The following is a 60,948-nucleotide window of genomic DNA, read 5'->3' on the forward strand; positions in this document are numbered from 1 at the left end:
ATCTCTACTGCATAGCAAATGTCAAGCCTAGTACACAACATGGCATACATCAAGCTGCCCACTGCTGAAGAATAGGGAATGCGTCTCATATCCTCAACTTCTTGAGGTGTCTTAGGACATTGTTCCTTAGACAGAGAGATTCCATGTTTGAAAGGTAGTAAACCTTTCTTGGAATTCTGCATCGAATATCTAACAAGCACTTTGTCGATATAAGTTGCCTGAGACAGAGCTAGCGTTTTGTTCTTTTGATTCCTTATGATTTGAATCCCAGAACAAACTGAGCATCTCACAAATCTTTCATTTGGAATTCAGTTGCTAGCCACTTCTTAATGTCAGTTAGAAAACCTACATCATTCCCAATGACCAGGATATCATCCACATACAACACCAAGAAAGCTACAGTGTTGTTGATGATCTTCTTGTATACACAAGGCTCATCAATATTCTGGTCAAAACCATAAGACTTGATTGCGGTATCAAATCTTATATTCCAACATCGATATGCTTGTTTTAATCCACAAATGTATCGTTTAAGCTTGCAAATCTTTTACTCTTGACCTTGCTTAATGAACCCTTCTGGTTGAGACATATAAATACTCTTTTCAAGATTGTCATTCATAAAAGCAGTCTTGACATCCATTTACCAAATTTCATAGTCATAAAATGTGGCAATGGACAAGAGTATTCTTATAGACTTTAGTATGGCAACCGGGGAGAAGGTTTCCTCATAGTCCACCCCTTCCTTTTATATCTTTCCTTTGGCATCTCGTTTTCTCTTGTAGATCCACTTACAACCTATAGGTTTGACCCCATCAGGTTGATCTACAAGTTCCCAAACAGGATTGAAGTACATAGACTCCATTTCAAGGTTCATAGCTTTGATCCATTTGTTCTTATCAACATCTTCCATTGTCTTTTTGTATATCAATGGATCCTCAACGCCATCATCAGGTATGACGACCTGGATTTCTGTTAAGCCCACGTAACGATCAAGTTGTGACACAACCCTACCACTATGTCGAGGCACTCTCAACTCTTGAGATGGATGTGACTGACGTGATGTACTAGTGCCATCAACAACTCTTATTGAAGTGCTAGCTTTATCAACAACTCTTGTTGATGTATTTGTAGCTTTATCGGAAATCTCATTTAACACAACCTTGCTTTGTGGTTTACGATCTCTAATGTAGTCTTCTTCCAAGAATGTAGTGTTTGTCGATACAAACACTTGTTTTCTTGTGGATCGAAGAAGAGTCCACCTCTCGTTTCCTTGGGGTAACCTACGAATAGGCACACTTTTAAACGAGATTTCAGTTTCTTCGGGTTTGTCACTAACACATATGCTGGACATCCCCAAATTCTAAAGTGACGTAAACTAGATTTACGTCCCCTCCATAGTTCAATAGGTGTTTCGAAACACTTTTTGATGGAACTATATTCAAAATGTATACTGTAGTCTTTATTGCATAACCCCAAAACGAGGTAGGTAATTGAGCATAGCTCATCATAGATCGAACCATGTCTAACAGGGTTCTATTTCTCCTTTCTGATACACCATTCAGTTGAGGTGTACCAGGTGCTGAGAGTTGGGATGTAATTCCATGTTATATCATATAGTGCTGGAATTTTAAGTCCATATACTCTCCACCCCGATCAGATCGAAGTGTCTTTATTGTCTTACCTAATTGGTTCTCAACTTCAGTCTTGTACTCCTTAAACTTTTCAAGGGCTTCAGACTTGTGTTGCATTAAGTAGAGATATTCATACCTTGAATAATCATCCATGAAAGAGATGAAATACTCATACCCTCCCGTAGTTTTAACATTCATCGGACCACAAAGGTCTGAATGTACCAGCTCCAAGGGTTCTTTGGCTCTGTAACCTTTTCCAATAAAAGGTCTTTTAGTCATCTTGCCTTCAAGACAAGATTCATATGCAAGTAAGGGGTCATCTTCTAACTCGCTTAGAAGTCCACTCTTAACGAATCTCTCAATCCTATTCAGATTTATGTTACCTAATCTTAAGTGCCAAAGATAGGTATTTTCTTTTGGAAAAGTTCTTTGCCTTTTGTGTTGAGTTTTAGCATTTTAAACAACTCAGTATTTAAAATTGTTGTAGTTATGGTTGGTCTTAACACATATAAGTTGTTTTCAAGTTTTACAGAATAAATGTTAACATCATTTCGTGAAATGAACACTTCATTTAATGAAAAGGAAATAACATAACATTGGTCCACTAGACAAGAAATTGAAATTAAGTTCCTTTTTATTTTTGGAACTACATACACATTATCTAATAATATATATGTATTCTTGTCTAAAAACAACTTTAGGTCTCCCACTGTGACTGCTGAGACGACATCTCCATTCTGACTTTGAGAGTCATCTCCCCAGCATCAAGCTGCCTTCAGGAACTTTTTCCCTGAAAATAAGAACAAACATGGTTGTGGCCCCTGAATCCAGTATCTAGGCAGAATCATCATTCACCACTAAACATGTTTCAAGAACAAGTATATCATATTTACCTTATTTGGCTTTCTTCTTTTCGGCCAAGTACTTAGGCAATTTCTTTTCCAGTGCCCATCCACGTTGTAGTGGAAACATTTTCCTTTGTCTGCAACTTTGGCCTTGCCCTTCTTGGTAGTAGCAGTAGCATAAGGTCAGCTTTCACCCTCTTACCATTGTTCTTCTTCTTCTTGAAAGTCTTACTTCCAGAAGAAGAAAGTGCAGATTTGGTTCCTGAGGTCGAACCTCGATGGAACCATTTTGAGGTGATAATGTTTGCCTCCCCTTCATGTCCCTTATTTTTCGTAAGAGACTGAAAAATTTGTAGCTCATTTAAGAGTGTGGTAAGGTTGTACTCTATCTTGTTCATCACAGTATTGCTGCGAAACTGTAGGAAACACTTCGGAAGAGATTCCAAGATAAAGCTAACCTGACTCCCCTCGTCTATGACAGCGTCGTTCACTTCAGCCACATTAAAGTGGACCATCAGATTGAGAACATGTTCTCACACTGATGTTCCCTCTTTCATGCAGAATTTGTAAATGAACTTGAGGGCATCGTGTCGGGCTTGAATGGACGGCTGTCCAAACATGTCCCGCAACAAGTCCATGATCTCCCTTACGGTGACCATACTCTCATGCTTCTTGACCAGCACATCAGATTGCTTGCCAAGATGTAGACCTTGGCCTTGTCATTGGCCTTGATCCATCTGTCATAGTCATCCCGATTGGCTCGGGTTGCATTAGGCGTGGGAGCCTGAGAACACTCCTCAGTTAAGACGAACCTAAGATCATCTACCACGAGTATCGTGTTAAGGTTTGTTTTCCATTGTGTGTAATTTTCATCGTTCAGTTTTTCGGTGGCAAATAGGGCAATAGATTTAGACATGCTGAAATATAAACAAATCTATATAAGACCACTTGCACTACCCATTAAAACCCAATCAGTTTTAGCAAAAAGTAAAATGTACCCTATCAATCATGATTATTTTTGCGACGATGCTTCAGTGATTTAGAACAACAGCTATTGTGGGGCAGTCAGCTACTCCTTCATTGAATTGAGACATTCTCAACTAAATATTACACCAGAATAACTCTTATTCCTATAACAGTTAGTCACTATTTGTTTGGTCAAGAAGTTATTAACTAACTTAACAACTTCCCGTAAGTGTGACCTACCATTTTCATACCCCAGAGGTCCGCCCTAATAAGCCTGCCGTAGGGAAGGACAAATATTGGTGCAAAACCTAAGAGATCTTGTCCATTTCTGGAGTTTGCCCTAATTGTGATTCCATACAACAGAACCTCCGTAGGGGTGGTCGCTCCAGGACGCACACAAGCCGTGTATGAAACCTCACGTTGCGAACCAATGGAAGAGACCGTAGGATGTCTTGTCACACGTCCTTCTCTCACTTACTATAAATACTTTCTCCATTCACCTTGGTATTGAACCATGCAAACACCTTCCGTAGGGAGGCTGCGCCCAGGGCGACACGAGGCCGAGCATGGAACTCACGGTGTGAACTTATACGAAGAATGTGAGTGAAAGAATGTATATATATATACCACATATATCTCATATACTTGGTATATTTTATATATACACCTAATCCTCCCACTTATTATTTTACAACTAGGGTTATTATTTAGGTAAAATCCGGCTAAATGAAATTATCTAAGTTTATTAGTTTGCCTAATATAACTTTTATACTGGATTTGTTTAACATTTAATGTTTTAGTTCATTAAACACTTTAACGAACTAACCACATTATTGCATGCTATAAAATATTGACTAATTCAATCCCCAAGTCGTTTCTCAGGTAGAGGTGTTCCCTTACGGTCAACTTAAGTACCCCAACCTAGACAGAACCTTCCTTAAATAGAGTTCCCTTATAGGCAATATTTTATATTAACCTTTTATTTCGACGTTTTAAACCTATTTAAAACAAAAATAAAAAGTATATGACCTAGGATATAATCAAAAACCCTTTAAAATTAATTATTGAAAACCTAGGGTTTGCATGCAACTCTTGATTATAGACAATATCTATTCACCAAACTTATAACACTTATAAATTTAAAGAAATTGAAACTATAATCATACATCAATGACATACATAAATATAACATTTATATTTACTAAAGTAATGTCATGCTCAATACAACTTTATTTTCATCTAATTAATACAACACTTATATTAATTAATCATGAAAATAAATCATGCTATCATACATTATAACTATTATATGCATATGATGCATGAACATGCTTAACCTATGGTGGGATTTTAAACTATATGGTACAATTTATGCAACATATACAACTAATTAAGTATACATTCAAAATCCATAATAATTAAATAGCAAAATAGACCGGTTTTTGGCTTCCTATAAGAAATGAAACAAAACAATAAAAAATAATAATAATTTTTTTTTTATAAAACCCACTACCTAGGCACCGTCCCCAGCGCCGAGGCGCTGTCCACCAAGTTTCTCTAGTTTTTCTTCACTTCTCTGGTACTCTTTCACAGCAACTCCTTGCCACGAACAACACGAACTTAAAACCTTCCCATTTCCCACTCACCATTTCCCGACTTCCCACCATGAAAAGTGGGAAGTGGGAAAACCTCCCCCACTTCCCACCATTTGGGAGCTCCACTTTCCCCATTTTTCTCTTTTTTTATTTTATTATTTAATTTAATTAAAACCATTTTAATTAAATTAATAATTAATTCAATTCAATTTAATTAATTACAAAATAATTATTAATTTTGATTAAATTAAATCTAATTTAATTTAACCAAATTAACATATCACATTAATTTTAGTAAATCATATTTAATTAAATTAATCAACCATATCAGAATCAAATTCTAATATCCTTCTCTCTCATACTTTTGAACCCAATTCAAAATAAACTTTATATTATAATATATCAACATACATTACATTAATTGCATCTCATACAATTAATCTTAATTCCCTTTAACTAATTTGAACAATTCAAATTCTTTTCAAGACTAACTGTTCTTAACTATCATTTACGAGCTAGCAAGGAGATCTAATGGACCTAGAGATCGGAAGCTCCAACAATACGAGATTAATTGATTAAACTCATTAACGATATTAATCAACATTCGTTAACTGTCGGTCACTCTACTAAAGATCCACAGTTGCACTCTTCTCACTGTAGAATATTTTGCATCCATGGATTTTTTGACCATTAATGGTAAGTCAATCCTTCACGAGTGTTCGTAACCACAGCTGGGTCAAATTACTGTTTTTCCCATGCGTTACATCTTATGCCTTAAGTACCGCTGATCCTCTAATGAACAACCCGGTTATGGTCCAACCAATAACCGGAAGTCCCTCTCGGGCCAGTGAGAAGGTGGCCCCTTGTTCAAGTCCCGGAGTTAGCAGTTAAGAGAACACTCATCTACTTACCCTAAAGTCGGGAAGGAGTGAATTTCATCTTGTGTAATTATGTTCCCAGCTCCCCACTCGGTTTCGTCCCCAAAATGGTATGCATATTGAGTCGGCGACTCGGGCCACTCTCACCCATACAAATCAAAGGACGAGCTCTAACAGGTTGGAGTCCATAACTCACTCAGGATTGAGATTGAGTTACTTGGTCATCCTATTGAAATATTAATCTATTAGCTAACGGTGTTACAACTAAAGATTAATTATTTCGCAGTCCGGTCTTATACAAACTCATTGTATTAGATACCCCCACTCGAATGTTTCCACACGAACGACCTAGATTAAGTCATTTGTAACTATTACAAAGTGGGTCGTATCCATAGTGTTACCAAGATAAGGTACTCAACCTTATCCATATACTATAGACCCTTTAGGTTACTACTGGAACATTATCCACCTGTATATCGAATATATATTGTATACATATACACTGTATATCAAATATATACGTTGTATATTAAATATATACTGTATATATGTTATATACTATTCCAGTTACATGACATAACCTTGGATGTTAGTTTATTGTATTTGGATTAATGCAATTCTATCAATAAAAACTTTATTGAATGAATATTTGTTTTATGTTTACAAACCATGAGTTTAGGGCATAAAACCCAACATCCCGAGCGCACTCCAAGCCGATCACAGCTTTTAGAATAACCTCGGTAGCTTTCGAGCTTGAGCCTGGTCCATTTTTGAACTTTTTTCCATCGCTCGGGCACTTGCGCTTCACATCATTGGCAAACCCGCACACCATAGAAAAATAAAATATTGAGGTAATTCGAAGCTATTGGGGCCGACCTACCTAGCTCTTAGTTGAATCGTAAAGCTTTGACTGGCAAGTTGGCGTTGTTATGGTTAAGTAGCCCTGATGATTCTAGAAGCTTGTCAATTAGAAGAGATTCGACCTTCTTCCCTCCCTTGTAGCGATCTTTGAAGTATTTTAGGAAGTCAAAGGTCTGTTGGGTCACGTTAGGAATCGGCTTTATATCAACTGCAAAACAAATACAAAGTTAGAAGAGGATAAAAGACAAGACTCCAAGTATAGGATGCACATAGAAAGGATTCCTTATCTAGTTTTCCAAATCTACGTGGAACTTCATAAAAGGGCTGGTCTTGCTCGTCCAAGGCAAGCCACTCTCTTGAGGCGTAAAACCACTTGCCTTTCCACCTTTTTATGGACGTTGGACCCTTAATGATATCCCCAACGCTTTTTCTTGTGCATAAATAGAAGTGCCTCGGTTTCCTTGGAATCCTCTCGACTTCAAAACAGGTCAGGAGCTGCTCGGCGTTATGCATCTCGATATCCTCAATTTCTCGACATCTAAGCCACCATAGCATTTCTAAACTGAATACGACCCCCCACCCGTTAGGGGTGATCTGAGCAGGCGCTAGACTTATCCTACTAAGAAGTGCTTCAGTGAAAGGATGAAGAGGAAGTCGGAAGCCATACCCAAACATCTTGAGGTACAGTGTGATGTACCCCTCTTGAGAGTTGTCAGCCATCTCTCCCTCTACTAAAAGACGAAAACCTATGGAATTAGGAATCCTATAACGTCTACGAAGGGGTCCCAAGTAGTTCTCAGCAGTCTAGAGGGGTATTCGATCCGCTGGTCAAAGGTGAAAGCATCACTACTACTACCCTCATCTTCCGAAAACCTAAAGTTTTATATTTCTTATAGCTCCTCGTTTAACCTATACACTAAGTCCTAGGGGACGAGGTGCTTGGGTTCCAATCTGACGAATCAGATGAACTACTGCTGCTAGAGCTAGACATGATGATGAAAAATAATGAAAAGATACCAAGAAGGGAAAGAGACTGACCTAAACGAAATTCTGAGCTGCTCAAGTCGGGCTTAAGTTTTTCTCAAAAACAAAAAGCGTAAAAGGTGGAGATAGATCTTGAAAACTATTTATAGTAAAGCAAAATCCATCTCAGCCTTACATGTGTCACCGAGTCGACGGTTCAGATTGGAGGGCATGCCAAACATCGTAACACTCAATTGCTCTGACAGCTATCATGTCGATTCTTCACCTTCCCCAACGGACATATTTTTTCACCACTATCTCATAAGTCACCACTTAGGTAGATTTTCCAACCTACTGAAAACTTCTCTACCAGATCGAACTCGAACCTATCAGAGAGGGGGTCAATGTTTGGGAGCAAAAATCATAACGCCACATGGAGGACACAAATATGTCCACCTGGACAATCTTGCATCTAGGTCCATCTCAAACCTGCTCTAAGTGGCACACTCAATAAAAAATGAACGATGTCTGCCATTCTTGGGCATGACCTACCTTAGGTCCGATAATTAATGTGGAACATGTCCAACCTGATCTCCGACACTGGTAACCACCTATCGGAAGGGGTTTCAGATCCCGAACCTATAAATGAAGACACTGGTAACCATAATATAATGTTCGTCGGAAATGGGTTCGAAAAGAAGTACTACATATATGACTTTCAAAATGGTATATATTATATAAACCATATAACAACGACTTTTAAAAAGAGATATATATTATATAACCCCATATATATATTTTTTTTTCTTTTTTCTTTTACAGTATATAACCATATACATATATATATTAAAGAGGAAGCTTCCTACAAAAAACTCACAGTGCGTGAACAAAATTAGGAATGACTAGAAATTTTTAATGTAGAGGAATTATAGGAAATCTTGTGAAAGATCTTGTATTTAAAATTAAAAAGAATATACTAAAGAAATTTGAAATTTGAGAGATTTAAATCCTAAAATGGTGTCCACAAAATATGGAAATATATATATATATATATTTTAAAAGAAAATATGGAAAGATTTGAATACATATTAAATATAATTATTCAAAAACAAAATAAGTTACATAGGATAATTTGGAGACAAAACATTATAATTTAAATCCGAAAATTTAGACTTGTAAATATTTAACATAATAGTTATTTGTGAAATATTGAGTATAATTTTGACTCAATAATTACAAAAACTCTAGTAGGTATCTTACTGCTGACCGAAAATTATTACTAAAAAGTTGACGGCTATTAATTTTTTAATAATATTTGGACGTTTATCGATTAGTATTTATTTTATCACCATTAAACTCTTGACAAGTACGAGAGATAAATACACAGAAATAAATATTTTTTATGTTTTTCAAAAAGCTAAATAGCTATCAAATTTTTGTTGGTGATCAACATGAAGATGAGTGCTCATTGCCTTTTTTTTTTAATACAAGCCAAAAAAAACAAGAATTAAAAAGCTGAAATAAGATACTAGACAGTTCAGGAGGTCTATCATCCAAACTACCAGCTGGTCGCAAGTTAAAGCCATCTGCGCAAGTGTATGAGCCGCCAAATTCCCCTCCCAGTTAACAAAACTATAAGAAATTTGAGAAACCCGACTCTGTAAAGATCGTTTCAATTGGGAAACCAGCGCCCCAACTTCATATTCGTCTTCCATATCAGCATGCAAAAGTTGAAAGACATGAAGGGAATCAGTCTCCAGTTGCAATGGGTAAAGGCTAGTAGTGAGCGCCAACAAAATTCCTTCTCTTGCAGCCAAACACTCCGCCATATCCACCTCGATGATATTGGCCATGGGCCACACAGCAGAGAGGAGAACTTACCTTCAAAAATCTCGGATGATAACACCCAAGCCGGCCATAAAAGAAGCACACTGGAAGGCCGCATCAACATTAACCTTGAATAAAGACGCGGGAGGTGGAGTCCATCTCATACGCCGATGGGTGGAGGCAGTAGTCATAGCCACACAAGAAGGCACCTGAGCAGATTGAAAAACACGAAGGTATTGATCAGCCTACACGTCAATATCCACAAGTGAAGCAGGATCTGCAAAATGCAGCAAAATATTGTTATGACAATTCCATATAGCCTAGAGGAGTATGACAATTTCCTCCACACCCACCCACTGCACCTTATCCTTTCAATGACACAAGAAGTTGAGAGTATCTGAAACAACCATGCTGGGAATAAAACCAACAAACTTGGAACGGGACCACATGCTCTAAACCTTTGGGCAAAATAAGAAAACACGGACTGTCGTTTCCCCATGGCAACCACAAAAATGACACACATTCAGCAAATCCATTCCACAACCTGCCAGATTAACCACTGTTGGGAAGAACCACTACGAATTGTAAACAGACCACGCTTATCATAATGTCATATTAACTTATCCCGTGAAAGATGCAAAGCAACAGGGATGTTCAAAATCAAAGTAGCTTCCTCGTCAGAAAAATGGGCCCCAATTTTACTCGAGTCCCAAATTCCAAATGTTGAATGAAGGTCACAAACACGAGTACAAAAAGGGAGGGAGGGGTGGACTGGATTTGAAACGAGCGACCATCCGTAATCCACTTAACAGAGTAAACCTTTATCTTCTCACCTGATCCCACTTGCTACCGAAGCCTCGAGGTAAGCAGATCTCTACCTTAAAGTAGACTTTTCCATATAAATGACAAATTTGAATCCTTCTTAACCTCCAAAAAATCACAGTTCTTAAAATATTTCAACTTCAAAACACAAGCTAAAAGTGAGGATGGGTCCGTAACTAGTCGCTAGCCTTGCTTGGCAAGGAAGGCCTGGTTGAAAAACTTCATGTCCCGAAAACCCAAGCCCTCAAGACATTTGGGCAAGCATAGTGTCTTCCAATTCACCCAATACATCTTCTGATCTTCATTCGTACTGCCCCACCAGAAGTGGGCCATACGCTTGTGAATTTCATGAATAAGGCTTTTCGGTAGTCTGAAACAATTCATAGTATAACACAGAATAGCTTGAATCACAAACTTAATTAAAGTCTTCTTACCACCTGCCAAAAAGAATTTACCCCACCAACCTTGCAAGTGCTTCCAGATCTGATCCTGAATAAAATGTAAGTGTCGCCGCTTGTTACGAGGCATAAAGGTTGGGAACCTCAAATATTGTTGGTGGCATTCAGCATGTTTGACCTGTAAGGCAGAACTGATATGAACTTGGACGTTAGAAGGCGTACTTTTATAAAAGCAATCACAGATTTTTCATAATTCACTTTCTAGCCAGAAGCTCGCTCATCAATCTGCAATAACTCGCGAATTGTCTGACTCCCGCCCCGATAAGCCTTAAAAAATACCAGGCTATCATCAACAAAGAATAAGTGTGAAATTGGAGGCTCTTGCTGGATAACTTCAGCCCAGATTGAGACCGACAGGATTCCGCCCCATATAACAAGCTCGAATGACCCTGCACACAAATCAGAAACAAATAGGGAGAAAACGGATCACCTTGCGAGAGCCCCCGATTGGGCTTAACAGACCTCGCGTACACCATTAATTTTGAACTCGGTCATACGCTTTACTCGTGTCAAGCTTCAGTGCTGCCTAACCTTTCTTACCTGAAGTTTTCTGTCGGAGAGAATGAATACACTCATAATCCAAGATAGCATTGTTTGTCTACTACACAACGACCAGGGATAAAGGCACTTTGGTTTGGTGATATAATATCATTCCGGAGGGGTTTCAATCTATTAACCAAAGCCTCTAAGATCAACTTATAACTCACATTGCAAAGGGAGATAGGACAAAATTCTGAAATACGGCGGGGTTGTTTGGGTTTTGGGATGAGGGTGATAAGTGTCTCATTTAAAACCTGGGGTGAAATCTGGCTGTTCAGAATTTGCAAACAGCACTGTGTCACATCTGGACCCACAACCTCCCAGAAGCTCCAAAAAAACATACCTAGCATCTCATCAATACCCAGGGCCTTATATCGATGAATTTGTTTGAGGGCCAGCCGAATATCCTCCTCGGAAAAAGGACGAAAAATGTGGGCATTCATGCAGTCACTTACATTAGGTGTTACATTCTGGATAGCAACCTCAATCTCTTGCACAAAAGGGAGAAGAAGTGTAGATATTAGAGAAATAGTTCGCTACAATACCTTCGATCTCCTTCGGTTGTTGGACTTAGTGACCAAAGGTGTCCTCGAAACCCAAAATGGTATTTGACTCGTTGCTTGTACGATGCTCGATAATGGAACCACTTCGTATTTTTATCATCCCATTTGAGCCAAAACTCTATAAATTTCTTCGTCCAACAATAAAGATTTTAGAATAGATTGTGCAGATAGGACCGCTTCTCGTGAACCCCTCCAAAACACAAGGTCTTGGATTGCCCGTTGCACCCGCTCAGATGCCACTCGAATTCTTTTCCCATATCCTCTAACTTTCAACTTCCCCCAATAAGAGAGACTTGTTGAACAATTCTTCGATTTCTGGGTAGGAGACAGAGGGGGATGATATAGGGAATTAGAATGCCTACCAGAGATCACAATAGAAACATAGTCTACATGGCTCATCCATGCTTCTTCAAAATGAATGAGATGAGACCTATGACAGACATTAGGCGCGTCTCCAAATGAAATCTCCACATGACGATGATCAGACGTATAATAATCAAGGTTATGGACTGCACTGTGCCCGAAAAGTTGATTCCACACCGGATTACATAAGTATCGATCCAATCGCTCAAGAATTGTTTCCCATTCATCACGCCTATTTATCTACGTGAACCAGTCCCGACTGTATCCCATGTCCATCAAATCACATTCATTCATAGTCAAGCGAAAATTAAGAATATCCTGAGCTGACTTGGGCCGACCACCTGCTTTTTCATTATGGTCAAAAACCTCGTTAAAATCCCCAACAACTAACCAAGGACATCATCACTACCACGAAGGTGTTTCACAATAGTCCAGGAGGCAAAGGAGGCAACATCCAAAAGGCTGCCATAAAACCTAGTAACGCACCACTGTTTACCATCCTAATGAATTCAATCGTCAATGTGAGAAGACGATAATGATAAAAGTCAAAAATCCAAATCCTAATGCAAGAGAAGAGCTAAACCACCACTTTTGCCAATACAATCAACACTGGAACAGCCATGAAAACCAAGTTGTGTTCTTATGAAATTTATTTTGTCCTTGCTTGATTTTGTTTCAGAGAGGAACGCAAAATGGAGGGTTCATAGTTGTACAACCTTATACAATTTTCTGAATGACCGAAGGGACCCGACTCCTCGAATGTTTCAAAATAAACCGATCATAATTCCTGACGAGGCTGGGGTCTAACCTCTGTTGATAGAGATAACGAGTGGGTATGATTAACAATTGAAGCCGCCGCCGAATGAGTCACCATTCTCAAAGATCTGAAATCTAGCCTTCTTCTGTATAACTTCGTAAGATCGCAAAACACCGACTGGAGTCCCCATTTTTCCCAATTTGTCCTGGGTAACCACGTGGTGTACTATAGCATCAGGTTGACCACGTGCCACCCTATTCCATTTCCTTTTCTTGTGACTAAGGGTAGCGGTTAGAGATGGACTGTGTCGGGATTGAAGGTCCAATAACATAAAGGCTGGTGAAGCAGATCCATGGTTCAACACTAAATCATTGGGCTTGGACCTCACACGGCCCAAATCCTCAGGGAAAATCGAGCCAATGCCCATCACAATAGGAGTGACCACTCGTATCATCAGCAGCATGAAGATCGTACGCATCTTGATTGTGCGAAAATAGGCGCGATAAGGCGGAACGGTTCTACCTCCGCCAGAATGGGCGACGGTCTACTCGGGCCACTTACAGCGACTGGAGAGCTATCCGGCGACGCCAGTGATTTCCACGTAGGTCTCATCGGCTCAAAATCTGGTTCATCCTTCACTGTTCGTCTTTATACAGGTCGCCTTGCCGGAAGCTGGAAATCTACCCGGCCAACATTGTGTTCTCCAGCTCGAGAAGGCAGTTTCTTTCCAACTAAAACCCGTAACCAATCACCATACGAATATTGTCCCGACCTAGTCATTAGAGATGTAGGAAGATCACATTCTCGAAACGAATGCCCCACCATGCCACATTGGTAACAAAAATCCGGAAGTCTTTGAAATTGGATGGGGTATCACACCTCTTTACCCACGTTCAATTTGAGCTTCATACCTCGTTGAAATGGTTTCGTGATATCAATTCGTACTCGAACTCGATAATGCCCCAAGCCACGAACCATAACTCCCACTGTCAGCATCCTCAACCAGTCCCAAAGAGCCACCGAACTTCACAGCCATCTCCTTTGTCAGACAAGAGAAAGGGACATTATGAATCTGAACCCAGAAGGAAGTTTCCATAAAATGCAAATCTGAAAGCTGATCCTCAGCACGAGGGGACACGAGGACAATGAGCCCCTTATCAAAGGACCAGGGTCCAGTATTCAATATTCTACTTTCTCCGCTCTAGACTGAAATTGAATAAGGAATAAGCGGTCCCCTACATGATCAATTTGTGTCCCCTAAAGGATCAATTTGTGTCCCCTTGTGGTCTCTTCAAACAGATTTCATGACAGTCCTAAAAGCTTCAGAATTCACACTACGGCTGGACAACCATTTCCCCATCGCACAACGACAAACATTTTCTGCTGTTAGTAAAGGATACCCTTTAGCCACACAAACAGCCTCATTCTCATCCCCTGTTAGTGTTAAATTCTTCCATAAATCAACCAAGTCCTCCATGAGCACGATCACAAACTAAAACCTTCACCTGCACCAACACTCTCTTCAAAAAGAGAGAAAAACTTATACAAAGATAGGACTCTTTTTAGCGCATCTTTTCAAATGTTAAAGTGCTGATCAGCTATCACCTGTATATTTTACTTGATTTTTTTGAAAGAAAGAAAAAAAATAATATAGGAGCCTTAATAAGTTGAGCAAAGCTGAAGTTGGCGATATCATTGATTTACGTAGTTAACAATTGATGTTATGATGCATGTGTCAAGTAATAATTAGTAATTGACATCAATCATTTACATTATATATATAAATATATATGGATGAACAGTCAAACTTCAAACTTTAGGTCGAGAATATATGTCTTAACCCGTAGAGTTATAGTTAGATTGACAATAGATTTACATAATTAATGATTAGCTTAAATGCTTAAACAAGGAAAATCATAATTTAACCGAGTAACTCTGCTCTACTTTTATTACATTTATTACTACTTTTTTAATAGATGTTTATTATCTTATGTCCGTATTTAGTTTCCTTTTTTTTTTATTGGTAGGAACAAGATCTTCAATGTGTAAGAAATCTTGTGTTTGACAAATTCTAGGCTTACAAATAAAACTGATGAATTCTCAACTCCAATTATTTTGATGGTCATATCAGATAATAGCTAAGGTTTATCTTGACAAAATTTGAACTTAATTGTTGGTCTAAATTGTAAATTTTCTAAAATGTGATAAATTTTTGCAAATTAAAATGCCTCAGGGGCCAGTATAATAAAGAAAGAGCGAAAATTAGATAATGTTATTTATAATACATGATATTAATTCAAAAGTCAATGACTTTCATTTGTTCATCTAAAAATGAAAATGATAGTAGCTTCTAATTATGTTAATAAACAGTGTATGCTTATTAATTGGAATTATTCGAATTAATTACCTTAATTTGTATTTTCAAACCAAGTAATTATCCGACGTTAATTAATCACAGTTACGAAATTATAGTAATAAAAAAAATATTGAGATAGAAAGTTGGTTACAAAAATTTATAGTTCTAAATGATAATAAATTTAGTTACCTAAGTATTTTTAAAAAGATACAACAATCAAAATAAGATGATTTCTCAACCTCATTTGAAAATTTAAAACAAAATAATATTAATCAATTGAGTTAAATTATTAAAAAAAAAAAGAAGAAAAAAAATCAAGTGAAAGCGTAATCTAATTTTTTTCTTTTTGTTGGGAGTTCAACGATCGAGGGATATGACGCTGAAGTGTCAACATTTATAAATATCTTATTAAGTATAGCTCAGCGATTAATGTCTTATTACTTTTTTTGATAAAGTTGTTGGGATTTATGTCCAAGGCTCCGTAATTAGTAAATATTTTATTGTTTATTGAAAAAAATAAATATTTGATTATTTTTATGTTTTTTTAGTACAACATGTTGTTGGAGGTATATGTCAATTACCGCTGAGCTATGCTCGCTTTGGCGATTATTTTGATGTATTTAATAATTATTAAACTTTTTTTTAATGACAATCCAACGTTATGAATGTAATCTTGAATAGTAAGTAGTTGACATACAATAGGATCGTACGTGTTCAAGCTATAACCTAAAGAGTTTATAGTACAGGGATAAGCATGTTGGTAGGGGTTATCATATACAATGAGTTTGTATAAGAGACTGGACCAAGAAATATTTAATCTTTTTTTGTAAATCCGTTAAAAGGTAAGATAAGTATTTTACAGAATGATTATATGTGACTCGATCTTAATCGTGAGTGGTTCATGAACTCTTGCCTATGAGGGCATGTTTTTGGATTTACATGGGTGAAAGTGGTTCTTGTAGCCGATTCAATAAGCCTACTATTTTGGGGATGTGACTAAAAAGGAGCTGGGAACACAATCTCACAAACTCGACTCCTTCTCATTATAGGGTAAGTAGATGAGTAGTTCCTTTAAGTGCTGATTTCGAAACTTGAACAATGAGGCCTCACCCTCTCAATAGCCCGAGAATGACTTAATTTATGGTTGGATCATAAACGAATTGTTTATTAGAGGATCTAATGATACTTAAAAGGTTTAAGATGTAATTACAGGAGTAAAACGGACTTTTAACGAAGCTAGAATTTCAAACAACTTGTGAATGGTCAACTTGCATGTAGTTATTATATCCATGGACATAACTTGTTCTACATTACATGAGAGTACAACTCTAAGTTTAGAGTATAGTAATCTTGTCCTAACTCAAGGATCGCTTACCAAACAAATGTAGAGGAACAAGGAATGACTCACTATCTAAATTCCTTGGTTGGTCTATGGCCTTTCTTCTCAGTCTCCTCCGCCCCATCACCATACACATGTGCTTCGTCACTACCTACAAATCTGGAGGAAAAAATAAAGGGTGAGTACAACGGTACCCGGTAAGCAACTCATACCTAAAGAGTCACACACAAACAACATGCTTTTAAAAACATCATACAGCATGCTCATTAATATAACATGCTTTTACATAACTTAAACATAAATTAACTAAACACGCAGCTACATGTCAAACTCAATCCTCACATTATACAATTCACTAGTTCTCTTTCTTATTTCTCCAAGACTTACTCCTTCGAGTCGTACCGACTTCGGACCATCTACCTAAGGTCTCGACACTTCTCTACAACGCTTGGTATTCGACCCTTGACCTTTAAATCCAAGGCCTTGAACTATGCATCGACACTTGGCCTTTTGTATCCAAGGTCTCGACGACTACTCAACATAATGGTCCTCGACCGCCAACACATCAAGGCCCAATACTAGTCCAACAATTAGACCCATCATGTCGACCCCCGACCTTTTATACCCGGAGCCTCGACACTCGTCCTTACCAAGTCTGGGCATATCGACCCTCAGCCTTTTGCATCCGAAGCCTCGACACCCAGAAGTGACGTATCAGCCCCCGACCTTTTACACCTAGGGCCCTGACACTCATCTAATCTCTTCTTATAACATCCAACTCTACATTTAACTCCCAGCCTCCATCTATGATTCTAGAATATAACCTTTAACCAGGCCAACAACGTTAACTCTAACTTATCATTTGGCATGCCACAACATACGGACACAAGCAGAACATTTTCCACAACAATCTGCATACTTTAACACATCACATGGTCACAACAGATAATCTTCAGCATGGTTTTCATCATAAGCAAAGTAGAAAAACAAAGCAGCACCCTAACAATAAGCCAACATACTTTTATCATCAAGTAATAACCCACCACATCGAGTTTTCAAAAATCAAATCAACAAATACAAAATTAAATAGATTCATTCACCCAATATTACTAGTAACAAGAATGTAAATCAACCAAGACATACAAGCAACCAAGTAGTTCATATCAACACACAAAAAGACAATCCCCTCAAGTAAGAAACTACTAATTACTATCTAGATCATAATGCTCCTCAACTTTGCTGAAAGGTTTATAAAACAAACGAGATTACGTTTCAGGTTATAATCGAATTAGAAACACTTAAATTTAATCGAAACCAAGTTTAGGTGATTTGTTACCCACAAACTCACGCCAAATCACTTGGGTTATGGTTGAGTCACTTTCGAAGAGGTTTGAACACTGTAGAAACAAGTTCGAAGGGGCCCGAGCTTGCTGGTCCTACGCCGAAAAGGAATGGGTAACTCAAATCGACTTTCGTTCAACTGTGGCTAAGCATCGAACAGATGCCTTAAGGGGTGGGTATCACGAATCAAGCTTCGAGTGGGTGTCGATCAACACTAAATGTCATCGAAAGGCCAAAAAACGCCACGAATATTGCTGGGTATCACAATTCCGCGGGTCGAGGACGTAAAAATCAAAGGATCATTATTAAAACAACATCTATTACCTTTACAAAGTTTCGAATTCAACAAAGATTACATTGAAGTAATTTGAACGTATTTTTTCAAGCTCTATATAGACAATTCTTACAGCAAACTAAACACGTTGAGCTATTCATAGTCATCAATGTCGCTTCTATGTCATTATCCTTATCACGTTGAACCATTCCGATTTTTCTTATCATATCACTCTCAAGTACTGACAAGCAAAAATACTCAATCATACTCTTGAAATCGAGGACGTTTTTTCTTTCATTGTGTCAAAAAATCGCTTACATAGTCGTGCAACGTCGTGTTGTAGTTTCTCAGACAATGGCAAAAATGAAACACCCAAAATTTCTATGTTTTATTAGTGATTTTTGGCAAAAACCTAAGTCATATCTTGTCTCACAGAAATGTAAATTTTTTTTGTTTTTTTTTTTTTGTTGAGTAGAACATAGGAGGGTGGGGGATCGAACTCACGACCTCTTGGTTGGAGATATATGTCAATTATCGCTATTGAGCTATACTCGCTTTGCCCAGTATTTAACTACATTTAATTTATTTTGCTAGATTGGATGATAGGATTGCTTAAATATTTTTTAAATAATTCTTCTAATTATCCATCTTTATTTTGTGTTGATTACATAATTATTTGTAGGGGTGTTCACGGATTGTGTTGGATCTGGTTAGGGGTATTATTGGGACCAACCTAAATTTTCGGGTTGGCCATATTTAGGAACCGACGGGCCCGAAATGAATGACCAACCCAAAATTTTTAGGTTGGATTGTCGGGTTGTTTTTTTTTTACTGAGTCACTCAGATCGGCTTCACGACACCAAGGAACACGCCGGATCTGCAACTCGCTCACCGACGAAAGACAAATCTGCGACGGCCCAGGATAAACGGATCTACTAATAGTGGGATTTGCTAACGACGGGACTCACCAGTGACAACTCACAACGACATTCACGGGCTGCGGCAGTGGTGACTTCACGGGCGGCGACGAGGTTCACAGCTACGGCGACGCACAGACTGGGGATATTGACTCAAATGACCTTAAAAATCTTTTGAAATGCTCAAATAACCCTCTTTCTTTTATTGTGCCCTAATGACCCACTTGAATATTAAATTAATTTTTATAGGCAGCGAAATTACTATAGTACCATTCATTCAAAAAATTGGACCGTTCTAACTTTCCCAATTTCTCTCCGTTTTCAGTCGTCGTTCCTCTTCTCCTTCTCCGTTTGTCTTCTCCTTTTCCGTTTGCGTGAGTCGTCTTCTCCTTCTCCGTTCGCGTGAGTCGTCTTCTCCCGCTCCGTTTCCGTTCGAAATCGCTTGAGGTAAGTTCAATTTTTCCACTGTTCCGTGGGGTTAGGGCTACGTTTTTTCATGTTGAATGGGTTTTTTTTCCATTGATTCCTGAACACCAGCACTGTATCTTGTTGACCATGTACATGAATGAGTGATTTCGCTGTCCGATTTTACTTTATTTTGTTTGTTCCATTATTGGGAGGTTGTTCTGCTGTGATTTCCTTCATTGTTGTTCTGCCGAAATTGATTTTTGACCTGAAATTGAGTTTTGAGGTATGTGGGAGGGAACCGTTCTAAGTGTGTTGGGAGGTTGAAGAAGGAGGAGAGCTCTGCCATTTTTCTCGGGTCGATATCGGGCGAGGTTGAGCAGAGGTATTCGTTAGATGCTTGAGGCTGAACCTCGAGGTTCCTCGAGGTAAGCTCGAGGTTGGATTTCTTTCAAGTACCTCGGGTTGACCTCGCGCAAGGTTGAACCCGAGGTATTTAAAAGAAATCCAACCTCGAGCTTACCTCGAGGTTCAGACTAAGCTGAATACATCGGGCATAACCTCGCCCGAGGTCAACCCGAGAAAAATGACAGAAGCTTACAAACGTTGCATATTTTTGTGTAGTCTATATTCTGTGAAATTTCTCGAGCCCGATCTTACCCGAGGTTGTGCCCGAGGAAAATTACAGAATGTAAACTTTGTTAACAGTAATATATATTTTGTCCGAATTATTTAGTGAGTTGTTAAACAGTGTTCATTTATGACCATATATGGTTTAGTTCAGTGTAAACTTGATGGTTTGAATCTGAGTGTAAATGTTTGTGTGTATTTACTTATAGGAAATGGATTTGGTACCGAAGGTCCCTCTCGGGTTGTATGTCTCGTCCCAGCTCACCTATCTATCGCACCTAGCGAAGACATCCGAGGCTATTAAGAAGAAATTTACCCCCGGTCAACTTCGTTTATTTAGGAAGACTGCAGTTGGGCATTTGCTTGATGTGGATCTTGTCTTTAACGGGCCACTAATTCATTGTCTGCTGCTTAGGGAGGTAAATGAGAGTCGTGATCTACTTAGGCCGAACAACTGGTGCACGAATGAGGTACATAGGCTTTGAATGGTAGAGGCTGGGAATTACTAATTGTTTTGTGTTTATTACTTTTAATATGACGGTGATACTTGCAGGTGTTGATTCACTAGTCATGTTCGTGCGGAAGAAGCTAGAAGAATGTCCTGACTTATGTTCTCGCCAATTCACCACTGGAGACACTGTGTTGTCGGTACGTCCCACGTAATTTTCTGTTACTCCATTTTTTGTTCTCTATTTCTTATCTATGCCTAACAACATCCATATTAAATGTACCGAACTTTTTCCGTCGAACTGATGGTCTATATGAGTTGGTGAAATCAAAGAATGTCACTCCAGCACAGGTGGCGAAGGAGTATGACTGGGATGCGCGGGAGAGTACCGTCATGGCATACATTGACGGAAGTCATTCGGACTACCCGCTCAAGTGGCGTGAGGTGGAGGCTGTCTATTTACCCTTCAATGTCAACAACAACCATTGGGTTATGATATGCATAGACTTCGTTGAAGGTGAGATCGTTGTTTGGGACTCCCTGAGAGCAATTACCTCAGATGCATCATTGGAGGAGCAACTGGAAGTCATGCGCACAGTCATCCCATCGTTATTGCATAAATCTCAGGTCATCGCGGTACGTCCAAACCTACCAATGACACCGTGGCGAATTCGTAGGGTTACTCAGCACCGCAACAGTTTGGTAGTGGAGACTGCGGCATTTTTTGTGTTAAGTATTTTGAATATGATGTAACAGGGACTTCTTTAGAAACATTGAGGCAAAACAATATGCCATACTTTAGGAGGCAATTTGCCTTCTAGCTATGGTCTAATAAGGCAATTTGGTGATAATTTGTACAAAATCTTTTGCAACGTAGTATCTATTATCTCTATTTGGTGACGAAGTATACGAACTATTTTTCAATATATTATTCATTTTAATATCTACTTTCATAGCTCATTGAATTTTAGGGCCGGGGTCCAGTATAACTCGGCCAGGAATTATGGAATCAACAAAAATGTGCCAACCTTGGGTTCGACCTCGACCGAGATCGCGCCCGAGAAATGACCGAGAATTTTGACAGAACCTGCCAATGAGCTTACCTAGGGCTTCACCTCATCCGAGAAAGCACCGAGAATTTTGACAGAACATGACAGAAGCTGAAAAGAATTATTCTTGACTTAGTCTACTTCTGAACCTACAAAATACATCATTTTAACGCCGGCAAAACCATAATGTAGTAATATTTACATAGCACACATAGTTTCGACTATAATAACAACCATATCATTCTGTTCGGAGCGGTTGCCTACACGTCTTGCGGTTGTGTCCAACGTTTCCACATCGCCCGCATTTGTGTACCTATCGGACTTCCCCGGCCGATGGTATTCTAGTAGTTTGGCAACGTCCAACACGAGGAACAAATTTTGGTGGCTTAATCGTCTTTGGCACGTAGTCATCCGGTAAAATCCAATCTTCTTCATCTCCGAGCGGGTACACGGGTTCGGCGTAACCAAGTATGAGAGTTTCGATTTGGTACCTATCAGAACATAATGAATGCACGCTAATGTTTCGAAAAACCGCCCCAGCAATGGCATGAGAGCATGTAATCTCGAAATAGTCAAATTGTTTACACGTGCAGGTCTTGCTATTCAGGTTGACACTTACCTTGGATGTACCATCATGCACTTCGAATTCGAACCGATCAATTGGCCTAACATGATGATATCGAGCTCGTTCTGCCTCTTTTTTAAGAATAATTTCTGCATATTCAGTAAGAACTGTTCCTCAACTATAGGCAGCCGTCCGCCTCTCATAAAACCATTGTTGTAATAGAGCTCGACAATTTTCAAATATAGCTGTTATTGGCAAAGTACGAGCATGAACAAGTACCGCATTCATGGACTCAGCAAGATTCGAGGTCATTTGGTTATACCTCATTCCAGGTTGATATGCACGAGCCCACTTGTCGAATCCGATGTCTTCCAAGTATTTCTGGACTCCTGGGAATCCGGCTAGTTGGCCCCAATAGTATCGAAACTTTGATATCTTGAACGCCTTTGCTGCTTTAGCGAAAATTATTTGCATTCCCTCGTTTCTAAACTTCTCATTCAATTTCATCGCTAAATGATGCATACATGTGACGTGTGCTGCATCAGGAAACACCGTTGCCACGGAGTTCGTGATACTTTGATGCCGGTCAGATATAAAAACCAAACCATTTATGTCACCTATACAAATCTTAACCCGCTCGATAAACCAAGTCCATGAATCATCACGCGCCTTATCGACAACACCAAATGCAAGATGGTAAATTTGGTTGTTGCCATCTATTGAGGATGCAGTAAGTAATACTCCTTTGTACTTCCCCTTCAAATGTGCTCCATCAACCACAAGTATAGGTCGTATGCAACTTCCAAAACCCCTAATCGAGCATCCTAAGGCCATGAATGCGTACTTGAAGAATGTGTCATCCTCTAATTTCATGTGGAAAACCGTTCCTTCATTCACGGCCTTCAGAGCCTCTCCATACTTATGTAAAGTAGAGTACGACTCTCTAGGCGATCCCATCAATAGGCCCAGTGCGACTTCTTTCGCTCGCCGTGCCTTTTCATATCGGACATTGACACCATAATTCTTTTGCATATCATTCACAATATCTTTAGGCCTGTAACGACGGCTGACCTCCTCAAAGTTTGACTTTATCAACTGACCCACTACCCAACTACCAGCTTGTCGATGATCATGTGCCAGTGTCGATCGTTCGCAACTGTGATTCTCAGAAAACGTTGAGATGAGAAAGGTATTCGAACCTTTGATTCTTCTTACACGTAGGGCCCATTTGCACCCATTTTCCGTGCATGCAACAGATAATAACTTCGTGGTAGATTTTTTAACCTTGTACTCAAAATTCTTGGTGATAGCAAAAACAGCCAGTTTAAATCGTAACTCATCCTTAGACCGAAAAACACTGCCAACTGCAATGTCGTGAACAAAACCATCCTCATTACCAATTGTATCCATCTATTCTAAGGACGCATGTTGACCATTAGTAGTTGCACAAGGGGCATTCCTACTTACAGACTGTACTTCCACAACAGGTGTTCTTGGGGATGGATCACCGCCCCAAACTGGGTCCTCAGCTTCATCATCCTTGTACTTATACTCATTCTCAGTTCTTGTGTAGCCATCATCCTCATTCTCATACTCATGGTCCTCATCACCTCCAACATCATCCCACTGCCCGAAGTGTTCTTGTTCATCGTCGCCTAAATTGCAAGGGACAATATTGTCCGTCAATGGAGTCATAAATTGTACAGAACATGGCGGGTTGATAGTATCTATAGGTGAGTGCATGTGATTTAGTGGGATAGGAGAAGGAACGTTTTGTTCTACTTGGCATGGAAATGAAGCCAATGTTTCGGTTTGGGGATATAATGTACCATCACGTGAGTTACTACCACTACCTTGTCTTTCCTTTGGTACAACGGATACATACAAAGGCACTTGGAAGGGATGTAGAGGGCCCATAAGGTAAAAAGCAAGGCTAGTATCATCGGATATATAAAAGTTTGGCACTTGGTACTCAAATTTGTAGATACATTGTAGAACAATATTGAAAAGATCAGGATTTATTCTAGTCATCCTAAAGATCGCACTTACAAGGTCTCTGTATGTTATTCCTTCATCAACATTTAACCCACCCATAACTCCACCTTCGTATACAATGCCTGTCTGATTCCACTGACCCCCATATATCACAAAAAGGCGAACCATTTTGTTCTGCATTGCAAACGATAATTGAAAAACAATTAGAAATGGGAAGAATATATAAAATAAACTTCAACCTCGGGCGGGAAATATATTTTCCCGCCCGAGGTGAAGTTCAATACGCAGCCTTGATCGAGGTGATTTCAGTCCTTCACCCGAGGTTCAACAAAAACGTGATTCTCGTTCGAGAATCATAGCACCTCGCTTGAGAACGACCAGAAATTCAAAACGAACGGTGCGGGAGGAATGAACAAATGGGTTTAAAACAAAATAATAAACGTTATTGCTACTCCCACTGTAACAAAAATAAACCAAACGAGTACCCAATAAAAACACATATGTTAAAATGTAGACATCAAGCAAGATTATTGAGCAAAAGGAGAAAGCATAAAAAACAAATAACTACCTCTTCCAAAGTCTTGAAAATTCCAAAGAAAATATTCACAAAGCTTTTCAGATATTTAGGATTGTGTAGAAAGAATATTCACGATAACGACATATGTTTTCTGAGGTTAGTAATGGCATGTACTGATTGGTTAGGTACAACTTGATGTGCATTAAATTGGTTTTGTAGTGCATTTAAGCTACCTCGGGCGGGAATTATGTAAACGTTCATTTGTTACATTTAATGGCATTTTGGTCATTTCACCTGCGTCTGACACATCATTAATGCTAAAAGTAGTGGGTTAGTTGGGTACTGTGAGAGGGTAGGTCATAATCGCGCGGTTCGTCTTCTCCTTCTTTGTTTGAAATCGACACAGTTCCATCATCTTCTCCATTTATCTTCTCCTTCTCCGTTCGAAATCGCTCGAGGTAAGTTCGATTTCTATTAGATTTTGTTCTTTTCCATCACATTGAAAGTTAGGGCTTCAATTTTCAACTATGTTTAGGAGTTCAATGTTTGATTCTTCCGTCGATTACGTTTTCTGGTGTTCGGATGAACAAATACATGATTAATGATTAATATGGCATCAATTTAGGTTTCGTTTCTCATGTATTCTGTGTTTCAAAAAATAGGAAAACTGATTGATGTTTCTACCTTCTTTGTTCTTGATTTTTTTTGTGTGTTTTTATGTCGATATGGTCTCTGCGTGTGAAGGTGTGAGGTTTATTCGAAATATGTCTGTAGGCGGTTCATTTAAAATATTTGAGGTGGTGGGGTGGGAGGTTGAAGAAGAAGTGCTCTCTGTTATTTTTCTCGAGTTCGACCTCGGGCGAGGCTGGGCCCGAGATATTGAAAGATGTTCAACCTCGATGTTGAGCCTAAGGTTGAGCCTCCTTAATTACCAACCTCGAGGTGAACATCTTTCAATACCTCGGGCTCAACCTCACTCGAGGTCGAACCCGAGAAAAATAACAGAGAACACTTCTTCGTTGTTTGAACTTTGTTTGTTTGAATCTCAGTATGCATGTTTGTTTGCATTTACTTTTAGGAAATGGAAATGGTACCGAAAGTCCCTACCGCGATGTATGCCTCGTCCCAAGTGTCTTGTCTGTCGCACCTAGCAAAGACAGCCCAGGATATTAAAGAGAAACTTACCCCCCGTCAGCTTCGTCTTTTTAGGAAGACTGTATTTGACCATCTCATTGATGTGGATCTAGTATTTAATGGGCCGTTAATACATAGCTTGTAACTTAGGGAGGTATTGCTAGAAAATAGTAGTCCGGACACCATTAGTTTCAACTTGTTGGGGAGTAACGTGTCATTCGGTTGGAGAGAATTTGACCTCATAAGCGGCCTAAAATATTCGAGAGCATAGGTTAGGAAAGACACGTTTCCTGCCAAGCTTAGAACATTGTACTTCGATGATGACGTAAACCTGACCTTGGCCAATTTGGAGAAGAAGTACAAAATGTTACGGTTTGATGATGATTGGGACGCGGTGAAGGCCTCAATTGTGTACTTCGTGGAACTAGTACTTCATGGACGGGAGAGAAGTTTGAAGTTTGACAGTAGTTTGCTAGGAATAGTAGATGATTGGGAAGTTTGCTGTAACTATGACTGCGGATCCATATCGTTTGACAAGACAATAAGAAGTCTTCAACGAGCACTGACGAGTAAGACAGATGATGGGAGGTTGAGGAAAGCGTACAGTCTGTATGGTTTCCCGTGGGTGTTTCAGGTAAATAAATATCATATAATTGCCATATTTATTTGGACCCACTAATGATTGCTAACATTCTCTATAATTTATACAGGTGTGGGGGTATGAGACGATATCGTCCCTGGATGGACGAGTTGCTATAAAAGTTAATGATGACGTGGTACCCCACATGCTCCGGTGGAGGTGTGTTCGTTCGATAGGATGGCTGATGCTGGAAAGAGACATATTCCAGTCAACAACAGTAAGTGACTAACTTTATCATGCACTTGTTTTCGAACCACACCTCAGTGATATCATATTTCGTGCAGGCCAGAGCAAAGAGCTTGGAACAAACTGAATCAGAGACGATATTTTTTAATAGGACGTTCGAACCACCAGCATCCAATGATGTGGAAAATGATGAAGAAGGGCTCCAAAGTCTGCGACCCGCATGCGAGGGCCACGACGATATGATCGAATGTCCACCGGTCGATGATATTGAAGACGGAGAAGGCACAAATAAGAAGAAAGAGAAAAAGAAGAAGAAGATCAAGAAGAAGGTGTATAAGCGGTTAGGAAGGTTGGACATGTGTATCAATGCCGTGTAAAACAGGCTCAAGGGTGTGGAAGGTGAGTTAAAATCCATACGGAAGTATTTGCGACGACTTGCCAGGGTAAGTAGATAAGTTTATTAAATTTTGTATTCCCGTATGTTTTTTAAAATTTGGATGGTGTGATATGTCATTTGATGTATAGGGTCAACTAGTCGATCCTGCTGAAATGCGAAGAGCCAAAGTAGGCGGTCATGCTGGTGGAGCAGGCCACATGGACGTCGACATGGTAAAGGTTCACCAGGTCCAAAATGCATCTGATGTTTCGAAAGAACCAGAGGTTCACCAAGTACTGAAGGTCAACATAGGAGATGACGCAGGGGTTCGAAACGTGGAAGAGGTTGAGTCGGACTCGAACCAGTTTCAGACACTGACGCCAGAGGTATCGAATCATACATCATATACTTCATTTTGTCAATCTGTCGAGGTTCTAACTAGTTTACTTTCAGTCCCAATACGTCGATAGTGCATCAGCGACGGACGAGGTCGTACCAGACCAATCACAGCATGTAGACTCAGACGAAGTACGTCTCATATCACAACCATTGCCACGTCCCAAAATTCAGCGACCACATCGGGAAAGGAGAGTACCATGGAAGTTGCGTGCGTCGGTTGAAGTGAAGGTGGACGGAAAACGACATAAGGTCATACAATACAATCCAGTTGTGGATATTCCAAAAGAGGAGGATGACAAATTTCAGGTCTGGCTAGATGACGATGACAAACGTTCAACGCGAAAGACCGCATACTCCATCAGGAATAAGGCCTGGTTCTGCAACCTATTGAGGCCAGGTAACTGGTGCCCAACCGAGGTAAGTGGTCATTAACCACACTAAATGTAGTAAATATGTATACGTTCATGTTTATAAATTGGGTACTATTCATAGGTCGTCGATGAGCTGTTCATGTTAGTGCGGAAGAAGCTTGAGCAGCAGCCTGACCTGTGTTCTCGGAAGTTCACAACTGGCGATCTAGTTCTTGTGGTACGTGTGTTCATGCTTATCCACTAACTTCAAATTGGTCATAGTGCATAGGTTGATGACTCATTGAGTTAAGTTTGACGTTACAGAACTACTTCAGACGTAAGGATGGTCTATATGCATGCATGCAATCTGATAGTTCATTGCCTTCAAAAGTAGCGGCCGAGTACGATTGGGACGGGAGGGACAAGAGCATCATGGGTTATACTGACGGCACTCATACGGACTAACCTTTGAGGTGGATGGAAGTGGACGTCATATATCTCCCATTTAACATCAGGGGCAAGCACTGGGTAATGGTACGTATCGACCTCGAGGAAGGCGAAATCGTAGTATGGGACTCCTTGACTTCAATGACCACGGATCATGCTATGGAGGATCATTTGAAGGTAATGCGCACCATCATCCCAGTAATACTCTTCAAATGTGATGTTATGAAAGTCTGACCCAATCTACCGATCCAACCATGGTGGATTCGACGAGTTACGTCGGCACCACAGCAGATTGGCGGTGGCGACTGTGGGATTTTCTGCGTCAAGTATTTTGAGTACGATGTAACCGGGTCCGCATTGGATACTCTAACACAGTCTAGGATCGCATACTTTAGGAGGCAACTTGCTTTTCAACTTTGGGCGAATAGACCTATTTTTTGATATTCCATTAGAATTGTTTTCTTATTTTGTACGTAAGTTAGTTAAATTTGATAATACAAATGAATTTAAGTATATTGACTATGATTTAACAAGGACTCGTTTAGATACATTGAGACAAAACATCAATTACTAGTGGAGTTTAGGACTGCGTTTTCAATATTAGGATCATTCTAATCTTTATTTATGAAGAACATTGTATTTTACGGTCGAGGTAAGCTGGTTCACGCTCGAGGTTTTTTGCACAACTGAAAAAAATACCAACCTCGGTATCTACCTCGATCGAGTTCGAGCCTGAGAATATTGGCAGAACTGAAATAAAGAACAACCTCCATATTAAATGTACAAAACTTTAATCTCTATTTTTGTAGCTCATTGAATTTTACGGTCGGGGTCGACCATAACTTGGCCGAGAATTATGGAATCAAGAAAAATATGCAGCGACGGTCTCCAGTAAGAGTCCACAAATTTTGGTGGCTTAATCGTCCTCGGCACGTAGTCATCCGGTAAAATCCAATATTCTTCGTCTTCGACGGGGGTACACGGGTTCAGCGTAACCAAGTATGAGGGTTTCGATTGGGTACCATTTTGTTCTGCATTACAAAGCACAATTGAAAGACAATTACAGATGTAATATATATATATATATATATATAATATACATCAACCTCGGGCGAGAAACATATTTTCTCGCTCGAGGTGGAGTTCAATACACAGCCAAGCCCGAGGTAAGTTTAACAAACATTCCGTTTTGAAAACCTCTGACCCCGGTCGAGAAAGTTTAGTACCTCGCCCGAGGTTCATCAAAAACATGAATCTCGGCCGATAATCATATCACCTCGCTCGAGAATAACCCGACAATTAGAATGCATAGTGCAGGAGGAATGAACATATGGGTTTAAAACAAAATAACAATAGTTATTGTTACTCCGACTGTAACAAAAATAAACCAAACGAGGATCAAATAAAAACACATGTGTTCAAATGTAGAATCAAGCAAGATTAACGCGCAAAAGGAGAAAGCATAAAAAATAAAGAACTACTTCTCCCAAAATCTTGAAACTTCTAAAGAGAATATTCACAATACTTTTCAGATTTTTTAGGATTGTGCAGAGAGAATATTTACGATAAGGACATATGTTCTCTGGGATTAGTAATGGCATGTACTGATTACTAAGGTACAAGTCGGTGTGCATTAAATTGGTTTTGCCGTGCATTGAAGCTACCTCGGGCGGGAATTTTTCTACCTCGGCCGGGAATTATTCCAGCGGTCACCTGTTACATTTAATGGCATTTTGGTCATTTCACCTGCTTCTGACACATCATCAATGTTAAAACTGGGTCATTTGGGCATAATTAAAGGGGGTTGGGTCATTTGAGCATTTCAAAAGTTTTTGGAAGTCATTTGAGTCAATTTCCCCACAGACTGCTATGGTAGTGAAGGGAGAGGGTGGAGAAAATGGAAGATGGAGAAATGGGTAGTGAAAATGGAGAAAGAAAAAGATAATGATCTGAGATTGTGAAGGAGAGAGATGAAAAGTTAAAACTTCAAAACCCTAGATATTAAATAGATGGCTAGGATTAAAACAAAATGAAAGGTTGAGATTGAAGCACATGTTTTATTACTTTTATTATTTTTAACTTCAAAAAGGAAAGAAAAAATATATATATTAATATATATGCTATTCGAGTTGGGTCGGACCAATTCGAATTTTTACATGGTGAACGCTTGACCCGACCCGACCGACTCGATCGGGTTGGAATTTTTTCAACCCAACCCAACCCATGTCTTCATCTAACCTAACCAAATCCTTACGGTTTGGGTTTGGTTCGTCGAGTTGTTGGATTTGTTGAACACCTCTAATTATTTGTTACTGTTGAATTTAACTTTTTATTTTTAAAAAGAAACCCTCTAGTCTTGTCCTATAATCCTACACAATCTCATTTTTCCAAATTTAGTTGCAGTAATTTTTAATACTTTTAACACTAAATTATTGTTCGTTTTTTTTATATTGATCTTTTTATTATAATATTGTTCGTTTTTTTTATATTGGCCTTTTTATTATAATAATTTATATTTATAGTTCATTTTGATATTTTTGCTAAATCTAAAAGTTCAAAAAAAAAATTAAAGAAAATCTAAGTTAGATTTCATGGTTTTTTTTCCCTGTGGAGGGTCATATATCTATCCTAAATAAAATTGAGACTTATATTATAATTTTGACGATTTTGTTTACTATAACTCTCAGTTAGCAACTATCAAAATATTTGAAACGACTTTTAGCGATTTTTCGAAGTGCACTATTTATTTTAGTTTACTTTTGTTGCCCTAACGAAAAGAGAAGATTTGTCACCAAAAAAAATAGAATATTCGCCATAGTCATAGCAAACTGCTATTCAGATTGAAGGAGATAGATTTCAATGAAAGATGAATTGAACTCTAAATTTGATGGATCGGTGTAAGAAGTTAAAGACCAAAATATGTCTTTGAAATTCAGATGTTATATTTATTTAATTTAAGTCTTTAATTCTAGGATATGCCAATTATATCGGTCAATTTGCTAATTTTTATTTTTTATTTTAATTATATATATTTGATGTATGTTTAAATTATTTGAATGTGGCATAAACTATGTCATTTAGATTAAAACCTCATCATAATTTATGTCTATCATGCATTATTATTTTGAATATAATTGTTATATTAAAATAATATATTTGAGACGATTCCTTTTAGATAGTTTATTTATTTCAAATATTTAAATAGTTTTATTATATTTGGAATAATATATTTGAAAGCCCTAGTTTTTATCTCTATCTCTTTCTCTCGTGGCGAGACCACCTTCACCCTCTCCCTCAAGCTGCCCGACCCAAGCCCCTCTCCCTCCAACAACACTCAAATTGATAAGCCAACGACAGTGACTTCAGTAGTGATAACTGCTTCTGGACACGATCTATAGCTGTTTGAACGGCATGGTGATCCTCGACTTCCCAGACAAATGTGTTTTTTTTCTTTTATACGTATACTGTTGGGTTTGTAAGGTGATTGAAACAAAGTCCTACATTGGCTAGAGAAGTGAATAATTATGGGTATATAACAGGCGACAATTATATCAATTGGTATGAGACTTTTTGGGTGAAACCAAAACCAAAGTCGTGAAGGTTATACCCAAAGCGGACAATATCATACCATTGTGGAGATACTTGGGGTATCGTTCTCCTTAACATACACGACCTATATTGTCTCTTAAAGAGACGATAAGTCCTCGAGGAGACGACTTACAGTGAGGTGGTGTTATATTTAAAAACTTTTAGAATCCATTATTTTTAAAATAAGTTTGGAGTTTTCTCATGATAGTTATAACTTTAGTAATATTATAAAAAAATCCTCGTTCCAAGCCAATTCGAGTGACTCCTCAATCCTCATCTCTATGAAAATATTTGATACCCCTACAATGTTACCATAAATTGAGTTATAAATTAGACAAAAGCTATGGCTGAGTGGTCCTTGGGCAGAAGAAGAGGAGGAAAAAAAGTACTAATTTAAAATCTAGGATAGCAACGTATTTAAAATAGTATATCATATACATATCAACATATACTAATTAATAATCTCTTTTATAGGTTGAATATTTAAAACGTCAGTTTACATTTATTATAAATAATAGTGATGGTATACACAAACTTGATATAAGGATAGGGTATGGAGTCGAGAAATTATTGAGGAAGGCCTGTCACAATATGACTAACAATTTAATATCATTGGATTTATGGGAGAAATCATACTACCTCACATTTATATTTAGTGGGTACCTCCATTTAGTAACGTTGGGATAAAATAAATTTTTGGTCCCTAAGTTTAAAAAACTAACAATTTATTTTCCAAGTTTTACGAAATGATTCTAAAAGGTTTATAGAGTCAAGTTATCACTCATGAAGTTGGCATTTGCCGACGCGATCCACGAGTAGTGATGGTCACCAGATTGCAAGTTTTCGCTAACCAGGTGGCAAGGCTAAACCCTGGTTCTGATAGTCACTATCGATAGTCTTCATTTGGAGTTCAGTCTTTTCATTTTTTCCTTTTGTCTGTTTTGTTTTTGTTTTTTTAACTCAAACACGATATCATTTAAAATTAATACGTCAAACAATATCACTTGGTCCCTCCACAACAGTTTGTTTCTAAAGACTTTTTTGAACAAAATTTCTTAATAATTGAGAACTATACCACCACATAGGAACCAAATAGAATTACATCTTTAAACTCAAATTTCAGACTAAAAGTATATTCCACCCGTCATATTTTGGTAGAGTTAGAGTTAAGGTATTTCTGGAGAGAGAAAAAAAAAACGAAAGGAAAGTGGTTAAAGAGAAGAAAAGGAATCTGTGGGAAAGAAGAAAGGAAACAGCTGGATTTGGACCATTTGGGTAGCCGGGCGACCCGAGTTTCCAGTTGTTGGGCCCGGGTGGGGCCCATCCGGTCAGATGTACCCATCCATATCCATCAGAAATTTCGTTGACCGTTGACCATTCTCCTCCGTTCCGTCCGTTCCGTTTGGTTTCCCCTCTCCGTCCCGTATAACAGCTAAGCTATGACGATGAAAAGGGCATTTTGGGTAATTAAGAGAAAAAGCGAGGGCGTTTCGGGATTCCCATAAAATAGTCGAAGTGACAGCGATGAGGGACATAATAATACACCCTCTCCCTCTCCCGTCTGACACACCCACGTCCATCATGGCGCGTGCGCCAATTCCCCCTTCATTCTCAATCATACCCACATCCTGACACGCGCCCCCATCGCGCGTGGACTTCCCCCATAATTAAATTAAAAAATAATAATAAAAATGAAAAAGATGGTGTTGCCTGCCTGCCTCTTTGGTGCCCTCTCTCCTCTGTATATATTATTATTTCACGTCCGTATTACTAGAGGGTCTTTCCTGCCTCCCTCTCACTTTTTTTCTTCTCTTTTTTCTTCTCTTTTTTCTCCAATTTTCATTTTTTTTTTAGTTTTTATAAGGATAAAATTTATATCTACATCGATAGATAGGTATCTTCTTGCTGACGTCAACTCAAAATTTACAGCTAATTTTTTTTGGATTACGTACTTTCAAGTCCACTTTTGATTCCTATAATTTCAATATTTATTCTTCATATTTGAAAAACGTATGTTTCAATTCATGTATATTTTTAAAATATCATGTTCATCTTTATTTATAAGATTTTATACCCATAAAAACCATTTAATACAAGTTTATGATTGCATTCCGAGGATTTTAGCCAATGAAAAGTGTCATTATGTGGAGATATATATCCATATATAAATTAAAAAGAAAATTTTTGGCTCCTTAGCCATAGAAAGCAACTTTGTCCTCATCCCTATTAAATGTTGGATAATTAAGTTTGAAAAATTCAAAAACATGGATTTTTAAAGAAAATAATGAATTGTCAAAATTTTAATAGTGGTGAGAGTAAGATTTGGTCATCACCGTTAAAAAGCAAGTATTTTCATGAACCAATCAACTTAAAATATTCGGTTGAATATTGATTTATTTATCTTTAACATGATATCAGAGCGAGAGGTACTGCCTTCGAACCAATTTAAGCTTTTGGGTCCAGAGTATTTAAACATTATTTTTTTCTCCTCTCTAACTTTTGCTCTCTTTCCCTCCTCCTCCCTCTCTCCCATTTCACTTTCGCTTTTGTTTCCATCTCTGACCTAATTGTCTCTGTGATCCATTTCCATTCCCATTATTTCCATTCCTCCCTCTCTCTCTCTCCACACCTCTCATCGCCTCCGATCCATCCAAGCCAAAAAACCCAAAACTTGAATTTAGATTTATAACCCATTTGAGAGTTTGTTTTAGGTTGTTGAAGAATAGAAGAAGATCATGACTCCAGCTAACTTGGCAACTCAGTTTGGGGACACCACTTACACCAAGGTCTTCGTCGGCGGCTTGGCCTGGGAAACCCACAAGGACACCATGAAGAAATACTTCGAGCAGTTCGGCGACATCTTGGAAGCCGTCGTCATTACCGACAAGGCCACCGGCCGATCCAAGGGCTACGGATTCGTAAGTCCTATCTTGATAAACCCTTGTAACGTCTCTAGCTTATCTCTGCTAAAACTCTTACCAAATGGATCCTGAGTTTCAGGTCACTTTCCGCGAGCCCGAGGCTGCGATGAGGGCCTGCGTCGACGCTGCTCCGGTCATCGACGGCCGGAGGGCCAACTGCAACCTTGCTTCCCTCGGCGTCCAGAGATCCAAACCCTCCACGCCTAAGCACGGTATTAAAATAATCCCAGCTTTTTTAGATCTATCAAATAACAATCCTTCGATGCTTACCGATACAAGATGAAACTTCATGTGATAAATGATGGTATTTAATTTGTTATAAAGTTAGATGGATTAATTGATTTGCGTTTGGTTTTGTTGTGGTTTAAAATTGTGTGGGAAAATAAAGAGAAAAAGAAATGGGAATTGACAGGAGGAGGAGGAGGGAGGAATTTTAGGGTATTGAGCTCTTTCCAGAGTGGCTTTGGAGGGAATGTTGGATCAGCTTTTCATTCAGCTGCAACTTTTCCTCATTATGCTGTCCAGCAAGGGATCCCTTACAATCTCTATGGGTAACAATGTTTTTCTCTCTCTCTCTCTTCACTTTACTTTATTACAAACCCACAAAAAAAAATGAAAAAAAAAAGTTGTCTTTGCTTCTTAATCACTCTACAATTCAATTCCAATTTCCTCTTTAAGTTGCTACAAAACTTGTTTTCATCTCATGTGTCATTGATGAATCTTTGCTTCTTTTTGCCCTCCTCCTTTTCTTTTGTTCTACCCCATGCATGCATTTGCATTTGCATGTATCGCTTTATTCACGTCTCGTCTTTTTGTAGTAATTAAAATAAATACGTATTTTCAAATGAAGGATGATTATTATGCAATATGCATGATTTTTACTACTTACGACTACTAAAAATTAGTCGTACAATACTTTAGGTGTTTACTAGTCAGTATTGATCATCTTTAGTAGAAAATAAAAAAGAAAAAAATGTTCTTTTTCTACATTTATCCCTCCTACTGACAAAAGAACATTTCTACTCATCAAGAGTCAATAGAGTAGGTATAGTTATTATCCTATATAGCATAGAATTTGAAATTGTACTAAATAATAGTATAATCTAAATCAAATTCAAACTATGAAAAGTTAATGGAAAAAAATGAAGAGTTGGCTAATTTCTTGATAAATCGTTGTTTTTCAGGTACTCTTCCTACTCGCCCGACTACACTTATCCTACGGTTTGTACAAACTTCCTTCCTTTCTCTACATATCTCTTCTGTTCTTCAAATATCTTTCAAGTAAAAATAAAATAAAAATAATTAAATCCAATGATACTTTTTTAGAACAACGACATGGATATGTGTATTTAAACGAGAATAATAATTATCCAAACAAAGAAAAAAAAAGAAATGGTAAATTTGTAATATTCGTGAGAGTGGTCAAAGGGTTGAAAAGTAAAGTTTTTTTTTTAATTTTTTAGACCCCATTCTGGTATTTTTTTTTTTCTGTCTCTTGTCGTCTTCTCCGACAGTTTTTGTTCCTACATTTACTATGTAACAGTGAATCACTTTGTTTGTTACAGTTTCTTTCTTTACACGTTCTTCCATGCAACTGTAATCATCTAATTCCCCACTCCCACCCCACTACTTTAAAAAACAATTTTATTACTACTTTTTGTTTTTAAATATTATCTAAATTAATAAATAAATGTTCGGTTTAAATATTATTGTATATTTTGGATTTGATTCATCATGTTCTTATACTTTTAAATATATATTTAGGTTAGGTATTTTTTTAACTTTTAATAAATAAATGTTCGGTTTAAATATTATTGTATATTTTGGATTTGATTCACTATGGTTCTTATACTTTTAAATATATATTTAGGTTAGGTATTTTTTTAACTTTTATGCCTTTAGTAACTGTGTTTTCATAATATTAATGTACTTAGTGATTATTTTGGTCTTTTCATTTTCATTTTTTTCGTGATAACTTTAGTATGACACTCCAATATTTATTAAATTTCTTGAAATATAGTCATAAATCTGTATTTAAAAGATTTTCATTAGGTATAAATTTTGTGTTAAAGTCAACATGACCTCAGCTAAGTGATAATTGATACTTGTCTCTTTGATAGCGGAGGTCATGACTTCGAATTCTCTCATCCCACCTGTTGTACTAAGAAAAATTGTACTAAAATTTTACAAATAGACACTAAATCATTACTAGTTATTTTTTAAAAACAGAATGATGAAAATAGACGGTTTGAAAGTATAATAGCCTAAAATAAGCAAAAATTACAATAATTCAAAAGCATTTGATCAAAATAAACCAAAGTCAAAAGTAGGTATAGATCAAAATAGTATTTAATTAAACATAAATTTTTCATCCATTTTAAATAAGTTTAATATTGGGAAATTGAAATCTTGCTCAAACATTTTATTGATATTGTTGTGTTTTGTCAATTTATTTATGATATAACGAAAATGTCGATTCACTCTACAATGTTTAGTATAACACATGAGAATGTGAGATGGAACTAGTAGAATTAAGTCAATCTAACATTGATGGTATGGTAAAACAAAAATGGGAGTGTTCTTATTTATCACGTGATTGGTTTTTTTGTTCATGGTCTTTGTTTGGCTGCAGAGCTACTACAATGTGTACGGCGGGGCAACTGCACAGTACCCCATGTACGGAACAGGTCCCGGCGGCATAATGAACGGAGCTGCGGCAGCGGCGGCAGCGTTCTACCCGTATTTCCAATTTGGGGAAGGAAGCGGCGGCGGAGGCGGCAACGGATTCACCGCCGGTTCGGGGCAGCAGGGCGGCTACGGCGTGCAGTATCCTCACCACCTTTTTCAGTACTCAGCCGCCATTAATTCGTCTGCAACAAGCTTCCCTCAGCACTACGCTGCTCCTCCCATGTCTCTCCCTCCCACGCCCCCCACCTTGCCATCAGGTAATTTGTGCAAAAGTTTCAATTTTGTTCCTTTTCGTGTCACCGCTTTTCAATTATATACCCTTTTCAAATTACACGACATGATACTTAGTCGGTTCTCGAGAAGAATAAAAAATGCTTTTGGTCCTCGTTGAAGTAACGATTTGGTCATGATACTTTCAAATTGATGTTATGTTTGGGTTGTTTCTAAAACTTTTCAATTTTAGTCCTTTCGTTTCACCATTTTTCAATTATATACTCTTTTCAAATGATATGAAATGTTGCTTAGTCACTTTAGGAGGAGAATTATGCTATCTCTAGAGAAAAATTTTAAGACTAGAACGCTTTTAGTCCTTGTATTTTCGTTGAAGTAACGATTTGATCATGATACATTCGAATTGCCATTAGGTTTGTGTTGTTTTTAAAACTTTTCAATTTTGGTCCATTATGTTATGTTTCACAAATTTTTAAGTATACCTTTTTTCAAATTTACACGATAGGGTAATCCTACCCTGTTAATTTTGACAAATACTAAATCGTTCTATAATAAGAATCAACACTTAATTTTGACAAGATTTCTCACGATAATGATTAAATTTCCAAATTATAGAAACTAAATTATTACAGGTCCTAAATCATTACTCGTGCATCATACATGGACCAAAAGTATAATTTTTTAACCAAGCTCTAGTTACTACTCTAAATTTCTTAGAAATGGTAAATTGTAAGATATTTCAATTGTTTACTCTTTCACGTAACTCAACTCTTCTTTCAAATTTACGATGAACTAAGTATCATGTCATGTAAGTTGTGATTGTATTGAAAGACGTACTAATATCTTTGACAGTGTTTTTTGCTGTCCCACAGGCGTGACCATGGCTCTTCCTGCTCCGATCCCTCATCGCTAGACAGACAAATCGTCAGTCAAATTTGCTTCTCCAAAGTAAACCAAACCAGACCCAAACCCAACCACCTTCGCCCTAACCATGGTTAATTCTCTCTCTCTCTCTCTATCTCTCTCTCTAACACCAACCAACACTTAGCCAAATCCATAGCATTTGGGATATGCTATGCTTTTGGGCAATGCATTGCAATGCATTATTCTTCTTCTTCATTTATTATTATGGGCTTTAATTTCCCCAGCCCCCCTTAGGGGCTCTTATTACAACCAACAAAATCATGCATTTTTCTTCCCCAAAATGGTTCCTTTTATCAAGACAACCAAATCCCCCACTTCATATATTGTGAGATCAAGCAATCTCTGCACATACGTTGTCGTTTTAATTTGTCAACTTCTTCTTCTGAAGCTTTTCAAAACCACCACTACTTCTTCTTCTACTTGGGTTTGCCAAAAAAAAAAAAAATTGTACATTATTCAAAAATATAGCATCCCACCCACCACTCAAGTTTTGGATCTGTAATTAAATTTCAACTAGGGAAAATTCTTCAAAATTTTTCAAAATTTTCAAAGGGGTTGGGGGGCAATGGATGCCCCCCATTCTTCCCTCTCTCTTTTAAACATTTTTTTTGGTTTTTTTACAAATTAATTTAGTAATAGTGATTTGGTCTAATCAACCAACCCAGTTTGACATATTCCCCTGGGGCAAGGGGTAGAGCATTATCATTAATTAGTTTAATTAGTTTAATTAGTTCAATTCCTCTGTAATTACAAATTCACAGATCAGGATTAACCGTGGGTGTAACTTTGGGAGTTACAGCCCCGTTTTTGGTAAATCAGAGCAGAAATATTGCTCTTGGTTTAACTTTTTTCTTTTTTTTCTTTAATTAGAAATTAGGATAGTTTATGAGTTTTTCAGTTTCAGCATCCATGAGATTTTGAGAGTCCATTAATGGGATTATGGAGCTCAAAATTGAAGCATTTTGCATGTGAGCCATTGGGAGATATTTGGGTTCCCTTTTGGCTTCTTCTCTTCACTAATTAACCCTACCAAACCAACCATGGTTAGGACTTAGGTCAACTTCATCTCTCTCTTTCTTCACCATGCTGCCCTTTTACTTCTCAGTATTTTACCATTTTACCCTCTGCATCATCATCCAATATTATTCTCCCTCGTGTCTCTGTGTTCAAGGGGCTTCCTTGGTGGACCTTGGAAAACACTGTGTTTTAATTAATTATGTCTGTAAAAGAAGAGCCTTTCTTTTTCTTTTTAATTTCTTCATGTCTTTTATGGTTTGTGATGTAATTAGACGGTACTGCCCTTCTCTTTCCATCAGGACTCTTCTTCTAAGAATTGAGATTCAGTTCTCTCGGCCAGCTGCTGCTGCATGTGCATGCATTAAGCTGGTTTTGAGAATAACCTATGTACCTCATTATTAATTGCTTCTTCCTTTCTCTCTCTTATGTATTTGGATAAAATAGAATACCGGTGGTAACTGTTAAAGGATCCACCCGCTGAAAAGATAAGAGGTCTAACAAATATTTATAATAGACATGGACTACTTCTCTCATTGCCCATTGATTTTGAGATGAAATCCATGAATATTAATATAATATCAGAATCCAACAAACTCAAACCAGCATTCGATTCAAAACTGAGATCCGACAGCTACGATCCTGAAGGGCAGGTTAAAGATCTCAATTTTCGGTTGGTTTTAAGATTGACTCTTATGAATATTGATAAATAGTTGTCCATCTTTTAATGGTGGTAAGTAAAAAGATACTACTCAACTCTGACAGGTAAAACACCCCAGTTTAGTTCTATATATTTTTTAATTTGAGATTTTTTTGTTTTTTTTGTTTTTTTTTTTTTGGGTTCCTGTTGATGATGAACTGCATTTTGCTGTGGTCCTTACAGTCTGGAAATGGGGTGGCAATAATTATGCTATTTTGAACTAAAAAAAGAAAAAGAAATCTGAACCATTGAAATGTATTGGATGATTGTCTTGGTTTTTTGAGAAAGTAGAGACCTAGGAGTAGCAGTTGTGATCTGTGAGTTGTTTTTGTGACCCACTGTTTTCTCTCTCTTTTTTGACTTTTGGGTGTGAGGCCAACCTTAAAGATTAAGAAAAAAAAGTATCCTCCCTTCTAACTTCTCAGACTCAGACCAATCACTCTCCTTCCCTTGTCTGTTACCCCAAGTTTTTTCAACCACAATTCCCACCCCAATATTTCAAAAGTGAAAGTATAAAATTAGATTAAATATTGTTTTGTTTCCTAGGTTTTCGAGTAAAAAAAAAGAGTTACAATTTTGAGATGATAGGTTAAAGATCCCACATTGAAAACATAAAAGACATAATAAGAGTTTATAATATAAGTGAACTATCATCTCATTGCTAATTGACTTTAAGATGGAACTATGTGAATATTAATATAGTATCAGAGTCCAAAAATTTCAAATGAACATCCGGTTTAAAAATGAGATATGGCCAAATTTTAATATAAGTAGACTACTCTCCCATTGCTAATTTGTTTTGGGATGGGAAACCCATGAATATTGATATTTTTTACTTTGGTTCATTTTGATTCATGCATGTAGTTTCAAAACATTCATTTTAGTCTATATACTTCAAACTTTTGTCCACTTTAATTCTTGTACTTTTAGAAAGTGACCAAATTGACTTCTGTTGGTAAAATTTTAACACAATGGAGGAAACTCATTAATACAATACAATTTATTGTTTATATTTCAAGAAATTTAGTGAGTGAGTATCGGCGAGCATGATAAGCTCAGCCTTGATCAAGTAAGACGATGGTTGGCAAAACCTAATATACTATACGAGTAAGGCAATGACTGATGTTGAGACTTGCTACCCGCAAGTGGAAAAGTTGGTGTTAGTTTTGGTCGCGGCAGCGCGACATGTTCGCCCGTACTTCCATACCCACAAGGTGACTGTCCTAACAAACTTTCCCCTCAAACAAGTCTTCCAAAAGCCTAAAAACATCCAAAAGACTCATGAAGTGGGCCCTTGAATTAAGCGAGTACGACAAAAGCTTCGAATGAAGGGTCGCAATGAAAGGTCAAGCGGTCACAGATTTCATCGCCGAGCTGACCCTCCCAATAAACCCCAATGGATCGAGCTAGGATCGATGCACTATAATATGTGGACGGATCTTCTAATGAGAAAGGGTATGGGTGACGTTTTTCTCCAATCCTCAAGCGAAGCATGCCTTGAGTATGCTAAAAGGTTCAGCTTTCGAGCTTCGAACAACAAGGCTGAATACGAAGTCTGATTGCGGGTCTGTGCATGGTGGAAGCTATGAGGGCCATAGACCTGGTTACTGCAGTGAGTCTCAACTCATGGTGAATCAGATAAACGAGGAATACCAAGTTGATAACAGTCAAATGGAGAAGTATTTGTGCAAAGTGCGTGAGCTCCTAACTTGGTTCAAGATATACACCATAGAGCGGGTACCCAGATCCAAAAATTCTAACGCGGACGCGTTGGCCAAACTAGCATCCTTTTACCAAATAAAGCTCCCCAGATCGGTTTTGGTGGAAATTCTCAACCCACCTTCGATCTTCGAGTTAGAGGTGAGCAACGTAGAAGTCAAGGACCCAACCTAGAGAACCCTATAAAGGCCTTCCTACATGGTGAGCCACCTTCAGATCAAGCCCAGCTTAGAAAGATGAGACAAAAAGTGGTAAGGTACGTCCTCCACAGTGACAAGCTATACCAGTGGGGATTCTCTCTCCCCCTACTAAGATGCCTAGATGCCGACGAAGTAGATTACGCAATGAGAGAACTTCATGAAGGGATTTGCGGCAATCACTCAGGGGGTCGATCTCTAGCTACCAAATTGGTAAAGCAATGCTACTATTTGCCCACCATGGAAGGATGCGAAAGAGTTTGCTCGAAAGTTTGATCGATGTTAGAGGTTTGGAATGATCTCCCAACCGTCGGAGCTCCTCTCACCAATCACAAGCCCGTGGCCCTTCGCCCAATGGGGGATAAACCTCATCAAATTGCTGCTCATTGGGAAAGGCCAAACCAAGTTCGCTATGGTAGCCGTTGACTACTTCACTAAGTCGGTCGAGGTCGAGCCGTTGGCTACCATCACTGAAGCGAAAACCACGAGCTTTGTGCGGACCAACATAGTTTGTAGGTTCGGCATACCTCACACTGTCATGTCCAACAATGGAAAGTACTTTGACAACCCCAAGTTTAAAGAATTTTGCGGAAAGCTTGGGATAAAGAACTTTAGCTTGTCCCTTACCCACCCACAAGCCAATGGTCAGGTAGAAGCCGTAAACAAAATAATCAAGTGTGGGTTGAAAGTAAGGCTAGAAGATCCAAAAGGGTCGGTGAGCAGAGGAGCTCTCGGAGGTGTTGTGGTCATATCAGACAACCAAGCAAAATTCGACTAGTGAGATCCCATTTGCGATGGCATTCGGGTCGGAAGCAGTCGTATCTGTCGAGGTTGGGTTTCCAACAACTCAAACTGAGGACTTCAAAGAATAAGCGAATAGCGAGGGTCTCCTCTTGAACCTCGATCTCCTAGAGGAAGAGAGAGAAACTTCCCAACTAGAGTCGCGGAGTACCAGGGCCGGATAAAGTGATACTACGACTCAAGGGTCAAGCTTCGCAATTTCTGACCTAGGGACCTCGTCTTTCGAAAGGTAGTCCAACACATGGGAGCCCTTAAACCCACATTGGAGGGTCCATACCAGGTGAAGGACGTCCAATGACCTAGAACCTACGCCCTGGCCGACCTCGATGGAAAGCTACTCCTGCATCTGTGGAATGCGAAGCACCTACGAACCTACCACCACTAAGGATGTGAGGCGAGCTCCAATGAGCAGTAATCCTAAAAGTAAACTCGTGTAAAGATGTCCACCTGTGTAAATTTTCTCTCATGACAATACAATTTAAATATATCTCTCATGATCTAAACTTACCGAGCTATATTTAAATGGGGGCCACCCTTGCTAACAATGAGCAAGATGCCAAACGAGTGCCCAAAGGGTTAGGGCACGAGCTCAAAAGCCATTTGTTAATTTAAAGCGATCAAGTTATTAAGCCTAAATACTAGCTCGTGAATAGACAACTGATTAATGATAAGACAAAAACACAAAGGGATAAAAATGCGCCAAGGTTCATTAAAATCCTAAGGAGAAGGCCTCCACTCGTAGTACATAAAAAACCATGGTCATAAAAAATAAAAAAGGGAATGGAATAGCAACAAAGATAAGGAAGGGAGTGCAACAAAGCTCAATCATTCGAGAGGTCAACCTGGACGGCCTTAGCCAGAGGGTCATCGTCAGGAACGTCGACGGGGACAAGCTTGTCCAACTTCTTCAGCCCCTCTTGAATGACCTCCTCAGAGGCCATGCTCCCTATCAGGCGACACCATCTAAGCCTTTGAAGGGATCAGATCCTGCAATGGAAGAGCGCGAACGCGTGTACTTCGATCTTGTCTTAGAATTACAACAAAGAAAAGACATAAGCATGAGTAAGAAGGAAGTTAGTGATACATACGTTTGAAGACACCTCTTCAATATAGACGTCAATGCCACCACAAAGTCTTCCTCGCTATCCTCTAGAAGTTAAGAACTCGGTTTGTGGGAACTGTCTTATAATTGAAAGGGAAACTGAGAAATCAAGAGAGAGATTTGCTTGTTGGAGTTTCAGAAACTCAACCAATCGACGTTTGGACGATCACCAAAAAGATGGGAGAACCTCCATTTTTATAATGGAGGAAGAGTGGTGGAGAAGCAAAACTTCCCCACTCACCACCTTCCCACTACCCAAACTTCCCCACTTCCCACCAAATCCTCTCATTATTTCCTTCTTTTTTTTTTCTTTTATGTAATTTAATTAAAATATTTTTAATTAATTAAATTTAATTACAAAAAAGAAATATTAATTTAATTAAATTACATCAAATTTAATTTAATCAAATTAACATATCCCATTAATTTAATTAAATCATATTTAATTAAATTAAACAACTATGTTAGAATCAAATTCTAATATCCATCTCTTTCATCATTTTGAATCCAATTCAAAATGAACTTTATATTATAATGTAAACATACGTTATATTAATTGCATCTTATACGATTAACTTTAATTCCCTTTAACAAATTTGAACAATTCAAATTCTTTCCAAGACTAAATATTCTTAACTATAATTTACGAGCTAGTAAGGGGACCTAATGGACCTACAGATTATAAGCTCCAACGATACGAAATTAATTGATTAAACTCATTAACCATATTAATCAACATTCGTTAATTGTTGGTCACTCCACTAAAGACCTGCAGTTGCACTCTTATCACTTTAGAATATTTTGCGTCTATGGATTTTTACTATTAATGGTAAGTCAGTCCTTCACAAGTGTTCATAACCACAGCTGGATCAAATTACCGTTTTACCCCTTTGTTACATCTCGTACCTTAAGTATCGCTGATCCTCTAATGAATAACCTAGTTATGGTCCAACCAATAACCAGAAGTCCCTCTCGGGCCAATGAGAGGGTAGGGCCCCTTGTTCAAGTCCCGGAGTAGCACTTAAGAGAACACTCATCTACTTACCCTAAAGTCGGGAAGGAGTGAATTCCATCTTGTGTAGTTGTGTTCCCAGCTCCCCTCTCAGTCTCGTCCCCAAAATGGTAGGCATATTGAGTCGGCGACTTGGATCACTCTCACCTATACAAATGAAAGGACAAGCCATAACAGGCAGGAATCCATAACTCACCCAGGATTGAGATCGAGTTACCTGGTCATCCTATTGAAATATTAATCTATTAGCTAACGGTGTTACAGCTAAAGATTAATTATTTTACGGTCCGGTCTTTTACAAACTCATTGTATAGGATACCCCCACTCGCACGTCTCCACATGAACGACCTGGATCAAGTCATTTGTAATGAAAGCGAAGTGGGTCGTATCCATAGTGTTACCAAGATAAGGTACCCAACCTTATCCATGTACTAAGACCCTTTAGGTTACTACTGGAACATTATCCACCTGTATATCGAATATATACTATATATATACATTGTATATCAAATATATACACTGTATATCAAATATATATGTTGTATATTACATATATATTGTATATCTGTTATATATTGTTCCAATTACATCACCTAACCTCATATATTAGTTTATTGGATTTGGGTTAATGCAATTCTATCAATAACAACTTTATTGAATGAATATTTGCTTTATGTTTACAAACCACAAGTTTAGAGCATAAAACCCAACAGCCTTGACGTAAGCATGCTTCAGAGGTGCATGTAAGATCGAGCTCGCAGTTGTGCCTCTCTAAGAACATTAGGGAAAACTTGAAGTCGTCATCTACTAAGCTTTTGTTGAACTCAACATAGGTCGGTAGCTTCTGGAAGGTGGTGTGTTGCATTCTTAATGTTCACAGCCATAACAGACTCGACCTGACGGCGCCTATCCAGTTTTGGCTTAAGGTCTTCATTCTCGAGTTGGAGGCTTCTAACTCCAGACTCCGACCTTCCAGCTGGGCTTGAACAGCATGCAACTCGTCCCCCTTCGTGTTGACCTCCCCTTGAAGCTCCTCTGTTTTGGCCTCAAGGTCATCCACCTTCTTGGTCACGTCCAGCAACTTTGACCTCGCGTCCTACAGCTCGGCCTCTTGCAAGTCCTTAGAATGAGCAGCCGTCTCCTTCTTTGCCCACTACTCACGACAGGGTAGCTTAGTCGTAACCAAGGCCACAAATTTGCACATAAGGGCGTGAGCTTGAGAAGGAAGAAAAGAATGTAAAGAAAATATATGTATAGAGAAAGAAAAGAGAGAATGAGAAGCGCGCTAAAGTTACCTTGACAGCATGATTGACAGCTAGCTGGAGAGTTTGTTCGGAGCTCACGTGCTCCACTCAATGAGTTAGCTTGTTCACGTTCCTCGACATCGGGTGGGTCCTAAAGGGAAGTTCAAAATCCATCACTTCCACAATCCTCTTTGGAGCAGTTAGGATATTAGTGTTGATGGTGACGAAAGGTGCGAACCGTTCGACATTTTCAGGCACTTTTCCACCCTGACCAGCATTCTTTTGGGACTTCTTCTTCATCTTCACTGGTGAGGAGGCATGCACCGCCTAAATAGGGGACGCCTCAATCACCAAGTCAAATTGAGGAGTTTCAGGAACTGAAGACCTCTCGCGTACCTCATTGTCGCCGATCTCGATGGGCATAGACACTACAAGAATTTCGACTTTTGGCGACATAAGAAATCATCGCTAAAGGTTATAAATTTTTCGCCAAAAGACTTTGGCGACGAAAAAAGTCATCGCTATAGCCCCATCGCAAAAGATCTATGGCGACAAAATTATAAATTCGTCATCGTAGGTCCTCTATAGCAACAAAATTTGTTTCATCGCCAGAGCAACCTGTGGCGACGAAAACCATTTCGTCGCCATAAGTTCTTCAGACAGCTATTGTTCCCAATGTGAACAAGCTACACTTGAAGTAGAACCTTTACGAGATTTACGTTTTGAGCCCCAACCAGCGCTTTTAGTGTAGCTTGATCAAGACCCAAGAACAATTTCCAATACTTCTGGGTCTGACATTGGTTCGCTGCATAAATAGTAAAAAAACAACAAAATGTTCACACATTCAATTTGAAGCATAATTTGAAATTAATTATTATAAGAGTGGTAAACTTACATAAGTTGTCTTGGCGCCTTCGACCCAACCTTTAACATTATGGTATCTAGTCTCCTTAAACAAATTGATTTCACTAAACTTTTTGCCTCCCTCTTGCTCTTGCTGCACTTGATAACACATAATTATTGATAATCATAAGTAATGAGGTACATGAAAGAAAAAATATTATTGCATTGTACCTTCTCCTTGGTGATAGTAGCAAACACTTTGGACCGAACACGATGGTTGAAGGGAAGCTTCGCCCTGTTGTGTTTGTTGGTCTTAGATTTTTGCTAACAAAAGAATCGCATATATCAAAATATTGAATATAAAGTATAGAAAATAAGTATAAGTTATATTCGTAAAATACCTTCCATTCATTTGTCTCCTATCTATCGCATAACATGTTCTAATCATTTGGTCTTGCCAACAATTGTTCGAGCGAAGTGTTGTGAGCAATCTCAAATGTGGGATGTGAATCCCGGAGTGGAAGCGGACCGTTGTTCGTGATATTTGGGAAACAAAATCAATTTGCAAAGAAGGAAAATACAGAGGAAAAAATTTACCTTTGAAGAACTTTTCTTCAACGAATTTCCGTCGAACACCACCATTGAATCTTCCTTGCTATCCTCTTGGGTTTCAAGATCACGCTTGTGGGAGCGTTTCCTTGGAACGAGAGAGAGAGTTTGAGAGAGAGTTTGAGAGAGATCTTGATTGAGAGAGGATGGAAGTTCTACTGTCCTTTTTTTTTTCCTCTTCTTCTTCTGCACAACTCTTCTGCATAACAAAAACAAAAAAAACCAATGATGTGGGAAGTTACCCCACGTCATTAAACTCCCCACTCCCCTGCTAAAATGCAGGGGAGTTATTTATTAATATTAATTAATTAATATAATTAATATATATATTAAATAATTATTAATCAAATTAATAATTAAATAATATTAATTAATAATTAATTAATTAAATGTAATATTAAATAATTAACATTTAATTATTTAACATTTAATTAAATATATCATATTTAATTAAACCATATTCTCTCTTGTATAATTTATAGATTTAATGTACATCTTATGTGCATTAATTTATAATTTTCATATGAATCATATTTATATTATTTTTATTTGAATCTCATTCAAATAATTTCTCTCATAATATATAGTTTGAATTTAGAATTAACTATATATTATAATGTATCAATATACATATAATCCCTTAAGAAATTTGAACAGTTCAAATTCTTCCAAAAACTTGATCCTCGTTTTACCCGTTATGAGCTAGCAAGGGGACCTAATGGACCTACAGATCCGAAGCTCCAACGATACGAGATTAATCAGTCAAACTCATTGACCGAGTTAATCAACATTCGTTAAGTACGGGTCACTCCACTAAAGACCCGCAGTTGCACTTTTCTCACTGTAGAATGTTCTCGTGTCCATGGATATACGACCATAAATGACGAGTCAATCCTTCACGAGTGCTCGTAACTCAATTTGGGTCAAATTACCGTTTTACCCATGAGTTACATCTTACTCCTTAAATACCACTGCTCCTCTAATGAACAACTCGGTTATGGTCCGACCAATAACCGGAAGTCCCTCTCGAGCCAATGAGAGGGTGGGGCCCCTTGTTCAAGTCCCGGAGTCAGCATTTAAGGGAACACTCATCTACTCCCCTAAAGTCGGAGAGAAGTGAATTCCATCTTGTGAAGTTATGTTCCCAGCTCCCCACTCGGTCTCGTCCCCAAAATGGTAGGAATATTGAATCGGCAACTCGGGCCACTCTCACCCATACAGATCAAAGGACGAGCCCTCACGGGCAGGAGTCCATAACTCACTCAAGATTGAGAATGAGTTGTCTGGTCATCTTAAGAAATAGCAATCTATTAGTTAACGGTGTTACATCTAAAGATTGGCTATTTCGTGGTCCGGTCTTATACAAACTCATTGTATAGGATACCCCCACTCGCATGTCTCCACACGAACGACCTGGATCGAGTCGTCTGTAACCTTTACAGAGTGGGCCGTATCCATAGTGTTGCCAGGATAAGGTACCCAGCCTTATCCATATACTATAGACCCTTTAGGTTATTCACGGGACATTATCCACTTGTATATCAGGGTATATCAAATATATACCTCGTATATCAGGGGTATATCAAATATATACCCAGTACATATACTGTCCCGGTTACACTAAAATAACCTCGGATGTTTAGTTTATTGGATTTTGGATGATGCAATGCTATGAATTCAACAACAAATTTATTGAATAAAACTTTATTGAATATAGATTTGTTTTTACACAAAATACAAACTACGAGTTTAGGGCAACACACCCAACAGGATGACCTTTGTAATACTTGTACAATTTTGCCCTATACTCCTTGAATGTTGTTTGCATCACATGATTAATGACGTCCATTAAGACTTGGTCCGACTCGTCGAATTTGAAATGACTTCACACACATTCATAAGTCTCCTACTGGAGCTCCACCTTTTAGGATTAAATCGGCGACTAAGTAATGTGACCTTCCTGGAATTTCGATTCCTGTATAGGCACATGAAGTTCTTCACCCAAGTTGACCACACTGCGAGAGAATATGAGAAACTAGGGGGATCATTTCCCTCTAGGATGCATTAGAACATAACTTACACTCATATTCAATTTTTTTTTTTTGTGTTGTTGTGTCATTAATGATCATATCGTTTATTATTATTTTTTAAATAAGGATCAATTTGGAGTTTTTAACAGTAAGGTTTTAAAAATTAACCACTTTTTAAAAATAGAAAAAGAGAAAAAAAATTAGAGATAATGTCTTTGGAGGACTGTTTTAGAAACTTATTTACACAAATGTCTAAAATTTTCTAATTTTACAATTTTATATTTATGCCAATAGGATTTTATTTTAATTCCGATTTTACCCTTATTTATTGCATTTACATTTATTATAGTTATTTGCTTTTTTTGAAATACAAAAAATTTAATTCCATAAATCATTATCATAATCCTTTAATTATTGTGGACCCAATACTAATTTTCAATTCAAATCCCTTAATTCACTCATTCAACACCTTAATTTACTCATTAAAAAAAGATTGATTTTCCCTTAATTCACTCTCACATTGGTGCTCAATCTTCAAAGACAATCCAAAATCACAGAGACATCTTTTGAAGTTTAGATAAACATATATCCGCATATTCAAAATCACACTATATATCCACTTATATATTCACATATATACATTCAAAATCACTATAGTATATATATATATATATATCTGCATGCATATATACAAGTTGAGTTATAAGATATATCCACTTATATATCAGCGTATCATTCAAAATCACTATAGTATATATCCGCATATCCGCATATATACAAGTTGAGTTATAAGATATACCATAATCAAATTACTATATTATATATCCTCACATATACAATATTTCACACTAAATCAAAAGTTGAAAACATCTGTTGGAATGCAAACCTTTCAATCTGGAGATAAACTGCTCTGGCGACTAAGAAAAGTGGAGGCGGCCGGAGATGAAGGCAAGCAAACGTCGCCCAGAGACGAAGGCGGGCAAAGACGGCCAGAGAATAAGAACCGATGGAAATCTCTTTTTGAAGGCAGCCGAAGATGAAATGCTCTTGCGACAAAGAAAAGAGGAGCCGGCCAGAGAGGAAGGCAGACGGTTGGAGAAGAGGAACGGAGGGTCGAAGGAAGGAAAACCGATGGTCGGAGGAAGAAAAGAAAAACGAGGAAGAAGAAAGGGGTGAGTTTTGAAAATGGATGAATTTTTTGGATTTTGAGATTTTTTAATTTTGGAAAGTATGATTAGCATGTTTTAAGGGATTTGACCTCCTAATTTATCCATTCTAAATTTTAATAATTATTTAATATTGAGATAGATCCTAAGAATATACTAGTAATTTGTGTTATGGGTACCATATAATTAGGGATTGCTTTATAACAAAAATGTAAATTCTATACTTTTCCATCTTTTACGTAATTATGATTTGTAAATAGACTATCTATGTACTAATTCCAACAAATTATGTACATTTTCTTTGTTTTCTATATTCCCTTTGGAGGCGTTCAAGCCATAGGGTGGAGTTGTTATTAAATCTGAAGTTGTTAAATCTGGAGAGTTAATAAGTCTAAAGTTATTTAATTTGTGTTTGAGTTGCAAAATTTCTTAACTTGAAGTTTTGAAGTTTGTTTTCTGTTCAAGTTGCAGAGTTATTAAATCTAGAGTTGTGTAGTTTGGATTTATGTAGGCTATTTTTTTTTTTTTTTACCATTAGAGTCAAATCCTAGTAAAATTTTCATTAAAATTGGTTTATGTCAATTATAAAATTTAAATGTTGACTTATATTATTTTATAAATATTTCTTAAAATTAAATGGGTTATAATTACAATTAAGTATTGTTTATTTCTTTTCTTTTTATTGCATAACCTTAGAATTTTATTTAAGTGATGATAAAATTATCTTAATTTTTTTTATACTTTTTGTTATTTTAATTTAATTACTTTGAAAATAAAATATATTCTCTAGCTCTTTTAAATTCACTATATTAAAAATAAAATAATACATATTTAGATTATTTTAACTGAAAATGAATATCATACATTATTTTGATGGTGTCTAATTTAAAAATAAAACATCTTTTTTAATATAGATTTTATTTCAGTAAGTTCAAAATACAATACAATTTATTTTATTAGTTTATATGGCTAATTTGAAAAAAATATTATTTTATTTTAATATATGTTCGCTTGGAATTAAGTATCTTCATCTTTATATATTTAAAATAAATTATTATTCTTATTTTCAAGTCACTCGTTTAAAATTATATATTTTTACAAACTACATTTAAACATGTTTATAGGGAACAATAATTAAAATAATAATAGTAACTTTTCACTAAATAATTATGATTATTTAAGTACTTAATTAATTTGATTTCATTAAATGTTTAAATTTAATTATTTGAACTTGACATTTTAAAATTTATTCTATACCAAGACATAGCTACATATACATATATTTAAAAAAAAACTACGTATACATAAAATTGAATTATAAGTTCATATAATCTATAATAACTAAAAAGTATATATATCTATGAACTAAAAAAATATATTTGAATTAAAATTTAAAAAACTTGGATGAGCAATTAAATTGTAAAATGGTAGAACCCACCATTTAAAAAAAATGGTGGGACCTACAAATTTGAAAGAATGTGACCATGCTGTGAGAGTAGAGATAAGGAGAAAAGATATATAATTGAATAGTAGGTTTACTATTCGTATCTGGTATTTTTAAATCTTTCACTTGAACAAGAGTGGAGTTTCCTTGCAACTACGTCGTTTAAACGACCCCTTTTTGTTTTCATCATGCATCTACATCATATTTATTTACATTTTTTTTAGTCACGTATTTAGCTCTAAGTGAGTTTAGAAGTGTTGCTTCTAAAGGGAATATAAATGTTCCAATGTAGGCACACAAAGACTTTCGAGTTCATTCACTTTTATCCAAAACTTAGGAATTTGACCTTATAACCTTTTAGTTTAATTTCATGTGCATATTAATGTCTATTTCTTATGGTGAAATAGAGTCTAGCATTACATGTACATGCACTTACACTCTATTAGTGATTTCATATCATAAAACTTACGACAATTTGTAGCATATTTAGATAAAAGTTTTTCTTAAAGAAAATAAAATGAAAAAACAAAACTATCATTCCCATGGATCATTATACTTCACATGTCATCCCATGCATCATTCCATAAGTCTATATCATAATTAAAAAAAAAAAACTATTGTTCTCATGTATCATTTCACATGTCCATATAATTATAGAATTAAAAAAAAAAAAATTCTATCGTTTCACATCACACGTCCATATTATCTTTTGCATACATCATTTCATATGTCTATGTTTTTTTTTTAATCTATCTCTCGATGTATCATTTCACCTATTTATAAAATTTCAAAAATTATCTCCCAATTTGTGGCTCTCTAATTATGAAACATCATTCATGCATATCAATATTTGTTAAAAAAAAATAGAATTTTTTTTTACATTCTCCACCATATCATCAACAATACTCTGATCTACTCACTTCTACTCACCCTATGCAAATTAGAAGCAAAAATGGTATTTTCAAACTTAAAACAGTCTCTGCCACCTCTACTACCCTACCCTCCACCACCTCTACTACCCTACCCTCCACCACATGCTCTATTCCAACTGATCCAATTTGCACTAAAGTGGCTCTTCAGTTCCCAGAATGGCAGTAGAATGGCAGTATACTACAGAAAGTGAATATCATGCCTTAATCTCTAACAAAACTTTGAGCTTAGTGCCACTGTAGGAATTTATGCACATCGTTGGTTGTCGATGGTAGCGCTATAAAGCAAGACTACTTGCCAAAGGCTTCCACCTAAGACCAGGGATTTAATTCAGTGAGACCTTTAGTCCAGTCTCCAAGGCCTCAATCATTCAAATTGTTTTCACTATCGTTGTTCAATTTGGTTGGCCCATCCACCAACTTGACGTCAAACAATGCCTATCTCCAAAGTTTTCTTTGCAAAAATGGTATATGCAACAATTGGAAGGCTCTATTGATCCACACCATCCCAATCATGTATGAAAACTCCACAAGGTCATATATAGGCTCAAGCAAGCTCTAAGGACATGGTATGATAGGTTGAAATACTTCTTGCTTAGTTGAGGCTTTAGCAACTCAAAGGCTGATACTTCCTTATTCTTCTTTCACATGATGGTCCTCACATTCTACTTCTATTGGAATATGTTGATTATTTTCTTGTTATATGATTTCAAGTGTGTTTGGTGAGTTTGTGAGATGTAGAGTGAATTTGGGTGAGTTAGGAATGATTGTTTTGGCTTTGAATGATTAGTTTGGTCAGCATATGAAGTGAGTTTGACATTTTGACTATGTTTTGTTGAATAAGGGGTGGATTTATGTTTGTTGGGTTCATTTAGGCATTTTCAAAACTATTTTAGCTATGTTGTTTTGAATTAGAGGTGAATTATTGGGTTCATTTAGGCACTTTTGGAATCATTTTATTACGTTTGTTGAGTGACGGGTGCGTTGTGCAGATTAATTACGTTTGTTTTGACAACTTAAGCACCATTTTATCTAGGCTAAGTTAAAAGGAGGCGGATTTGGTGCCATTGGATCACCAACTATTAAGATACTGTTTAGCTTTGAGTTCAAGTGAGTTGGGTTGTATTTTCTCGATTTATTTTAGAATCTCAAGCACTACTTAGCACTATGTGAAACATGTTCTATTGATTCTTTTCAGCGAATTAAGTATAAACTTATATTTTAAAGACTAAGGATAGAGATGCCAGAGAGACATACACGAGAAAAGAGAAGAGAATAAATAAATTCTTTATTTCTCAAATTGATTGATCAAAGATGAGGAATAGAGACACTATATATAGGTTCCAAGAGGAAACAAAATTTAGGAATAACCTCCTAACTTCTCTAACAAAAACGAAGATTTATTTGTAAATTTAAACACAAAATCTAAACAACTTTGAACTTCTAACTAAGTCCACATAATCTAAACTTCTAACTAATTCAACACTCCCCTCAAGCTGGACTATACAGATTAAACAGTTTCAGCTTGACCAACAAGCTTTCAAACACGGATCTCAAGAGTCCTTTTGTTAGGATATCTGCTTGATCTGATGATGGAACATACATCAGATTTATAATTTTCTCTTCAATATTCTCCTTGATAAAATGTCTGTCAACCTCAACATGCTTAGTACGATTATGATGTACTGGATTGTGTGTAATAGCAATTGCAGTCTTGTTGTCACAATAGACTTCCATTGAATTATCAAACCTGATATTGAGTTCTTTGAGAAGAAGTTTAAGCCACATTATCTCAAAATACCATGAGATAATGCCTTGAATTCAACCTCAACACTACTTCATGCAACAACTGATTGTTTCTTACTCCTCCATGTAACAAGATTACCCCATACGAAGGTACAATATCTTGTCGTAGATCTCCTATCTTGAATAGAACCTGCCAAATCAGCATCTGTAAACACTTTAATCTTTTTGTCATCATCATTTCGAAAAATAATCCAAGTCCTGGAGTTCCTTTAAGATATCTAAGAATATGATACACCGTTTCCATGTGTTCTTCAGTAGGAGCATGCATGTATTGACTTACAACACTCACTGCAAATGAAATATCCGGCCTAGTGTGGGATAAATAGATTAATCTTCCAACAAGGCATTGATATCTCTTTTTATCAACCGGTACCTCGTTTAGGCTCTCTCCCAACTTATGATTGGGACTTATTGGAGTATCAGATGGTTTACATCCAAGCATTCCAGTTTCCTTCAAGAGGTCTAGTACATATTTCTTTGACATACAGATATACTAGTTTTGCTCCTTGCGACTTCCATCCCTATAAAATACCGAAATGCCCCCAGGTCCTTTATTTCGAACTCCTTTCCAAGTGCATATTTTAGTCTCTCTATTTCGTCACGATGGTCACCTGTGACGATAATGTCATCGGCATAAACAATGAGGATGGTGATCTTACCTTGAGAGTGTCTATAGAACCTTGTACGGTCAGTTTGAGCTTAGATATACCCTTGTTTACAAACAGCCTTTGAAAAACGCTCGAACCATGCACGTGGGGATTGTTTTAAACCATGGAGAGATTTCTTCAGCTTACACACCTTCCCATCATACTTATCAATGTCAAATCCAGGAGGAAGGTCCATGTACACCTCTTATTCCAAATCTCGATTAAGGAATGCATTCTTGACATCCAATTGTTGTAGTTTCCAATCCATATTTGTAGCAAGGGACAAGAGGACACAAATTGTGTTTAATTTTGCAACGAGTGCAAATGTCTCCTGATAGTCTACCCCAAAAGTCTGAGAGTATCCTTTGGCCACCAATCTTGCTTTTTACCTTTCGATTGACCCATTAGCCTTATATTTGACAGTAAAGATCCATTGACATCCTGCCGTTGGTTTATCTTGAGGACGATCAACTACTGTTCACGTATCATTAAGCTTCAAAGCCTTCTCATCTATCACATTTTTCCACTGTGTATTGCTCATAGCCTCTTGAATGGATTTTGGTACCTCATTGGCTTCAAGATTGAGAGCCAAGGTCTGAACTATTGAAAATAAATGACTATAACCAACACATTGAGCAATTGGATGTTGAGTACACGATCTCACACCCTTCCTAAGTGCAATAGGGAGATCAAGATCATTAGTATTGTCTTGAGGCACAAGGGTAGATTGTTCAGTACCTACAGACGAGAATGACTTTGCTATTGAGGCTGTGGTGGCTCCACTCCTCTTTGAATCATTTGTCGCCAAGAATAAACAAGAGTCTCAGGATGTTTGTCACTTCAATTTGGGTTGGTTTGATCATCTTCATTATTATAGGAAATAATAGGAACTGACTCTTCTATCTGAGAAATTGGGACATCAGGATAGGTATTTTTGGCTGAGGTGACTCGGTATTTAAACCATCAATCTCAGGTATTTTTATTGAAGGGACTCAATCCTGGTATTTAGATCATCAATCTCCCAAACATTTCCATCAAGATTACTTGCAATAGGCTTAGTCTCCCCCTGAGGGAAAGTTAGGGAGAAAAAAGATCGAGACTCAAAAAATGTGACATCCATGGTAGTGTAAAATTTATTGGTGATTGGACAATAGCATTTATAGCCTTTCTGAGTAGGAGAGTAAACAAGAAAGACACACTTTCTGGCTTTTGGCTCCAATTTGTGACGTTCACGATCATAAACATGAGTAAATGCAGTACATCCAAATGTTTTGAGGGGAATTGTGAGGATATATCGGATTTGAGGATAGATAGTGAGTAAGATTTCTACTGGAGTGTTAAATTTCAGAACACGAGAGGGCATCTGATTAATGAGATAACAAGCAATAAGGACAACATCACCCCAAAAACGGTTAGGAGCAGAATTGGTGAATATGAGAGCACAAACAGTTTCTAAAAGAAGCCTATTTTTCATTTCAGCTATACCATTTTGTTGGGGGGTAGTGACACAGGAACTTTGGTGAATGATTCCATTTTGAGACTGGAAAGTATCCAATGTTTGATTAAAATATTCTGTCCCCTTATCTATACAAAGAATTTTGATTCTCGTATTAAAGTGATTATGAATGAGAGAATGAAACTGTTGAAAGATTGATGCAGTTTCTGATTTTTCTTTAAGTAAATAAACCCAACAAACCCTAGTGTGGTCATCAGTGAAGGTAAGGAACCAACATTTACCGGACATAGTTTTGATGCGAGACGGCCCACCATAAATCACTATTAATCATTGTAAATAGACTGGATGATATATACTCAATAGAAGAATTAGATGTACGAGAGTATTTTGCAAGTTGACACACTTCACAAGTAAAAAGGTCATCTTTATGAAAAAGTGAATGATACAAATGTTTGAGATACTGAAAGCTCGGGTGCCCTAAACGGCGATGTAAAAGTAGAATTTGTTGTTCTCTAGAATTTGACTCACCACCAACCTGGAGAACTTGTTTATTTCTTAGACTTTGTTCTCTGAAGTAGTAGAAACCCTTCAAAGCCATAAGGACTACCAATCGTCGTTCCTGTTATCAAGTCCTGAAACAAACACTTAGTGTAAGGGTGTTTTCGTAATTTTAGGTTTTTTTTTAAAAAAAAAAGGAAAAAGAAAAGAAAAGAAAAGGAAAGTGGAAAAATGAGATGTGTATGTGTGTTGTGGAGGAAGCCACGTGGAGATGATAAATGAAAGAAAAAAAGAAACAGAGAAGAAAACGAAAGAAAAAGAAGAGAAGGAAAAAAAAAAAGAAACCAAAGGAACGAAAACAAAACAGAGGAAAGAGAGGATGAAATTGAAGTTTATGAAACCGGTTTGAGGTTGGGAACCTGATTTTGGTAAGTTTTGGAATTTTTAAACCCTGAATTTCTAGGTATGGACTCCCTTGCTTCGTGGGTTTGTGAATCACAAGTTTTTTTTCGAGTTTGGAATGAAATGGTCTATGGGTGTTGCTTCGCCTAAGAGATTTCTTGAACTCTTGTGATGGTTTCGGCCTCTGTGCATGATTTCATTGTTGTAGGTCGGAGAAATCTGTGAAGTAAAAGAAGAAGAATAGAAGAAATGGAGAGGAAGAAGTGGAGGGTCTCGTTGGTTGTGGTTTGGGAAGAAGAAGATGAATAGTGTAGAGGAGAGAGAAAGGCTATGTGTCGGGAATTAAAATTAAAAATAAAAGGAAATGAAAGGAAAAAAATGGTTGGGAATTGAGGCTTTTCACGTGTAATAAATTGAAATGGGTTAAAAGGATATGATTGTGGGAAGTGGGTCCCACTTGTAAGGAAAATGAGAGAGGAAGAGGTGTAATTGGATGGTAGAGAGAGAATGGGGTTGTTGATTAAATTTATGGTTTAATTTGAAGAATTGTAGAGTTTAAATTGGTAATTGAGGGTGAATTGAAATTTCATTGGTTATTATTTCAGGACGATCGGAAATTGGAGAGCAGCATACCAACCAAATTCACCTCGTTCATAGGATTTGTGAGTGGTTATTTTACTAAATATTTTAAGATATCTATTATAGAACTTCAAGAAAATATATATTACGTATGTTTGATTATTTCTGCTGAGAAATTGAGTTTGCTGAGAATTTATGAATGTTTTTTAGAACATAGAAATGTTTTATGATTTTCTTATAATCGTTTTCAAACCACCATATTGTTGTATCCAGGTGATTACCCGTATAATGTGTTTCAATAGTATACCCAGAAATAGAAGATCTTTGGGACGACCATTTTACTCCACGTGTTGAGAGAAATATTATGCTGTGTATATTGAGATTACTCTATGCTAGTGGACCAGAAATAGAATTATTCTGCTGTGCGTATTGAGATTACTCTACGCTAGTAAACCAGAATAGAATGTGGATATATATATGGTGTTGAGTTTCCTTAATCTGTTTTAGGTTTGAAAGAAGATATTTGATATGTATTTCAGAAAGTGTTTTTAGGAAGTATATGTTGTTACAAGTTATGCTCAGAAAATTACTGAATTTTAGTTGCTCAAGTTATATGAAGTTTTAACGAGAATGTTTATTATTTCAGCTTTATGAAGCTCGTCTTAAGAATTGAAATTTCAGTTGTTTTTATGGAATAAGTTTTACGAAATTATTTTTTTAATAAAATGCCACTCACTAAGCTTCCTAGCTCACTATTTATCATTGTTTTTCTCCACCAGGCTGCACCTAAGTTTTTTAGAGACTTGCCGACCAGTTTCTGCCACTCACCGTCTCAGAATTTGCATATCATTTTGTATGTACATCTAGAATGACTTATACTGGAATAGTTGTACCTTTTGTGATTGTACAACATGTTTAGGAGTCGTGGCCGAGTAGTTATTTTTTAGATGAATTATGTTACACTTTATGTTTTATATATTGAAGAATAATCTAAATTAGTTTTAGAAATTTAGAAAGAAGTTGACTATAGACTTGGTAGATGGTTGAAGGTCTGTAGTCGACACGACTTGTCCTATAGTTAGTAGGTGTTTAGGGCGGGTCGTGTCACTTAGAATCAGTGAACAGGGCCTGACACTTTAAATCATGAGTCAACTTCTGAACAGAAATTAGATTGGAACATAATTTAGGCACATGAAGCACTGAGTTCAATGTAATATTCGAGCTAAGAATAACATAACTAAAGCCTTTAATAATCGTCGATGACCCATCTGCAAGCTTGACATGTGTCTGAATCGGGTTGGGTGAGAACATGGTAAACATATCATGAGAAGCGGTCATATGATCAGTGGCACCCGAATCTAAGATCCACTGATCAGAATGTTGTTAACTTGTTAAAGCTACACTAAAAATACCTCGTTGTGCCATGAAACTTGATGAAGGAGTATACTCAACCGGCGATGTTAAGAGGCGATAGAGCTGTTCAAGTTGTGCCTTCGAAAATGGGGGGAAAGAGGTGGTCAATTCGTGGGAGTTTGACACACTAGGGCCTACTTAATAGCCGAAGGAGCTGGTTCGAGAAGGTGGAGTATTTGTAGTTGGAGGTGTCGTGGATGTGCTTGTAGGGAGAGAAATTGAGGTCGTATTCGATCCTTCGGAACTCTCATCCTTGCATACATCAGTCATCATGGCTGTTTTAACCATTCTTGTGTCAATCTAAACCTAGCTCTGATACCATAAAACTAAGGATAGGGACACCAGAGAGACACACGAGAGAAAAGAGAAGAGAATAAATAAATTCTTTATTTCTCAAATTGATTGATCAAAGATGAGGAATAGAGACACTATATATAGGTTACAAGAGGAAACAAAACTAGGAATAACCTCCTAACTTCCCTAACAAAAATAGAGATTTATTTGCTAAATTTAAATACAAAATCTAAACAACTTTGAAACAACTTCTA

General features: G+C 37.4%; 2 protein-coding genes and 2 long non-coding RNA genes across 7 annotated transcripts; 2 read left to right on the top strand and 2 right to left on the bottom strand.

Moving 5' to 3' along the window:
• Window positions 1-22,567: 22,567 nt before the first annotated feature.
• LOC111023994 (uncharacterized) lies at window positions 22,568-23,803 on the bottom strand. The gene has a single exon (XM_022301545.2). It carries the CDS (start codon window positions 23,801-23,803, stop codon window positions 22,568-22,570), a length of 1,236 nt encoding a protein of 411 aa, XP_022157237.2.
• A 10,701-nt stretch (window positions 23,804-34,504) lies between these two features.
• On the top strand, window positions 34,505-40,223 carry LOC111023991 (RNA-binding (RRM/RBD/RNP motifs) family protein). Of its 4 annotated transcripts, none has more exons than XM_022301540.2 (6): window positions 34,505-34,943; window positions 35,026-35,158; window positions 35,359-35,497; window positions 36,131-36,167; window positions 37,579-37,891; window positions 38,738-40,223. In XM_022301540.2, exons 1-6 carry the CDS (start codon window positions 34,761-34,763, stop codon window positions 38,776-38,778), a joined length of 846 nt encoding a protein of 281 aa, XP_022157232.1. In that variant the 5' UTR covers window positions 34,505-34,760; the 3' UTR covers window positions 38,779-40,223. The 4 variants fall into 4 exon arrangements, with proteins under 4 accessions (XP_022157232.1, XP_022157233.1, XP_022157231.1 ...); XM_022301541.2 differs by having other exon boundaries at window positions 34,506-34,943; window positions 38,718-40,223; XM_022301539.2 differs by having other exon boundaries at window positions 34,507-34,943; window positions 35,335-35,497; window positions 38,718-40,223.
• Window positions 40,224-45,968: 5,745 nt separating this feature from the next.
• Window positions 45,969-48,286, bottom strand: LOC148208279 (uncharacterized). Its single transcript, XR_015788935.1, has 4 exons — window positions 47,823-48,286; window positions 47,653-47,745; window positions 47,474-47,575; window positions 45,969-47,383 (listed from the first exon to the last, which is right to left on the bottom strand). It is a non-coding gene; the product is annotated as an uncharacterized LOC148208279 (long non-coding RNA).
• A 9,484-nt stretch (window positions 48,287-57,770) lies between these two features.
• Window positions 57,771-60,055, top strand: LOC148208280 (uncharacterized). The gene is made up of 3 exons (XR_015789002.1): window positions 57,771-58,434; window positions 59,014-59,070; window positions 59,767-60,055. It is a non-coding gene; the product is annotated as an uncharacterized LOC148208280 (long non-coding RNA).
• Window positions 60,056-60,948: the final 893 nt, after the last annotated feature.

This window comes from Momordica charantia (assembly GCF_013281855.1).
Source record: "Momordica charantia cultivar OHB3-1 chromosome 11 unlocalized genomic scaffold, Mcharantia_2.0 BLBB01000011.1, whole genome shotgun sequence".
Lineage (NCBI taxonomy): Eukaryota > Viridiplantae > Streptophyta > Magnoliopsida > Cucurbitales > Cucurbitaceae > Momordica > Momordica charantia.

Bases quoted from the DNA above. Each gene is read 5' to 3' on its own strand.
- LOC111023994 (XM_022301545.2), bottom strand. From the start codon at position 23,803: ATGGATACAATTGGTAATGAGGATGGTTTTGTTCACGACATTGCAGTT.
- LOC111023991 (XM_022301538.2), top strand. From the start codon at position 34,761: ATGACTCCAGCTAACTTGGCAACTCAGTTTGGGGACACCACTTACACC. The intron at 35,159-35,334 runs GTATTAAAATAA...GGGAAAATAAAG, and splicing joins ACCCTCCACGCCTAAGCACG to AGAAAAAGAAATGGGAATTG. The intron at 37,892-38,737 runs GTAATTTGTGCA...GCTGTCCCACAG, and splicing joins GCCCCCCACCTTGCCATCAG to GCGTGACCATGGCTCTTCCT.